The 72089-nt window shown below is 38.8% G+C and overlaps 3 protein-coding genes across 4 annotated transcripts; all 3 read left to right on the top strand.

The window, feature by feature from the left end:
- Nucleotides 1–2193: 2193 nt before the first annotated feature.
- LOC139474673 (uncharacterized) lies at nucleotides 2194–13485 on the top strand. Of its 2 annotated transcripts, none has more exons than XM_071257770.1 (8): nucleotides 2194–2588; nucleotides 6298–6592; nucleotides 6822–6962; nucleotides 7282–7503; nucleotides 8235–8513; nucleotides 9617–10213; nucleotides 10424–10624; nucleotides 10818–13485. In XM_071257770.1, the coding sequence occupies exons 2-8, from the start codon at nucleotides 6313–6315 to the stop codon at nucleotides 11123–11125; spliced, it is 2028 nt and encodes a 675-aa protein (XP_071113871.1). In that variant the 5' UTR covers nucleotides 2194–2588; nucleotides 6298–6312; the 3' UTR covers nucleotides 11126–13485. The 2 variants fall into 2 exon arrangements, with proteins under 2 accessions (XP_071113871.1, XP_071113872.1); XM_071257771.1 differs by lacking the exon at nucleotides 2194–2588 and adding an exon at nucleotides 2719–2828.
- An 8280-nt stretch (nucleotides 13486–21765) lies between these two features.
- On the top strand, nucleotides 21766–35847 carry LOC139474560 (uncharacterized). The gene is made up of 9 exons (XM_071257622.1): nucleotides 21766–21871; nucleotides 29505–29573; nucleotides 29840–29899; nucleotides 30390–30449; nucleotides 30704–30769; nucleotides 31237–31535; nucleotides 33611–33715; nucleotides 34881–34998; nucleotides 35596–35847. Exons 1-9 carry the CDS (start codon nucleotides 21817–21819, stop codon nucleotides 35655–35657), a joined length of 894 nt encoding a protein of 297 aa, XP_071113723.1. The 5' UTR covers nucleotides 21766–21816; the 3' UTR covers nucleotides 35658–35847.
- Nucleotides 35848–52641: 16794 nt separating this feature from the next.
- Nucleotides 52642–56655, top strand: LOC139475402 (integrase/recombinase xerD homolog). The gene is made up of 3 exons (XM_071258618.1): nucleotides 52642–53342; nucleotide 53421; nucleotides 55350–56655. The coding sequence occupies exons 1-3, from the start codon at nucleotides 52995–52997 to the stop codon at nucleotides 56351–56353; spliced, it is 1353 nt and encodes a 450-aa protein (XP_071114719.1). The 5' UTR covers nucleotides 52642–52994; the 3' UTR covers nucleotides 56354–56655.
- Nucleotides 56656–72089: the final 15434 nt, after the last annotated feature.

The following is a 72089-nucleotide window of genomic DNA, read 5'->3' on the forward strand; positions in this document are numbered from 1 at the left end:
GAACTAAGATCTGATTTTAATGAGATTGACCAGCATTCAGAAAGCACATAGGTCCGAGTCTCGCATGAAGTCTAATCCCTGCCCATATCGACGCCGCCAAATTCTGACTCTTCCGTCTGCATCGGAGACACAAAAGCGACTTTCATCAGAGACGATGACACGCATCCACTCACTCTGTGCCCACTGAAGTCGTGCTTGTCGATGCCGTGGTTGGAGAACAGGATTAAGTGCTGGTCGGCGACATCTGAGGTTGTTGGAACGGAGACGTCGGATCACAGTGTCCCGGCTAATGTGTCGATTATGTGTTCCTATGGTCTGTCGAGCACTTTCACTTGCAGTTAGGAACGGATGTCGCTGGTGTTGACGGGTAAACTGCCGATCTTGTCGAGGTGTGGTGACCCTAGGACGACCGCTCCGAGGAAGGTCATCTGTGGTCTGTGTAGCATTGTATCGATGCAGGAGACGGTAAATTGTGGTGTTGTTAACGTTGAAATGACGGACAACATCTTGGACAGACTATCCAGCTTCCAAACGTCCGATAGCCTGGTTTCTGTGAATTTGAGTTAGGCGTGGCATTGTTGACCAAGGAGTGGTAGGTCCAAGAATCGGCCACAGTTTTATACCCACTACAGTTCGAGACAGTTCGTGCATTTTCGATTTCGCGAGAAATTGGTGCATGATACTCATATATTCATTGAAATGGTGTGTTTTGGCGATAAGTTTCTTATGTTTCGTTTTTACTCGGGGTTTCCAAAATGCAACCAAAAATATTGATAACACCATCAGCCTTCACTACATGCTAAAACTCGTATCAGCTTATGGTTCCGTGTTTGTTACCTATTTGCTTAAAAACACTTCCTTTTCTTTTGCGTGTGAGTATATTTTTACAACAAACCTACAATGTGAGGTCACTTTTTAATTACAAAGTTTAAATATAAGAACGCCGCTTTTCCGACACACTTTCAGTATTTCATTGCAAGTGCAACTTGGTATCAGTATATATTTCGTTCGAGAAAAAGAACATTTCGTTCAAACTCGCGATTCATAATTTATGAACTAACATGAGCAATATGTAGGTCCTGAGAATATACAGATTTCATTCATATGAATAAAGTGATGGTTTCGGCATAATCCAAATTCACCAATGTATAAAACAATACTACGTACTCAAGTAAACACGGACATTTTTAACAAATATCAATATTTAACATTAATTTCATATAGTAAACTTGATTACCGGATTTAGTACTTGAGAATGATATTGGGTAATAAAGAGAATCTCGCCCTCGTGTCTTTTTATGTTGGTCTGTCAAAATATTTACATCAACGCTCATTAGTAAAGTAGAAAACATTTGCACAACCGCGGAGTTCTACTACTTTTATCGACTCGTGTTCATATATTTGATATCCAAAGGCATTCTGGTAAGATTCAAATGCATGCATTGGAACACTCAGTGCCAATTGGGGAGATAAGAAAAACAGTAAACGATATTGAGTCATGAGATTAGAAAGGATTTAAGTTATATAATCCGATATGCGTTTATTCGTTTTTGATGTTACAGTTACGCTTTTTGTACAGTCAGTAAAGTAATATCAAACATTGTCAAGGCATGGTTAGATATCGAGCAAGAATATTTTCAATTTAAGCATACATAAGGAACATTATGCATACATAAGGAACATATTTGCATCCTTCATAAAGAATAAGTATTATTACTGTCAGCCTTATACACGTAGTTACTTGATTTTCTTTGTATAAGATATATTTTGAAATAGAAGTGTCATTCAATGTCCCACGTTATATAAAGCAGTAGCTGGTGTTAACTGACTTGATTATTATTTTGATCTCCTTGATTTACATTACATAGAATGGAAGCTATGTGCGTCAACTCATGTAAAACAATTGATAATGTTACAGTTAAAGAATTAAGAGTTGACTTCTGGATGTCAACCTCTTTATTCCTTCAAAAGCATATCAGCAGTATCTTCATTGATACTACAGCTGGTAACACAGTGCTTACTTAAACATAGTGGGTTTAAGCAGCCTTCCAGAATTACCAAGTCTACTTTTCACTTGTTCACTGAAGTATGTAGGGGAGTGTTTGCATTGTGATACCTGCTGAATGTATGGCGTGCAACAACATGACCGTGTGTATCGATTGTGAGTAACTACAACGCGCGAAGTCGTATGGATATCAACAAAGCTTATGAGTTCCGGGAAAGCTCGTCATTCATACTTCCTAGAAATGCTCTTGCGTGAGCAATAACAGAGAGGATTAACCCGTACAAGTCTAACACAGTTATGGTGGAGGTCTTATACTGTTGTGTCCGTATAGGGTGTCAGACACTTCTCAGAAAGATGAAACTATCAACTATTGTTCTCTTGTGACACTTTCATGTCACGTATATTTCCTTATATGAAATGATTAATGACTGATATAGGTGTTTTTATCACTTCACGGAAATTTATCGACTGCAAACGCGACAGTGTCACGTGATATTGTATTGATAGTTACACTCAATCCCGATGGGGATACTGAGGTCATCTTGACCGTGGCACAAACTTACCTGTCGAGAAGTTAACGATCGTGAGTATTTATTTCATTTTTAACTTTTGGGCTAAATAAATGCTGAATTTTCTTAACAGATGAATCTCAGGGTATTACTTTAAGTTATTTAAATCCTTCTTGTAAAACTAGCTGCAGTCAAATGTAGAGCCGGCCATGTTGGAGTTAGCTCTTTGTATTGTCGTTGAAGGAACAAACTAATACATACATATATCGTCATTGTAACATACGCCAGAAACGTCACGGTATCGACACTTACAGGTAACATATTTTGTAATCATGTGTTTCTAATATTTTGATAATGTAAAATGCGAATATCATACATGTACTATTGATGTTGCGTTGTCACTTTCTAGAATATACTCCTGCTTATTGTGGCATATTTCAAATGCATAAAGCCGCACTATATATATTCGATATTACTTGTATACATCCGTCATTTATCGAGCACAAAGATGCCAATCCTTCCTGTATGCAGAGTACATTGTATGATTTCGACTGCATTATATGCATATGAGCTATTAATCACTATCACTAGTGGTGATGTTACCAGATGTCCTCGAAAAGATATTTTTCAGCATTTCCTGCCCAACCCTGGAACCCGTCACAAACTAGTTAAATAGGTTATGCTACTTACTATGACGCACACACATGACAATCAAATTAAGTTACATGTGTAGTCAAAGTCAAAAGTTACTGGGATAATAAAATGTATTGATGACTAAAATAATATTATAATTATATGATCATGTTGTGTAACAAGAAATCACATCGCATTTTTCTTATTCTAAGTGCTGCAAATGATTTGTGGATAAATAACCAGAACTATAACCACGGTTTGATAAAGCAATCTAAAACCAAAGGGCAAAATTTAAATTACTAGAAGTTTATAAAAACATTTCCCCTTAAAACACCTCAAACCAAAAGGAAACACATATGGTTTAACAATATCGCAAATACATTTTTAACTCCCATTCAACGTAACATACTTGTACCCATAGTAATAAAGTAAACAATTAAGGTGTTTGATAATAATACCAAATATTAGGAAGTTAACAATTCAAGAATTTGAATATCGAAAATATTTGTAAAGAATGATAATGTATGTTAGTTTATTGTGGATTAGTTTTGCATACGAACACAAACAACTTTATATCATAGACATAAAATATGTTTGTTATTTCAGACCATAACTTAAAATTTGCAATAGACTAAGGAAAAACACAGGTGATACTGTTCAGCCGAAGCATATAGCGATGTATTTGAGTATTTTATAGTTGTTTATAGCTTATTATATTTTAATCCAGGTTAATCAGTTTGAAACAAATAAACCGTGCTTCAACATCTACGTCGGTATTAAAGGACAGTTTGTTGCATGCATGGGTTCTGTAATAATCCATACTTTCGAATACTTTAACGATGATTTCCTTCAAACACTAGAGTTGTAAATCTGACATCCTAGGACACACGTATGCAAGGCTCGCAAGCCTTAAATCATAACTGCAAATGTAGTAATAAGGCACATGTTATATAAAAACTAAATGGCTATCTAATGGAAATGGAAGAACGTTGTTTTAGCAGTTACAAACTGTGCTCTGGACTGGTGATTTAGATAATTATAAGGTATTTCAATTCTTCTCCCAACATATGACAGACACCCTTTATTGCATAAAATGTAGATTAACATGAAAAAAACTATGGATCGATGTCAGGCAGACGAGAAACTTATGGACGATTCGGAGGAACAGCATGAAGAAGATGGTGTTATCAAATCTTACTGCTCTGAACGTTTCTCGTATGATAGCGATTTATTGACAGTTCACATTAGGGTTGTTGTTGTTGTTTTAAGACAGTCACATACATGGGATTTGCTGATATTTTATTTACAAACGGGGAATGTCTTCCGGAAAGCCAGCACTTCCTGGTCACAAGTATTTTCTGTAGTTGTCTTGTAATAATTGCATTAAAATGTAATTTCACGTCAGCCATTCAAACTCGCGGAAAATAGGATAACGCATGTAGTATGTGTGATGATTTATTGTGTGACAAGACATATTCCAGATACAACATACTTATTGTAGGTGGCGGACACTGATGAAACAAACGTATATTTAAAACATTATTTTAAGTACATCATGAATACTGATTTGTACACAAAGCCTATATAGCTACATTTATTATCTTCAAGAACCCAAAGTTATTGTCCCCCTGACTGTGGCACATAAATCCATCTATATTGAAGTAATTAATATCAACTAGTGTTTTAATTCCTTGATTGTGTTTTGATTTTTTAATATTGGTTAATATGTCATACAACCACTCGTGATGACATAAATCCTGCTGGGAATCATGCAGGAAGCAAAAGTAATGTAAGTCCCCATGATCCCCAGTTAGGTGGTCTAGCTTTGGTTACCAGTGGTCTATAGGCTGGTTTTACTTTCTAATAACTAATACACTGAAAACTTCTTTGTTTTAATATTGCTCAGGTAAGTTTTATGTCTACAATGTGATAATTATCTTACTGTTTTACTGTCCTTTGTCGACAGGTATTTTATAATGATAAACTTGTTCTCATCGCGATATGGCTGCAATATTGCCGATGCGATGTAAAATCACTCACTCACTCAAGAACCCAAAGCCGTCAAATAAAAATAAAATAGATGAATAAAAAGTAACATGCCGTCTCTTGTATCAGGTAAACATTTCATGCCTAATAACTCGTGTGTCCAAAGATAAAATGTTTCTATATGTCTCTATACGGCACAACATATGTTCAGCACATTTTTTCATTCATAAATCTATCAAGGTTAACCCAGTAATTGATCTGCTGATATGTCATATCTCGCAGTTTCATCACTTTCAGGACTTCGTTAAAGGTACAAATATTTGTGGAAACATGTATACAACTGAAGACATAATTTTATTAAGTAAACAACACTGTTTTCCATAATTGCACCTTTTTCAAATTTATTCAGGTTAGAATAGGTCCTTATAACCTCGAAGTAAAAGGCGACTAAATGGATCGCGTTGTTAGGCTCGGTGACTTTGTTGTCATGGAACCCCGACGACGGGGATATCAATTCAAACACTAAATTGTATGTTCATTACCGATTAATTCCACACCGACGTCATATAGCTGGAATACTGCTAAGTGCGGCGTTAAACCAAACAAACAAACAGATCATGCTCAAATGGAGGGTTTAGTTTTCATTATACACCCAGTTAGGTGATCATGTGATCATATTATTACAAAAGTTAAGATCGGATAACTTGTAAGTATATAATTGCATAAAATTCTATATATACCATCACTTGTAATTCGAGAACGTCTCGGGATATTTCGTATCTCTATCACAATAAAGGGAACAAACACTAAGCAACTTTCAGAAAAGCTATACCACGAATGAATGTGGAGTTACAGTCAGGTGTTCGAGAGGCATACACCATAAAAATGTTTCTGGATGCACGTTTTCGACAGCAGGTGGACACGACTGGAGAAAATAATTCTCAAGTTGTTCCAATGCATAAATTTAAAATAGTTTCCTTATCTCCTTGGGGCGGTGGGGTAGCATAGTTGCTAAAGAATTCGCTCGTCACGCCGAAGACCCGGCTCGAATCCCGACATGGTTACCATGTGTGAAGTCCATTTCTGGTGTCCCCCGCCGTGGTATTTCTGGAATATTGCTAAAAGCGGCGTAAAACCATAATCACTCTCTCCTTATCTCCAAAGGTATCACACTTCAGAATGGACCCAGATAAAAGGCAACGACTGCGCAAGAATCATGTAAAGTTGAAAGATAACCTCCAGGCTCTCCCTCTTGTGGACAGATTGTATGAAAAAGGCGTACTCAGCGATGATGAATGTGACGCTGTTCGATCACTGTCGCCACAGTCGGAGCAGATCCATTGCATCCTGGAATATATCAAGAGGAAGGGAAATCATGGTTACATGGTGTTTTGTGACATTCTTCAGACATTAAAGCCTGACCTTTACATACTTCTACAAGAGACACCACTCGACCAAGGTAATTGATGGTCATACTCTCGTATTTAACGTTCCATGTATGCCTAGCACCTAGTGACAAAGAATTTATGTACACACATTCTAATATTGGTGTTATATTTTCATGTGTATTTTTAATATTAATCGTGCTTGTTTACTAATTAAAAACTGAAACATGATTACAATGTATAGCGCCCATAATAGGCACTGTATTAGCCATGAGAATGATTACTTCTTTCATTCTTAATCAGATATCACAGGAGAGAGGACTACGGACAACATCTTTTTCAACCCGTCTGATGATTTTGAACTGAGATCTTTGATAGACCAAATTACATGTGACAACAAAATCAAATCTGAGCAACTTGACAGAATGAAGCATTTCGTGATAGGTTAGTACATATATCCATATTCTACTTGTCGTAGTCAACATGGTGAACGTTAGCATATTTTAAAATATGCTGTTTGACCGCGTCGTACAAGTTAAATTACAAATATTTGTATTTGAACAGTCCGTGTTCTTGCCATTATTTAGAAGACGAGATTTTACGAGCGCATCCTTTTGAGAGATTCAAACATCTCTTATCGCCACTGAACAAACAATAATTCCCTTTGTAATATGTAATTCCCATTTGTAATATGTAAAACATGTCAGCGTCTTTCAGAAGGTCTCAGGGCATGTAGATTGTAGCGACACACTTGTTTTAACAGGTGAAAATGGATGCCCAGAGGAGGTAATTGAGAAGTTCACCACTCCAGCCAGATTCTTCAGACACCTCATGACAACACAAATCCTGAATCGGTACAACTTGACGTTTCTACAGGCACTGCTATGGCGTGTTGGTCTCAGGACGCAATGTAATGCTGTAGCAGGTTATGCACGATCAATGGTCAATCAACCAATTCATTTCTTCACTCCAAAAGAGAAGCCAGGTAGGACGACAAGACATTCACTGTGCTATATGACATTATCGTCTCAACTATTCGGAGAGTAGTACACTATTTCTTTTCCAAAAAAACAAACACTATTGTACATTATGCTGAGGTAGTAATTTGGGGCAAACATTTGATTTTACCTGTTGTGCACTATTCATGAATTCTGAAGGAATTTTGTATCATACATGTTTGTATCATCTCACTGGATTGTCTGATTATGTGCATGCCGACGTGTGGCATAAGCTTTGCTGGGTGCGGAGTTGAGAAGCTCAAAACCATTCCGCCGACACCTAGTGTCATCACTGATTTTCAGTGATGCATTCATATAATTGTCATCACTGTTTTTTTTTCCTTTTACGCCTAATGGAATCTGTTTCAGCAGGTAATAGAGACTGATTATTCTCTGGTGTAGACGCGTTTTATAAGTCCAATCATTAATTCTTATTGTTGTTATGTATTGGAAGACTGATAATAACTTTGGTGAATGAAAAATCAGATTGTCCGACTGATCAGGATTCATCGTCTAATACATATATAGATAGATAGCTTCTCGATTACTCGCAAAGAACAATGAAAAACATAGCAGGGACTATTTCACGATTAAACATTGCTCATAGGTCGGGGTAGGGGGTGGTATCACAATCGGTATAAGGAGAAAGGATATAGATGATCAATATAATCGATACAGATTTGTTTTGAGTTTTTATGTTTATGAGGTTATATTTCAGAAAATGGATTTGCCTTTTCCAAATTCCATGTCAAAGGAAGCCTTGAAACTTTCAAAAGCATCTCAATAGAAGACATATGTTGCCGTGTCTCCAGATATGTAGGGGTGCCACCGTCCTGTGTGATACCGGCAGGCGTCGAACCTTCTGAGAGCATCATAATCACCATCATGTTACCTGTAGAGGCGGCTGACTTCCTGGTACAGATTGATGACTTCACCTGGCTCACGGACATGGGAGTTGATTATATCATTCATAAAAGGAAGGTCACCATATCAAAAGGTTGGATGTCTTTGCAGCTATTAAATTTTGTATTCTCGCAAACACTGCTCATGGAGATTTGGTATCAGTAACACTTATTGTTGTGTATATTTGCTGTCGTAACTATATCTTTACCTTCCGACACATGATTGTATCAACATGTCATTGATTCACTCCCCCGCCACGAAGTGCTGTAAATGATTTTGTAACAGAGTTACGGCCCTTGATCCATGTTATTTTACTTGGTGCAATGGGAACAAGTTTTCTCAGAAACTACTGAAGTTTCATGAATGAAAGTTAGCATGCTTATGTAAGAGCTACCCGTCAAGACTGAGTTCGTAAATTAGTTCCGCAAATTATTTCTGTACAGAGTTACGGCCCTTGACCGATGTTATTTTACTTAGTACAAATGAGTGAGTGAGTGAGTGAGTTGGGTTTAACGCCGCTTTTAACAGTATTCCAGTTATATCACGGCGTGTCAGCTTAATGTGGGAGGAAAGCCCGAAGTGATGCAGGTCTCAGACGTTTACCACTTCGATGAAACCCACGAGCACGGGTATGGTGCTGACAAACCTAGAAACATAATTGGGGCGAATCGGGATTCGAACCCACAATCATAGGTTTCTAGCCTGTCCAAGGGACGCAACTCTGCACAGCGAATCGCGGCGCCTTAGACGACTGGGCCACCCGTGCCCCCCTTAGTACAAATGGGTGCAATGGGGACTACAACTGTAGTTTCGTGAATGAAAGTTTGCATGCTTATCGAAGAGATGCTTGTCAAGAGAGAGGTCCAAAATTGGTCCTGCAAATTATTTCTTTACACAGTTACGGCCCTTGATCCATGTATTTTATTTGGTACGTGTGCTGAAGTTAACCTATCAAGAGTTATTTTTTCCAGAGAAGGGACTTTTTGTGTGTATTAATTTCACATTTCATAATTTTTTATTGATAACATAAAGCGGCCCATGGTGCCTATTTCTTCTTTTGGCTTTAGTGGATTCTTTTTATAGTTTATATTTACTACCATATGAACAAAGAAAATTCTAATGAGCCCCATGACCGGGGATAGTGATGACGCTCTTTTCTTGTTTTGAGTACATTAAACATGAGATATTCTTCGTCAGGGAATATCGGCGACACTAAAGACAATTCGGAAGTCCGACGATTACAAGAAGAGTTGAGAAACCACATGGAATCAGAACAAATGGTGAAGCACTGTCTATGGGAGACGCAGATGTCAAATGAAACGTTGAAGGACATGCTGCAAGAAGAGGAAAGGGGTCTTCAGAAAACCAAAGTCACCCTGACAGAACAACAGACATGGAACAACAGGCTCTTTCATGCTTTGATGGTCAGTTTGCAATTCCAGGCACAACAAATATTATGCATAAGAGCTTTACCTCACTCGCGAAACATCCAATCCTTTAGTGAAAAGCAGATCCGAGATAGGTTTGCAGCAGCTGTTGAAAGGGCAAAACGATCTTCTCAGGACCATCGTGCCATTGAGGAGCTAATTGAAGCTGTACAACTACTTGCGTGGAACTCCGGGAGAACTGAAATTGACAACCTCAAGGCAACATCGATGGTGTCCCTGCAAGCCGTTCAAAACAACTTTAATGATGTCGTCGCTTACAGGTCCGCTGCGTTGAGCCTTGTCGGCCTGGAAGCACTCGATCTTGAAGTGTTGAGGTCACACATTATCGCTGTCCACATGGTTTTTGGTATGTAGCTTCACATTGATTTATGGATGTTACAAGCGTACACCATATGACAGTATGATTAAAAGCAGGGGCGAAAATAAGTTGGTATGTGTTACAACATTTTTGGTTCTGTATGTGTCTCCAAGAGTTGGCTTTATGCATGTGCTAATTTTGATATTCCTATGCAATCAGCGTCTCGCAAAATTGTGACTTTTGTTTTTTATTTTACAGGCCTACTGTTTCTTGACGCATTATTGCAGGATATTGTGCATGACTTTGGAAAGCGAATAGACGATGAGGGGAGAAAGAAAGTATGTGCTGAATTTAAAGTACCCAAGAATGTTCAACTCCCTGACATCAGACATAGGATATATGAATACATCCTTTTATCAGAATTGGAAAAGACTGGGCAGAATACCAACGATGAAATAGGTATGCATCATGTTATCAGAATGGTTAAGACAAGACTGAACGTTGACATTATCTCTTCATAAATTAATGACGGGTCTATGGAATAGTCCCTCTTAATATTTTATACCGCTGTTGACGATACAGTAACCATAAATCTCTATTGTCTTTTTCCAACATCAGTTAAGTAAAGTGTTAGCTCTCACTTGCCTTTCAGAGCGAATAATGCAGGCGGCACTGAAAGCTACAGGAAGGAAGGATTTATGGGAAGAATTCAAGCATCGAAACCAGCTGAGACTTCAAGTGCTTGCAAAGGAAGCAGAGAGTAAAAAACAGACAGACATTGTTCACAGACTTGACAAAATGGAAAAGATGCTGCAAACAGCAGTAGGGCAGAGTTTAATAGGTAACATGGGGGGAGCAGGGATTGGACATAAAGTAGAAGGTATGATGAGGCCAGAAACCCACCAGTTTCTGAACAAACTTTGGCAACAGTTTCCTTCATCAACGGCTGATCAAATGTGAGAATTGACAAATGGTGATCATATGATAGTTCATTGTGAGCTAGGGGAAAATGATCGTGCATCTGTTCAGAGTTAGGGATCAAGGTACCTTCTTGTTTTGTTGTTCCCTGTGTGTGTTCTGTACTGTTTTAAGACTTCAGTATTTCATGCAGAAAAGGAAAATAGTCTGTTCAATTGTATTGTTTCATAACAAAAAGTCCCATACAAGTATTCGCTGTTCAATAACCTCCTTAAAAGATTTCCGTTTTGTTTAAAAATATTTATTGTCGAGTATGCTTTTCACAATTTTTATAATATTACAAAGATCAGGGTGTCTGACAAAAGCAAATTTAGGATTTAGCATTTTGATTTTAACTTGATGTTATTAAGATTAACCTGATAAATATAAAGAAAGGAACACTTTATTGGAGGTTAGGACGCGGCTTTTTTAATGACAAGTACTGGGAAAAACAAACATACAGGGTAATGGAGAAAACGTTTGGGCTGGGAAGCGCTGAACAATGCTGACAGCCAAACTGAAGGTGAAGGACAGCACAGTAAACGTGTCTCCGAGGGTGCAATCCATACAGTCAAATGTGAAAACACATAAGGAGTCTTCGTTGGCTCCAGAACCAGCAAGATACCAAAGGGCCAAAGGGCCTTGAGGGTAGGCCTGAAATACTGTCTAGTACAGTACTAATCCCTGTCCAACAGCATTCCATTTACCACAATTTGAGTGTTGAAACAGAAATTTGTTCCTGGGCATACTTGCCCAAGACTTGACATCATCCTGGAATAGGAATGAAAACAAGCAGCAATACATATTCACACGAATACGATTACAGTATCACTGAATTCATTCTAAATGCGAATAATCCTACAGAGATAGTTAATGATTATTATTAAACTTTGATCATTAGATAAAGGTCGGGACATTGTCTGTTTTAAAATGCAAGAGCATGTAGACAATAAAATACCCACTGAGTTACTCCCCTTTGAAAACTACTCGCATATATGGCTGGTGTGTAAGTCTCCCTTAGACCATTATCTGAAAATTAACTGGCACAAATGCAATTATTGGGTATTGCAGTTATTTTCCAAAATAATGTGAATAATATAATTTATTATGGCGAATGCCTAATGAAACATACAGATAAAACAACTCAAGTCCAATTTGTGGACTGAAAGTAAGTTAATAAGACATGTTCAGTGATCCATCCTCATAACATTCCCCGCTGTTTTGTCTTTTCCGCCCAGTGGAATCTTTTCCGTCTGATAATCGAGACTGGTTATTCTCTGGCGTTGACGGTTAATATACATTGTGTGTATATGATTGAAAATTGTATCTTGTTACGTATACATGCCTTGACAAACGCTCACTATATGTGTGGGTGTAAATGTCACGGGAAAACCCAACGAGGGCTACTGTACTTGGATACATTACGTTATATATGACATCTCATGGCTTAATGGCCAATAGTGCATATATTATCGTTTACGATCGTCATTGAATGCAGATGTTCATTCTTTGGATGTTTTCATGACATTAAGTATGATATACATAGACATGTTTGTTAGTTTTCATTATATTCACAATATTGTACGTGTTTAACTGCATCAATGCTCATCAATAAAGGGTTTTTTTTGTTTGGTTTTAACGCCACACTGAGCAATATTTCAGTCATATCACGGCGCATGCTTATGACGTTAATCACTGGATTGTCTGGTCCAGATTCGATTATTTACAGACCGCCGTGATATAGCTGGAATATTGATCAGTGCGGCGTTAAACAACAAACAAACAAACAAATCATATCACGGCGCTTTGTAAATACATGAGTCTGGACCAGAAAATGCAGTGATTGATATCAAGAGCATCGATTTACATAATTGGGATACGAAGACATGCATTAACCAAGTCAGCGAGCCTGACCTCCTGCTCCTGTTAGTCGCCTCTTAAGACAAGCATTGGTTGCTAAAGATCACTTCGAAACCGGATCCCAACTTGAAGATCATGAAATATAACCGTTTTTCTTTCTTTGACGCTTTGTAGATATGAATATATCGGACACGCGTTTGTTTTTCATTACAGAATGTATTTTATATCTTTAGAAAAATTTACAACATTAAAAAGTTACTTAACATCTTGGCCCATAATGGTATTTGTCAAGCAATTATGACACAGATTCTAGTGGCTTATTTACCAAATATATTTCGAAACATTATTTGTAGTGTTACAGTCAATCAGGCATTTTAAAATGACCAAACCTTTTGTGTCATTTAGCAAAATGACTATGCCCCCTAGGCATTCAACGAAATGCTTAACGTTTTAGTCATTTGGCTACAAAACTAAATTTGAACGTCCTTCATTTGTCAAGACGACCAGGCAATCCGAATGAAGACTGTTCATGCCTTGCACTCAAACTGAGAATTGGGATGTTGTGGTGTGCACTGATCCATATCTACTAACTACTAGTATAACCTTGAACATAGGTTTCGAATTGTTAGCAAAATAACTAGGAGTGGGTATCTAAAGCGCACTTCTCTGTTATCACTTGTGTGGATAAAGGTGCACCAATATATTATGTTTCCCTCCTCTGCATTGACTTTACTTCGCGCGTATAATCTCCTACTATTCTTAAAGAAATAGCAGATAGCACATGCATTTACTTTGCATCAATTTTGCTCTTTATCATTTTTTTAAAGACTCTTATACACATAAACATATTATACTTTACAAAAACGTAAAAGCTATTACGAAATAAAAGATTATTACAGAAATACAAAGAGATATTGAGTGATGGTAATGCATGAAGAAAACAAAGGAAGGTGAAACATGATAATCAACAGAAAATGTTGGCATTATGAGGGGGAAAACAACGTGCTCTATGGAGGAAATGGTCAGTACTCTTGGATGGCATTCACGTGATGGTTTGCTACTGGAGGTCGTCAGTTAACATACGTGCATAATTGGCACGAGCGTTTTCGTGACAAGAGGGGAATATAATCACTTTAGCAAAAGGTTGGGGGTATTGACACACACATGTACCCCCCCCCCCCCCCCCCCCCCCCCAGACACACACACACACACACACACACACTGCCATGTTTTAGAAAGGGAAAGCAACATGTCAAAATACAAAACACTACCAATGCAAGCACGTGTCGGGATTTGAAACTACATTTGAACTAATTTCGTTAACGTCAACGTCAGAAGACACGAGTGGACTTATGCGGATCCCCGCAAGGTTATATTATGTGGGGTGAGGTGTAATGGGCTTCAACGTCGCTTTCAAGATTATTATCCCCCGCCACGAAGTGGAAGGGGAATATAGGAATGGATGCCGTCCTTCCGTCCGTCCGTCACATTTCCGGAGCAGATTTTGAAAACCGTACCATATTTCTTCACCAAACTTGGTACATTGATAGGTCTTGTGGTGAACTGGTGCCTTTTGATAGTTTGAGATTTAAATAAAAAATTCGAATTTCCTTGGCAACGACTTTGATTCAGACTAAAATGGCGGTAGTCCTCGTTTCCGGAGCAGATCTTGAAAAACGTACCATATTTCTTCACCAAACTTGGCACATAGATAGGTCTAGTGGTGACCTGGTGCCTTTAGATAGATTTTTTTTTTAAATTTCGAGTTTCCTTGGCAACGACTTTGATTCAGACTAAAATGGCGGTAGTCCTCGTCTCCGGAGCAGATCTTGAAAACCGTACCATTTTTATTTCCACACTTGGCACATAATGTCATCTCGCAGTATTGAATACATTTCCTTTCTTGTATGTAATATCTGCATTGCATGGACACGGTTGTTGCATTCACTGACTAACTTCATGAAGAAACACAACTCTTTACAAGTACAACAGTGTAACTGATCTTAAACCTACTCAACCGTATAAACACTGCCTCCTATCCTGTATATAATCTTGTCAACCATACTCTGTTCTTCACTTGCTTGATAACGGTGTTAGAACCTACACCGATCGCTCCTAATTGTAATAAAGAAGTTGTTCGTCCATATGTCTCATCCTTACTCATTACAAACACAGTTACATATTCTATCATAAATTGCAGATGGTAAAACAACACCAGTAATAACTTTTTTAGTGCTGCAATTAGGCCATTTACAAAAAGGCCCAGTGAACATAGTTCACAGGAGCTAACGCATTGCACACAACCGGACATGTCATATTGGCGGGGGATATGAGTATTTCATGCTTGTTTCACTTGTATATCGTGTGTATGTGAGTGTGTTTGGCAGCTTATATTAAACCCCGTACGTTATATATGTTGCTTTTAACACGCTCCACACAGAAATGACGTTATTCGTATAATAAAATATTAAAGTCATAAACTAGATCGTCTTTTTAGTTCGAACCGCAGATTTTCATCCTGGTACACAAACATTCGAAATAAGTGTAAAATGGGGGTTGCATCTTGTTCGTGACATGCGAGACCTGCATATGTCGTGACAAAATACTGCATGACTCTTTCGCGTACATTGGCTCAGAAGATGCTCGAATACATTGACATCACTGACCACCAGTAATGTCAGTTTTACTGCGATCACTTTATTACAGTTCCATAACGGCATTATGGAAACGCAGCCGTTTCCTGCCTTTGAAATAGACAAGCACTTGTAATGAAATGCCATCTAATAGAGGACAGTCGGCAATATCATTTCCTCAAGAACCAGACAACATACCTACAAGTACACGTAACAGGCTTGGCCTTATGTTGATAATTCTCTAAATTTGCCAAGAGCGCGATGTAGAAACATTTCAATTAATTATAGTCTCAAAATATATACGTCTAACGGTTTTATTGTATAGAGAAGGTTAAAAGTAAAATCACCAATTTAAGTCATAATATAACGTTTTGAGTTAAAAATTATTTTATGTGATTTTAAAGCAATACTCATCCAGAAACACTGCTACAACGTAAATATATAGATATTGATCTGACAATAGTTTCCATGTTGATACGAATATAAATATTAGACATATATGATACAATTGGTTGCAATGCAACGTTGTCGCAATGTCATGCATTATGGTACAACGTTACAATTGCACAACTTATCCACAACGTTGTGATACCCTTGAGATACCGTTGTGTGTTTGCTAGGCAGATTTTACATTCCACACAAAACACATCATATAAATATCAATATTGAAAAAGGGATTTCAACAACACCACCTCGGAGATTGGTTGAAGACAGGCGATAAGCATAATTATGTGCTATTGTTGTGTCAAATCAATATTGTGTATCACTTTTACTGAAACATGAAATTATATCATCAAAATTGGTGGCGGTTGTTTGTCGCAGACGTTTGGAATTTGAACCAAAACAACTCAAATTCGATTTCCGCTATCGGCAAAAGATTTTCACTCCGTTATGTTGGGGATTATTTATTCGTATCAAAATCTGCTAAGGGTCACCACTTTGAAAGGTTAACGTCACATTGTGTGCATCTGTTGAAATAGCAAAAGATAATATTGTGTGTAGACATGTTTAATTACCAAAAGTCCGTTGTCATGTGCCACAGAATTCCGACAAGCATCATGTGACCAATAATCAGTCAGATCATCCGTCACTCTTCTGTAAGAGTATAGCCGATGTCCTGTGGAGTTACTGGGAGGACGTCGTAATTAAGAGGGCGATCTGTAGCTCGTTCCACGCGTGTTCGATTGGGTTCTGGTGACCAGGCTGGCCACTGCATGCGGACAATGGTCTCCTTCTCTCAGTAGGCATCTACGACTGTGCCACGATGAGGTCGTGCGTTATCGCCCATGAGGATGAAGTCAGGTACGATTGCACGAACACACGGTCTCACGTACAAATCCAGATTGTCATCCTTGAAGCGCACACCTGTCATAGGGCCCGCTGCAGGACATTGAGATCGCTTCTTCAAGCTCTACTGATCCCACCCCAAATAATAATTGAGCCCCATCCATATGTTCGGCAACCTTGGTAATCTAAATCTCTCTCCTTGACAACGTTACACTCGGGTCCCACGATCTGTGGTTTGGACAGTATCTTGATTCATCCTTGTAAAAACCTTAAGCCTAGTCCTGATCTGTCCAATTGACGTGTTCTTCATCAGCCCAATCCAAACGTGAAGTGTACCGGGTTAGTGGGATACGAATGCGTGCCCTCCGTGCCGGAGGCAAGCCTAACGGAGACGATTACGCACTGTCTCAGTAGAAACGTTAACGCCACTGGCGTTCCGCAGGTCATTTTTGAGTATGGTGGCAGACGATGACGTCTTGCTGCAATCTGAACAAAGCCACAATAATAGCTGAGACAATTCCTGGGTTGAGACCAATTGGTGTAGAACCGTACGCAACCGACTGAGGGACATCACGTCCAGCGAAACGCACAATATTGTGCGTCCATGTCACCTCCAGGCACAACTAGCTTGATGTAGACAGCATTTGAGATTCAGAAGAACGTACTGGGACGGTACACTGTTCACACATGAGTCCAGGCTTCGTCAGGACAGCTCTGGTGGTCGTACACGGGTCTAGTGGCGTCCAGGAGAACGTTTTAGCGACCCTTATTTTACTCTTCCTCGTCGGTTTCGGCGTGGAAGTATAATGCGTGCTATTTTAGAGGGTGATATAATGATACATATTTAGTTGCCTGTTCAAGTGACTAATATTAACTATTTTGTACAGAAAGAAAATACTATTTATATACTATTTTACAGCATACGTCTTGTTCAAATGTGTGGTCCGGTCAATATATCAATCAAACTCCAACTAATACAGACGCATCAAACATTTACTTCGTATTGGTAACACCAGATGTTGTTATCAATCAATACTCATGTCGAAAACAACCACTGTTGTAAAAGTAGAGTTGCCTCAGATGACAATGCGAAGTTTTGCTGTGAGAATTCTTGTCTGCAAGCTGTGACTTTGTCAATGGAGTGACCTCATTCTGCAGGTATCTTTTGTCAAAGATCACTCGTGCAGTGAAGCCTGGTGGGGGCATATAACTGCATGATGATAACCAATCATGTCTATCGCTAAATGGTGTTCTTACATATATGTTTTCAGTCGATATAGTGGTTTAAAACAAGGCTGCGACTTATCGCGGACATTATGTTCAGGATTTACATTGGTTCAGGAAGTTCATGTCTACAATGTGAAAATGGTATTGACGCCACTATGCATAGTTCACTGTTATATGTACATGATGTCGCCTTTATCTCAGCGGGCGAAAACTCACTTTAATTGATGTTAAATCGTGTATATATTAGACAAAATAATTTAAACTTTAGAACCCCTTCTTGATTCAATTTCTATTGGGCTGTGGCGTTGAGAATATTGCAGTTGTACACGCGTATACATTTCCCAGAATCTGACTTCAAGATCATTTAGGTTTAACTTTTACAGCCAAGGAAATAGCTAAATATGCAATAATATAAAATTTACATATGTTGATACAATGTTATATGGTGTTTTATTACTCAATGGCACCAGCAGTTTTATCTGATGGATCAGCGAGTTTGGGAAATGGAGAATTTAGTTAAAAAAATTCTTAATCTAGCCGTCCGCAATGTGATGGGTTGGTTCTACTGTACAACAAAACAGTTTGGACAAGTTTGGTAGAAAACTGAATAAGGCAGACCCACCATGAATTGCAAATGTAGTAAAAAGTTCGGAAATCTTAGGAGAATAAAGTTTTGAATTTAATTCAATCATTGAATTTGCCGTTGATTGATGTGTTTCATATTTTACTTTAATTATTTAGTGTTCTGTAACACCAGATGTTGTTATTAGTCAATACTAATTTGGAACAACCATTGTAAAAGTTAAGTTGCCTCAGATATGCCCTTACAAATCTTGCAATGGGGAGACCCCACTATGCATTCGCCGTTGATGGATGTATTTCATAATTCACTTGCAGAATTTATTGATTTTAAATTGATCATGATACTTGGTCACGTGGTCTTTAGAATGATACTGGTAAAATAAATGGAAATATGCTTTGAACGTTTAGATTATTTAAAACCAAGTTGGAAATTTTAACTTATGTTTGACAAATTGAGATAGGTTACACTGTTTCTTTAAACTCGGTCACATTTCTCGCTGGACAACTTCGTAATCGTAGTTGTGAATACTGCAGCCACTTAAATGTGGAGGATGAAGTTAACTTCCTCAACTTCATGCGTCTGTTCCGACTCTCAACTTGATCTGTTATTTTCGAACACGTCTACAATTGATCAGGCTATCTTTATCATGTAGAATGATCTGCTTATGTTTTCCCTCGCCACGGATGTTACTTTAATGTATAAACGAAGCAAATTGCACTCAAAAATAGAATCCCCCACCACTAACTAACAAATGATTTAAAATTATGGATTGTTAGCACTTACGTGCTTTTATAATGCCACATGTTCGTACTTTAGTGCCTCATTGAACATGGTGGACGTACAATGTACATCAAAAGATATGATATGTATCTTTTTTGTACGTTCATCGGGTAACAAGACAATAAAATACTCTTCTTCATCTACTATAAACATATATGAAATAAAGTAGCTGATACTGATATACATGCATATGTCATATTACTTCATTTGCAATGACACACCCACCCAGTCACACTCAGAGATACATATTTCTTATGTGAAACTTCTGATAACATGCACATATCAATATCTTAGCATAGGATACAATCATAAATACATTCACAGTCAAACTAATGCGGCATGGCATCTGCGCATTCAATGTCTGCTCACGTGTGCGCTCATATTGACATCGGGATCGATTTCAGCACACGAAGTAGGCCTTCATAATTTCCAATATGCACACGAAGTAGATTCATTTTACAAAATGTGTCTGTTTTAAGGGAATGTGCATTTTTAACTCATATTGTGAAGCCAACATATACACACACTTACGGAAGGGTACCATGCATCACAAAATAATTTCATTGTTGAAATAACATATTTGTAAAGAATATAAAAGAATGAAACTAGTCGCGATAATAATAATAGGTATAAATGTTCAAAATAAACATGCACGTTCATTTGACAGTCACCTTTCTCCGTTTATTGTTTCATTTCTGACACTCTTTGATAATAAGAAAATAATTGGGTTAATTAGAAGCTGGTAAGCAGCGAAACAAAAGCAATAAAAATGTGAAATAAGATGTTAACTAAATGAATAAAAATATAGGTGAAATGAGCATTTGCAAAGAAAAAAGCAACTGTATATACGTAGTAGCCCGCGACTAAATAGACTGTAATTGTGGATAAATAGAAGCAGTATAAGTATGGTTACTCTCAGGAATGAGATGTTTTAATCCGACTTCTAAACCGTCTAAATCAAAGAAATACCAGAAACAAAAAGAAGACATGGGAACACTTTAATAGTGAATCAATACAGTACATTGAACATTGAACATCTATTCTTCACCTGTCTCGCTGGCTCAATGGGAAAATAGTGAGTAAGAAAGCTAAACACGATACGTGAGGTGGCAGGCTGGATCCACGTCATGGAACAGGTGAACAATTGACTTGCCTTTGTGTGGGGCAGGATACGCTCAATATGTTTCATAAATTTGTTTTTGACATAACATTGTATTTATGACTAAATTGTGTGAAAATCAACTTGTTCTTGTCGCTATATAGCTCATCAAAAGCGGATGGGACGTTACATTTTAACTTACTCGCTCACTCAACAGATCAGTGCATATGCCTTGATGATTCCCAATATACCTTACTATTTTCGCATAGCATATGACGCTTCACCACGACAGCCGAGTTTTATTGTAGACATTTATTGGAGAACATGACCTAATTTGACGTATCTGTGTAAACATTTATGTCCGATGCAATTCGCAATTTTGATTTGGACCATATGTTCCCGTGGGTTTTGTTTTAGGTGTACAATTGACTTGCCTTTGTGAGGGGCAGGATGCGCTCAGAGGGTGGGGGGGGGTGCACCCCTATGGTTGTATTTATTGTGGTTCAGCAAACCTATCCTCTGCCCACCAAAGAGCACTAATTATAACAAGGGCGATATCACCATAGTGTTACAGTAGCGTTATACTCCAGCATAGCAATGGAATCCACCAGATTGGCCTATGAGCTACCGCCTTATACATTAGAAATTGAAACTATACATTTGGGTTTAAAACGTCATTTGTCCAAGACTAAACGAAATTATTTTAACATTTTGACAAAATGTTGACGCACAGGGCTCGTCATGACCAGCCGATTGATAAGACCGGGTCCATTTTACCACCCGACGTGGCAAAGTAAGGGTCAAAGTGGTGGGTTGGACTACGGAACATTTTTTTAAACTATTGCCGGTGTCGGAGGATCAAATGACTCCCCAGGCTCGGACGACTCTAGAGTTATTCGAGCCTACAGTCGGCTCAGATGACTCTAGAATCTTTTGGGCATAGGCGTTTTACGATCAGCAATGGACTGCTGGGGACACGTTCTACCCCGGTTGGTCCCCAAGGGCATGTATTTGTGAAACGTGGTCCAGGGTTTTTAATGCATAATTTATTTTCTACGTTTTCATCCACTAATCGAAAATATGTCATTCTCTTACTCTAACTACGGTAAACGAAATCGCGTGTAACAGATGATAAGCTCATTCTACAATAAGAAACAACATCAAACCAGTCCCTGATGACGTTTGCACAGTGTTTTTCTTTTGGTCTTCACAGTTCTCACATCTTATGGAGAAGATGCTTCGTTGGATGGTTAGAAGATTTAGAGCAAAACGCATTTTGAGTGAGTATCTAAAGCACTAAATCATGTTTTTCCCTGCTTGGATATAAATAATGCACACCTACAAAGGTTTTCTGTTACTGTTAAGTATCAAGGCGTTGTGGGTTATTTCTTCATACATGTGCCAATATTGTGTATCGTGACAGTGTCATCGAATGTACCAAAGACGGACGAGTTTTCTCCGAAAAACAATGCTCCTAAATAGACTAGACCTAAATATATTCCCGCTGCAGTGACTGTCATGGAGGAATGAATATGATATGATATTGATATTTATTCTTTTTTTAAAATATATTTCTAAACGTATTGTATTAAATGTTGTATATAAGTCTCTTATACCAAAAGACAAAATACATTTATCTGACGATAAAATAAGACGGAATAAGTGAAATTTACAAGTATATTTGAACTTACAAGTGATGGAAATAATATATTATAATCTCAAAATTATGTCTCATAATTGTGAAGGATCATACAATGCAAGTACACGATGTTCACAGTCAATTTATTGCTCAGTGGAAAAACGCTGCCCCCTAGTTTAATGCAATTCGGGGACAACAAGATATAGCATGTTGTGGCAGATGATATTCTGGATGGGAACGAACGTATATGTACGTGGATACAATATTTACAACAAATGGATGATGCATCACACAACTATTTATTAACCCACTGCCTTGTCGAGTTCTGTATTCCATGAGTACCAAAATTATGATATATATAGGACAACAATGTTGAATGGGATAATGACGCAGGCAATAAAAAATAAATACAGATTTATACCTCCACGCGAGAGAGAAAAATATTTGGAAGACTTTTGTGATACACTTGAAAGTGCTCCTGTTCCTGTAAAACAAACAAAACAAAACCTATCTGAAACTATGCGAATTGAAAAGCCTTACTAATCTTAGAAATAATACAGACATCGTTATTAAAGAAGTCCATAAAGGAGGTGCTATTGTTATTATTAATAAATCATTTTCATCAAAGAAAGATTTAAAAGATCCATTTTAAATGATGAACAATATTATGGCAATTCTAGTAAACGAGAAGACAAATCTGTCCAGAATATGGTAAGAAATTGTTATATAAGTATGATGACGAAATTCTAGAGAAAGAAAAGGACTATCTTACCCATTTTGAACATAAGACCGCTAATTGTTTTAGCCTACCCAAAGTACATAATAGTAAATGCATTCAAAAGGAAATTAATGATCAAACTTGTGAAGTTATTTCTATTGAAAATCCCGAGGTAATGGGGACCTGAGCAATTTCATAGATGTTATTCTTAAGCCCTTATGTAAACACGTAAAAGGTTTTCTCAGATATGACATTGATTTTTTTATGTAAATTACCTACTGAGGTCCCGGAAGGATCTCTGTTAGTTAGTTTTGATGTTGTTAGTTTGTACAGTAATACCGAAACTGAGCTCGGACTGGAAGCTATCAGATACTGGCTGAAAGAATACCGCCATGAAATACCAGATAGATTTTCGGATGAGTTTATCATTGATGCATTGAAGTTGGTTATTACCAATAACAACTGATTTATCATATTAAAAACCAGTGAAAGTCAACTTTGATATCTGGGAGATTTGTACTGATATATTTTATAAAGATACTGATAGGCACCAATATTTGGATTTTGGATCATGACATCCGTATCATGCAAAACATAACATCTCACAAGACGTAATTGTAGAATAATATGCTCATGAAAATGTTTAATGACAAGGTTAAAAACAAAACAACAACTGCATGGCAATGCATCTTATTCCCAGAACTACGGTGTAATGACAACTGATGTATGAACAAGAATTGCTTTGGAAAATAATGGTCCATATGATCAATCAGTATTACGTGCCAGCTTGGGCGATGGATTGATTCATATACAGCTATCATTATTTATCGTTTCCAGGCGATCACCTGACAGCTGTTGAAATCTGGTCACAGGCCGCACGACGGTGATCAAACATACCTGGAACTTCTTTCTGGTTGATATTTTGGAGAAGCTCAAATGTATTTCTTGTGATAATGCACATACGTACGAGCACAAATCCGACCCCATTTTGTAGGAGCTGTTGTTGCTCAAGGCAAACCTTTATCGGCATACCACCTTGGATTCGTGTTCTCAGTACATGTACTTTTCGATCTGCCGGTCATGATACGACAATAATGTGTAATATTCTATTTGACATTTAGAGGTGTGTGTAATAAAACTAGAAATTAATTAAAATTGTCAAGTATATGAATAACCAAGGATATGGAATCAAAAATAATGTTTTCCTGCACAAATACGACGAGTCACGACGACTAGTCGATATATGGGAACCCTCAGCCATTTGGGGATTGAACTTCAATAATAAACTTTAATGAGTAAGGAGGTGGGTGTCGAGCAGTACTTCATTAATACTACCCATCCCGATTATGTATCTAGGTTTGACAGCACCATACCCGTGCTCGTGGGTTTCACCGAAGTGGTAAACGTCTGAGACCTGCATCACTTCGGGCTTTCCTCCCACATTAAGCTGACACGCCGTGATATAACTGGAATAATGTTAAAAGAGAAGTTAAACCCAACTCACTCACTCACTCACTAATTAATATTACCGCTTATCAGCTTATCTTGAGATAAACGTCATGCAGGTCTTTGGCGTTTAGTACTGGGTTTTATCTGCGAATTCAGACATTCATGGACAGCGTGTCCTGATCGTCATTCTGAGTGATGTACACATTATACCTGCACTTTCCTGATGGAATTCACATTTGAAATTTTGAAAAAACGTTGTAGACTCAATCCGCGGGCGGAACATTTGCATAATTACATGTTCATATAAACAATACAGTTACAGAAGGACCTTTTGTGTAATGCACTCAGTTAAAGTTAAACTATCAGTTAAAGGGAACACGTGCTATCGAATATATGTGACAACTTGTGAAATAACTTCACGTAGTAGTATTGATAAAATACTTTCAAATGTTAGCTTTCTGCATTAGTCAACTGAAAAGATTATAAAGAGTGCGTTACACTGGGAATTATCATCAGACTGTATCATATATTATATCTACATGGTCACGTACATTTCTGCTGTCGCTTAGGCAATGGTCCATCAATTACAATTGTGCAGGAAAATGTCTGTCAGCCAGTGCCTACCCAATCCATTTTGCATCAATTTCAAACATAAATCTGACATTTTATACAGTTATCTGCGTCATTTGCACGGTTGTCATCAAAATCAACCTTCGAAATATGTCTACATATTCGTGAAATTAACGCCACAATGGCTAAGGTTCTGCTGATAATTTTATCTTTCCTCAAAATTGAAGCTTTGTTTTTATACACTCCACAAAAGTAGGGGAGCGTGAACCATAAATGATAATACCAAGTATTTGAAAAAAGGTAATTGTAGGCGTTAAACATCCTATTCAAGAACGCTTATGTCTGTGAAACATAACACCAAAACACATTTTGCAGTTTGCACGTGCTTCATGCAGTAGCGCCACATACGTGCGTAGGATGTCATTTGACACCTCCAAGGAAGGTCGATTAATCTCTATGGACCGTTATTTCTGTCAATCTTATTGATTCTCCAAATAATGCAGTTGTGACTTACTTGATTTCATTCATTGTTTTTGTATGAACGAGCTATGCGGCATCTACAACGCGCGAAGCAGCTGTTCGCGTGCTGGAATCTGACAGGTCAACGTGCAAGTGCCAATACGTTCAATGTTTCAAAATCTGTGATTAGTAGACAATGGAACAGGTACCAACAAACCTGAAATGTTGACGATCGACCCCGTTCACAACGTCCCAGGTCAACAAGAGTACAGGATCGATTGATCCGAAAGCAGGGTCTTCGAATCGAGCTCGAACGGTGAATCAAATTGCTGCAAACTTTCATCAGGTTACTGGAGTACGAGTTTTAGGCCAGACGATTAGAAATCGTCTACATGCAGCTCATCTCCAAGCTCGGTGGCCACGTGTTGATCTGACAATTACAAATCGACGTCAATGGTATACACAACGTCGAATCTGTGGTAATCGTCCCTGGTCACGTGTCACGTTTTCAGATGAGGCCCGATTCACTTCGCACTTCCTTGATAGGCATGGTCGTTTCTGGCGACGTCGAAATGAACGTCAAGCCAAAGCAAACCACAAACCTCATGACCGATTTGTTCGTGAATCTCATATAGGATGAGTGAGTGAGTTTGGTTTAACGCCGCTTTTAGCAGTATTCCAGTTATATTGCGGCGTGTCAGCTTAATGTGGGAGGAAAGCCCGAAGTGATGCAGGTTTCAGAGGATTACCACTTCGGTGAAACCCACGAGCATGGGTAAGGTGCTTACAAACCTAGAAACATAATGGGGGGGATTCGAACCCACAATCATAGGCTTCTTGCGTGTCCAAGGGCGTGAAGGGCGAATCGCGGCGCCTTAAACGACTGCGCCATCCGTGCCCCCGCATATGGGGTGAAGTGACCTGGGGTTTAACTTGATGTCCAAGATTATTGTACTTATATAACGACGTGTATGCTCTAGCCCACAAAGATACCTTTCCGCACTTTAACATGATTACCCCATTCAAATACAGTATTCTGATTCCGAGCCGACCAGTACCATCTTTTAACGTCTTCTACACAACACTATCGGTTATAATGTGTCATTCTACACTACCGGTTGTAATGTGTTTTTAATTTGGTCATTAGTATGTCACAACTAATTCGAGGACTGGTCAAAAAGTTCTAAGTGTGGCTAACTTTCAACTTTGGGCCACAACATTGTGAACTGGTCTTGTTGTACATTGTTTGAGTAGTTCACTGCACGTGTATTTCGTATGTTGAGTACATTAGTTTTCGCCGTTTTATATTAGTGACAGCCAGTTGAACGTGGCATGGGTCCAAATGGACACACAAATGGAGAGGAACGAGTACAGAGCAGTCATCGTCTGTTTTACTTTACAGAAAAGTACTCCCGAATATATTTATGACCGCATGTCACAACTGTATGGGAATTAGTACCCCAGCTATTCCACTGTTAAACGTTAGACAGCTATGTTTAAGGCTGGGAGAACAAGCCTTGATGATGACCGAAGGCCTTGGCGTCCCTCAGCTTCCATCAATGAAGGATCTAGGAGATAGAAAATGTAGAAGGACGTATTACCATTGCTAAGCCATGGATCCATTGAAACTACTATACATGACCATTTACGATGAATAAGATATCTACTCGTTGGGTGACAAAATTTCTAAATTCTGATTTTAAGGAAAAACGAACTGACATTACCAGAGACAAGGCTAATTGGGGAGGATTTCGCCACTATGATCCCGAGTCAAAACGTCAATCAGTGGAATGGTACCATTCCACTTCTCCGGCACCAATGAAATTCAAGTCTTCAAGATCAGCACGTTTTCAAGATCAGCAAGTGATTTCCATATGTTTCCTAAGCTAAGAACACCTTCGCGGACAGCGCTATGACGACAACGATGACCTCAAAGCTGTTGTGAATGGGTTTTTCAGGGTTGCTTCAGAAAACCTCTTCCTGACTGGAATTGAAAAGCTTCGATATCGATATGAGAAGTGTGATATCTACTCGTTGGGTGCCAAGGTTCTAAATTCTGATATTAAGGAAAAACGAACCAAGATTACAAAGGACAAGGCTAGTTTAGAAGGATTTCGCCATTATGATCCCGAGTCAAAACGTCAATCAGTGGAATGGTACCATTCCACTTCTCCGGTACCAATGAAATTCAAGTCTTCAAGATCAGCAAGTGATTTCCATATGTTTCCTAAACTGAAAGAAGACCTTCGCGGACATCGCTATGACGACAACGATGACCTCAAAGCTGTTGTGAATGGGTTTTTCAGGGTTGCTTCAGAAAACCTCTACCTGACTGGAATTGAAAAGCTTCAGTATCGATATGAGAAGTGTGATGAAAATCAGGGAGATTATGTTGAAAAATACAATATAAACACTCTTTCACATCTGTTGGTTTTGATTGGTAGAACTTTTGGACCAGCCCTCGTACTAGAAACTAATATCTCTTACAATCTTGTAATTTTGTAGTTATTTAATCTATTTCCGAGTATAACCTTGAGTATATAAGTATCACAAGAAACGTTCCTATTATGATGCCAGTAGCTATTTATGCACAGGGTTGTGATAGTTCAAGGTGGTCAAGGTTGATATGGTAAAGCGACTTTTAAGAATGTAATCATACGTAACGCTCGTAAATACCCCCAGCTTGCAGTATGTGGCACAAATCCAATATGGTATATACAAGCTGTATGAGAGCATCTGAAACTAACCATTTTAAGGCGCTTTATGCACTTGTGTCATGACATTTCAATTTAGAAAAACACTACGGTTTCTGTTTGGTAATTTAGGTTTTTGCCTTGAGAATCTGTAAGTGTACCACACATATGCAACCAGACCACGTGCACATGTTTGAACGTACTTAACTGCAAGCCATGGCCAACAGGGACATTTGGGGAAATGATTTATGATAAAAAATACAATTTATTGATTTTCGTTCTCAACAAAAACGTCAAAACTATGTCCACACTCTCAAGAAATCAATTAATTCGATAGAGTAATTATTCAATTCATGATCCTTATTTCTGTGCTAACGTCTGTATGCTTTTCGAAATATATCACACACATTTAGGAATAATCAGAATTATATTATGGTGGGTTAGTGAATTGGGTTTAACGCCGCTTTGACAAGTATATCAGTTATAATACGGCGTGTCAGCTTAATGTGGAAGGAAAGCCCGACGTGATGCAGGTCTCAGACGTTTAAAACTTGGTGAAACCCGGCCCTCGAGCAGGGGTATGGTGCTAACAAACTCTACGGAACATAGAGGCTATGGTTTCGTTGCGAAAACTTGTTTAAACGTAAACTACAGCTGATTCAGAAGCATTCTATAACAAATATCATTTCAATATATTTTTTTGTAAAATGTGTTATAATGTTATCTCTAACCTAAATTACAACGTAGGTTGCACAGGAGACACATCTCTAATATCACCCCGAAAATAATATGTGGCTTGCTATGATGTTTGGAGAAGTTCAGAGAGAAATAAGACAGTAATTTAAATGACTCATAAGTAAAAATTCAAAGATTTGAAAGAGTAATAACGAAAAACGATAGTAAACGATGTTGGAAATAATGTTTAATAGGATCACAACTGAATTAGTTTACACAAAATGAATAATTGGCAGTTTACATACATGTAGATTGTTAAAGATCACAATATGAACAGCTTGGTGTAAAAATGCAATTTTACTTCAAGCAACAATTATGAAAAACGCCAATTGTCGCTATTTACCACCAAGAATATGAACACTTTGTTGTTACCTTGATAATTGTATTTAAGTGAAAGTAAATCACGTTTAAAGAACGCATGCCTATTAATAAAATAATTTAGGGACACAAATGTATTGCGCCATATCGCGCATATGATGAACGTTGTATGCATATGTCAGAAAATTTATATCTTTCTTCTGTGGGCTAATACTTTGGATTTAGGCTCTTTCGGGTTTATCCTAAATAATGTTGATAAAATATTTTGAAACCTCCCCAGCAAAGTATTTGTTTTCATACTGACTGCATAATGTATATTTAAAGTTTTCCAGGTCTTCTGATATTGATGGCTGCTGTCATTTTCCTCAGGAATAAAATCAAAGCTTATGGCCCATATGCATGTAAGTATCGTTTAGCATTGATCTTATAACGTTTATACACATTGTCTTTTAAGCACTAATAATGTCATAAAAAGATTGATTCAGTACATGTAAATAATTCTAATTCACATGTCTATTCATACTAATTGTTTTAATTAAACGTTTCCAGCATTTCAATAAAAAAAAAATTAAAATTAGGGCACTAATTAATAATGAATTTGTTTACTGTGATCTTATGCTACCTTTTGAAACACTCATTTGTAAAGCGACAGTTGTTTTGTTTTCAGATGAAGATACACTTGCGAAAAGAGCACATCTTGCAGATGAACAATGGAAAACTGAATCAGGTGGCAAATACATCTAACTGAACAGTGTTCTGTTAAGAATGAGAAAAAGCAATGTAGGACACTCGTGCACACGCACACACACACATACATGTACATGTATTGTATATATTACCGATAAGATATTTTCTAATTTAGTTAGTTTGTACTGGATGGTTGAATATTATCCTTTTAACATAAGATTTGGGTATGATTCCGACAATCCAGGCATGGCACACTTATATGACAGGGAGTGTTGTGAATTACATCATGAGCTTCGGTTTGATGAGAAACACTCGACTATCTCTCTCATACTGTATCACAAACTAACTCCACTAATAACTTTACGAACAGCTTGATCAATCAATAACTCAGCATCACAGAATCAATTTATATTTGTTTGGTATGAGAATGAAGTGTTACCTGTGCAGAAATAGAATACATCTAGATGCATAATAGAAGATAGCAGATAGGACTGGAAATGAGCTAACACGTAACCATTGTTTCTTTTTAGTTCTATTAAAAGAAGTCAACTTTAATGTCATGTTGAGAGACTACGAAAAGAAAATAAAGGGTACGGTAACATGTACATAATTTATGATTTAATAGCCGCTAAGATAGAACACTGGACAAAGAACAATAGTCATATTAATATCACTAAATTGCTACTATCAGGACTATAAAGATAACGTACAAATACATACAAATATACTATTTGTAAATTCGTATATGACATGTTACATGTGATTTGAATACATTGCAGCAAAATGACAAGTTTCATGTTCCTTCGCTCTTACAAACTTATTGTGTATCTAACCTTTACCACAGATTTACAAACCTCAGGACTATGGAAGATGAATGATGTTAAACCATGTGCAAAGGAAAAACGAGGAGGTAATGTTGAAACATCTACGAAAGAGTGTACGTACTTTGCCTTGAATATCTGCCGAATGTTATTCCACAGAGCGTAGCGGGCAAAATAATTATCACAATTACATGAATGGATCAACAAAATTCACTGATGACTCAAGGTGTCTCAATATGGATAATCATGCCTTGCTCTACCGGTAGCACCCGTCTTTCACAAAATTGTCGAAAAGAAGTAAGTGCCATTGAGTATCGAGATGTGAAAACTCCTAAGAACATGTAAGTTCATAACATGGGGTCCGCATTACGCCTCATGTTTACTATTCAGTTAATTACTCTGAATGTACCATTTCTGCAATGACTTTACCAGATGGCAAAACATTGCTTGAAAATATCCATGCCCTGGAGCTGATAGTATATTCATATTTTAATCTCTTTCAAGCTTTCCGTGCCAGAAGTTATTGCAATTTTGCGTTATGTCTCCTAACCTACAGGTAGAGCTTGTATTGAACCCAGTTGCCCAGAACCCAAGCCTGCACAACCTGAAGAAAACCTGAAAAGTGTTTTGTCTACCATGTCAGGACTCAACCACGAGGATCTCAGAGTCTTAATGAGGCTGTTCCCAGAGCCCCCTACCGACAGGAGAGCAATGTTCGTCACTGCCTCTTCAAGCAACCACTACAATGAGTCTCAGGGTCTGATCAGGAACCTCCAACAGAATGTCTTCCCACTGATTAATAACTACACATTTGTGATCTATGATCTTGGTTTGTTGCCATGGCAACGACAACAGGTTATTTCATTAACTGTTGTTTACTATGAAACTAACTCCAATCAAACGATCTAAATTCGATTTTACTAATGTTAAGTGAGTAGCAGGCTAAAGGCTGCATATTTAATAGAAGGTAATGTATCACTTGTTCCACCTTACCATGTAACGGCACAACAAAAAGTATATAACTTCCTAAGAAAAATGTAAACGTGGTGAATATATTCACTTTGTAATTGCAATATTTAAGGTAACACTGCACATGTGTATTCATAACAAGCAAACAATACCCTCACCACGAGACAAATCAAGTAAATACTACGTATCTACAAATTGGAACATATACCGATAAAGTAGTGTTCACTTTGTGTTCAGGCAGTAATAGTGAATAGGTTTACTTTGGAAGACTGAATGTTCGGGAAATGTTCTTTATGATATATACACCACCATGCTAAATATATCAAATTACAAATATTATGGAGAATGAATAGCTTTGTAATAGATATACTGACGACAGAAAATAAGGGGGAACTGATAAAATGATAGTGGAGGTGCAATGCCAATACATTTTAGTAATATTAATTTCGGGAGTATAGATCAATATCTAGTGTGTCCACCATGTTGAGTGATACATGTACACCATGTTGGGTGATACATGTACACCTTAATTGCATACTGCTAACTTGCTTATGGTTGCCCTTGGTATTCCCCGTCATTCAGCCTGAACAGTTATCCCTAGCTGCATACGCCCGAGAACATCCCACGGATGAGTTAATGGGGATATGTCAGGGGACTTGGCGTTATCATCTTGCACTTCCTGTCGATAATTCTAGCGAATACAGGACGGAAAATTTAGTCCACACATCGCTTGCCACTTAAATGTCCATTCACAACAACCAATCAGTTTCTTTGTCATGTGTGATACCGCCCAATACCATGACACTACCGACGCCACACCAAACAGGGTCAAGAATTGTTGCCTTGGCATACGGTTCTCCGAAAGGTCGCCAACAACATTTTCTTCCAACACGGTGTAACGCCATTGGTGCACAGCACGTCGCTGGTGTTGCCCCAGCTCAAACCAATCTTTGCCGCCTGTGGTAAACCGCTTCACCGGACGCCTTGCTTTTAGGCCGGCTGCTTAGAGCCGGTTCTTAATGGTAGATTTTGAAATTCGCCTTCCTGTTACTGTACGGGATTCTCTATTGAGCAGATTTGAATCTATTGCGTAGTGCAATTAATGTAATAAGACGACCTTGTCTCGGTGTCGTTTTCGTAGGCCTGCCGCGCCCCGGTCTCATTGTAACCCCACCCGTTTGACGACAGTCGTAAAATTACACTTTTCAATTTGCCAAACATTCGGGCAATCTGACATATTGACTCTGTCACTATCCCCGATACCCCCACCCTTCTATCGTACACACATTTTACCATTTTCTGTGTTCATCGAAGTAAGAAAATGAATGGAGATATTGTTGAGATATCATACAAACAAATGTTTTTCCTCCTGGCAGGTACTGGAAATAATAACGAACAATCTCTCATCAAATATTTTGATTTGGGTCATATGCCAAATGGATGCCAACTATGTAAAGAAACATATTACTGTCACCTAAAAATCTAAAATCGATGTCTTGAGACAGATATATTAAGTGCATACATGTACAAAAGGCAACGAAATCTAATCGCTGTCCTCAAGAAAATGTAAGCAGTCACCCTATCTCAAATACTAATGTGAAAACGTATACAAATAATATCCAATAAATATGTCTTTAGAGCTACAAAAGTATGTGAGTGGGTGAATCTGGCAAAGTCGCAACAAACTGCAAATGACCAAGCTTTGGCAGGCAAACCAGTTGACAACATAAGCAAAGAATAATGTCGTTGGCACAGGTGTACAGACCGACCCACTCACTAGAATGTGTAGACAAGCATGAGGTGCGGTCGGCCTACTGTTTCTCCTAATCGACCTCCAACCTAAAAATATTCCACAATCCCACCCATCCAAATGTTTGCACTAAAGTAACAAATTACAGTTTATTAATATGTATATTCATTACAAAAAATACCTTGCAACATTTCGATTATTATTCCTTCAGCTCCAGAAACATTGCCATTGTGAGCTGAGGAACTTTCCGTTGAAGTTTCTGCCGTCCAGGTTGCAGAATCTCAAGTGCTACACGTGGAAACCAATGATTGTGCAAGTATGTTCCTCTGTTAGTAGGATTGCAAGCTACAATTGCAGCTGATATCAAATGAGCTGATGATCTCTGAAGGGAATTTATTTTTAAAGCACTCATTTTCTTTCTCACTTTATTTGCAATATGTAACTACTTATGTTATTAAACATTTCAGTTACTCGTTGATACATTAAATACAAATACGTGACATGATTAGATCAAGAGAGGACAAAATGAAATTAAACAGACAATATTATTATGTTGGACCTATATTTATCTGAATCTCCATTCTTTTTTTTCAACCACGATGTTGATTAACAAGCCGCAGCCAAGAAAACATTGTATACTGTGTTACTAAAAGCGACAATAAACATTTCTTTGATTATAAGAAAAGTCAGAGCTAAAAGCAAAGTCCATATGTACGATTCCGACTACATGCGTTTATGAATAACTTTTAAATGAAACTTGGTGTTCACGAACTGTGAACGTATCCAGCCCCACCGATAGCACCTGACACAAACACATGCAAAGCCATGTTAATGTTCCACCTAAACAAGTGAAACATAGATTTATATCGGACATAATTTTGTCACTGATGATATGTCCTCCACATATAAATCATAACACTTTCTGAAAGCTTGACTGAGGCTTTTAATGTGGTTATCCTTATCACATAGTTTTGAAGCTCTTTGAAATCTTCGTATCAGGAGTGGCAACCAAACCAAATCAGCCAAAATATACCATTCCTAAAGATTTGAGACCTGCCACACTTTTGGAATCTTAACCAACTAAAATACCATATCCTACTAAACGAATACCAAATGCTGGAAATTGTGATATAGGTCTCTCTGTTCCTCTGAAATCTTGATCTTTTTTTGCAATATTAGCGCCAATTATCTGTTGGCTTCCCTTGTTATGTGTCCACCCTTTGTTATGTTATTGCTTTTGTTGTTCTCACATGCACATATATATGCTCACTGACTCATAGCATTCTTTCACCTGAAGAAGAAGTAGTAAGCATATACTCCGAAACGCTGTGTTCCTCATAATAAAGAAGTTGACATCCATAAATTCTCTTCCTAATGTGTATCACTTTAAAAAAGAAATGCCTTTAAAAGACTTGATTTGTAATACATTGTGAAATTTGCATGTCTTAGAAAAGGTTATTCTCAGACATCTTTGTTCTCAGGCGAACCTACCTAAGGCAGACATTCTGGTATGGATGGACGCCTCGGTTAGATTCTCAAACAATATCATCAAACCCCTGCTAGATGACGTGGAAAGACGTGGCATTGTCATATACCCAGGTGATTACTCGGTGGCACAGCAAACTCTACAGGAGACAATTAAGTACATGAAAGAGGACATATGTAGCCTCGCTCCAGTCAATGAACATCAGGCCGCATTCGTGGCGTTTCGGAACGAATTGTTGATAAGAGAGGCTGTTGTCAAACCCTGGATGGCTTGTGCCATGAGTCCCAAGTGTATGTGTCCCCGAGACCCATATCTTGACTTGTTCTGTAATGTTTACGTTCGCATTTATAATAAGTGTCATCGATTTGATCAGTCAGCAATCTCTATAATTCTTTCCAAACTATTTCGCGGTCACACATCTACATTTTCATCGACATATGCTATGTTGCCCAAACTAAGTTTAGCACGGGGTGAACGTGATAATTACTTTCACGAACTGGAACGAAATGCCAGAACATGAAAATCAATGTTATCATCATTCACAGACAAGTGATCGTTTCGTCTCATTCATCAGCGTAGGTGCAATTCTTATATGGATGGCGTGTTTATGCAAATTAAATGTTTCTGTGGTGGTCACGTGGATAGAGCTGTGGATCGACCCCCAGTCCACGAAATACCAAAAGACGTTAAAATACTTGTTTCACTGACAGGTGCTCGGCATGAAGGGGATAAAGAAGTACTGGTCAGCTTAGAGTCTGCATACTGTGGCTAAATGGGGTATCCATGTTAAAACTACAGCATGGTATCTTATTGGGCTAGAGGTATATAGCCATGTACCAAGATATTTTCGGTGGTATGCAAAAAACATGTTATGTTTATAGAAGTATCTCCCTAAGTAACAAAAAAACAACGTTTTGCACATGGGGGAGAAGGGGGGGATGAGAAGTATCGATGGAAATGAGAACGAACCATGGTGTTCACATAGTCTACGATGTGAGTAGCTATAGATGTTGTATGATGTCAGATAGCTTCTGTATTTGACATGCATCAGAATAAAACCTCGAACTTTGAATGTTCTGTTTCCTGTTAGTTGCACGTGTGAATGCGTCCCCAGCGGAACACCGCTACAGTGAACATCAGTCCAACTCGTATACAAATGGAACTACTGACATTTGTGAGTGCATTAATTGTAAGATGATCGTCAAACGGAATTTAATGGATAAATATTTTGTGATTAGTGATTTGTCTAGCAGTTCTCGCATGTCTGTAACGTCATGTGACTCGAGGAAGGACACCCAGGCAAAACCAACGGAGTATCGTAATTTGATAATATTGAAAAAGAGAGAAAAAGTAATGGACTTTTGAACATTGAATTATAGAAGTATGACAAGGAACAAGCAAAGGCACAGATATTTGATTCATATATTCTAGCTGAGTGACATTGCTTTTTGGTGCTAGTCCTGATAAAGTTCCCCCTGATTTTAATTATCAAAGTGTAATGAAATCAGTGAACATTGGGGATGAAAACAAGAAAGATCTTGTGAAAGAAAACTATGTTCAGTAACTGCCAAATGCTGATAAGCAACCCGCTAAACATGACAATGTACCTGATTATTGGGGCCAGATCCAACATTCAAGATCTGATTCACAACCTGTTCCCACAAAAGAAACACAAGACATATGAACAGTGCTTGTCATTGTCAACCATTTGCTTCTACCAAACTGAACATTGCTGCAGAGGAATGTATGCCTAAGCTACCACCCGATTATATACCCTGGGGTTGGAGGACTGATAATGAGAATGTGGATAATTTATAAGGTAATGGCAGTGGCAAATTAAGTTGCAAATATCACAAGAGCCTTTGCAGAGCAGTTCGGTTTGGGTCGATTACCTGTCTGGTATGCTTTATGGCAAGGGCCTTTGGAACCTAGATCGAAATTCATGAAATTCAGGCTCCACAGAAACTTTATTACCTTAAGCAACATTTGCGTTTGAGAACACACGAAGCCTATGATGAAGCAAAGTAGTTAGTTGAGGACATACATAACTAGATCCACGACGGAAACAGAAGGGGTAAATTTGACTGCATTGTTAAGTATGCTGAATTTTTTTAAAAAAGCGGTTTTATAACGTCAAGAATTATTCAAAGTCTGAAGGCCCAGAGAAGGGCCTTTTGAGAAGGGGTATAGCAAGTTAGTCTATAAATTGCCAGAAGCCTTGATCCACCGATGGAGAAGTGTAGTTGTAAAATGGAGGTCTAGCAATGAAAATCAATCATTTGCTGAGTTTGTGAAATTTGTTTCCACTGAAGCATTTGAACCACTGTCTTTATTCTGAAGGACACAAACTGAAAGTGAGTGAAACTAAGGTTCAGTTGATGTAATCCACAATGCATGCTGAATATTGACTCTTGAATGTCATAGGATAAAACAATCTGACAATTAGAGGATGCAACAGTTCTCTGAAAATACTCTTTGGCAACATCTTATACCTGGGATAAAACTCATGCAAGCCGTAATCAAATACCTACACCTGAGAATGTAACTCAGTTTTTACCTTTAACTGGCATTTCGACCGATAGAGTTTCAAGATTGTAAGTAGGTACCCAAGAACTCACACCCAGAGATGTAATTCCCAACTATGGAGGTATGGACAAATCGTGGATGGAACATGGACGGTGCAATGGATCCAGAGGCTACATATGGAGATCTTATCGGAACAAGTCATTGAATCCTCAAATATGATATTCAACGGGAGTTATCTCTAAGTGATGACGCCAAAGAGTCATTTGATAATCAGAACAGAGTGGTGATATCCTTGTAGACTTTGGTGAAAGGAACTGTACTTACCTTTCAAGCTGCCCGGTTGCTCGAGCGAGATTTTGTTGAGCATGAGAGGTATTGCCCGATGACTATAGGACATTTCTGAAGATTATGAAAGATGAATTATGAATTCACACGACTGATTGTTTGCAATAGTTGTCATCATGATGAGAAGGGATGTCAAATTCCACAATGACTGTGGCATTCATGGATAAGATAATCCAAAATAGACATGCCAAAAGTGCTGCTGGGATAGGACAGTTTGGTTTATTCCACACCATGATATGTACCGCCATAGAAAACCCAATAAGCTAATATTTTGTTTTTAAATGTAGTGCTCGATTACGTGGCAAATCCCTAAACGATCACCTACTTCAGGAACCTGACATCAAAAATACCCTAAACGGAGTCCTCAGCGGATTTCACTTAGAATAAATTGTACTAACATGTGACATAAAACAGATGTTCTTCCAGTTTAGAGTTCATGATCGACAGAGAGATTATCTGCGATTCCTCTAATTCCGTTCTTGTTGAGTACCACATGAAAGTACGCTTGTTTTGAGCTACATCCTCCATAGGCTTGCTATGGCTTTCTACGACATTGGACAATGTGAATATGACCATGAATCGGAGATTTGACATGATGCAGCTGTAAGTGCAAACAAAGAGCTTTGTGTGAAGGGTGACATTTGATTACAGATATTTGTGTCAAAATCCGAAGAGGTACTTGACACAATCCAACCAGAAGAGAGTGCCAACTCTAAGGACTTGCAGCTGCATAAGACCAGAGACACTGTAGAAATGTCTAGTGTCACAGATATGAGAGAGAACTGAACAGGCTCAGTGGAAGTACACACAGAAGCCAAACTGTGTCCGCATATACGGGAACTCACAATCGCGAATGCAGTTGAGCTAAGTACACACTTCCTCTGAGACAGTATTTCAATGAACACTCAAAATGGCGCATTGTTCCCTAGTTGTCCGCATGTTTGGTCATTTCTCGACAAATACAAGTGGGACAAATACAGTGAAATCGGTGGGGTTTCACTGAGACCTAGTGCGTGTGGTAGGCCAAGCAAACGACACCGAGACAAGATAATCTCATTACACTAAGTGGACTATGCAATAGATTTAAATCTGCACCTGGTATCAATAGAAAATTCCACACAATAAAAGGAGGGCGAATTTCAACATTACCATTAAGAGCCAACTCTTTGCAGTCCACCTTAAAGTAACGTGTCCTGCTAACAGCTCACCATAGGCGGCAAAAATTGGGGTGGGCTTGGCAACACCAGGAATTGGCTTTGCGCCAATGATTACACCATGTTTACAAACGAATCTACGTTTTCCCTCGATTCACAGATAGCAGAAAATGGCGAAGCCGCTAGCGGTATTTCAGGACAATAATTTGACCATCATCGGTATGGGGGCGGTAGTGTCATGGTATTGGGCAGTATCACACATCACAAGTGGTTATTGTGAATGGATATTTGAGTGGCAAAGGATGTTTTGACGAAATATGCGTCATGTCTTTGTTCCATTCTTCAGAATTTTCACCAGAAACTTTGAACTGCAAGGTGACAATGCCAGACCATATCATGCTCATATCGTCACCCATTATCTCCGATGAGTAGGCACATGGACATTGGACTGGTTCACTATGTCCCCAATAGGTTATCTGTAGGATGTTCTCAGGCGGTGAGTGCACATCAGAGACACAGTGGCCGTCAATGTGGCCCACTTGGGGTAGCTCTTCAGGCGAACACCATATACAAGTTAATAAACAGTATGTCATCAAGTGTCATGCATGCATAGCAAAACATAATAGACACACCAGATATTGATCTACACGCCCGAAATTAAAGTTACAGACATTTATCGTTCTTACTCCTTCACTATCATGTCATCAGTTCCCATATTTCTGTCGGTAGTATATTTTACTGACAACAGATGATTCAGAAGTTAAGTGTGTAAAGAACTTTGGGATTTCGACGATGACAACTGGATCTTTGAGATTAGATGTTGAACAATTTGAGCATTACTTAGATTAGTTCAGATTGTTGCGGTGTGCTTGAAACTAAAGAGAAAGATGAGAAACAAGGAGGTGAAATCTGTGACACTGGAGAAAGTGTCGGACCATGAATTGATGTTACTGTGATGTACATGAAGGAAGCAAGGTGTGAGATTGTGAAAAGTGTTAAACATAGTACATATGAAAATGACATAAGACTGTTGTGGTCTTTGAGGAAACATGCAAGTTCATCCAAACAATTGAAGTTAACAACTACCCTGTATCCTTTCTTGGATGATGCTGGTGTACTTTGTGTTGAAGGTCAGGTCAGATAGTATTCCCTCACCTGACAATGAGAAACATCCAGTAGAATTCCGCGAAGGACATCACGTGACCATCGTTCTTAGTCAACCTTTCTCCACTTCTCCCAGTGAGAGAGACATAAGCTCCTTCTGTCTTCAGCTGTGTTTGTCAGCAAGGCAAGTATGGGCGGCTTAAATTACAGCCAAAGATTCCTAGAAAGGAAATTGACGACATCTCAGATAAGATATCAGCCTTCGTGGTTAATGTTAGTATTTACAATCGAAGACGAATTGCTACCTTCACAGTGGGTAAGGAGAGAGTATGAATGAGGAACAATTCAATTATTTGGTCATATGTTCTACCCAGTCTGTGTTAACATGGTACTCTCAGTCCAAAAAGTAGTGGAAAACGAGACTGGATAGATCAGGAGTAAAAGCAGTCATTCAGGCAGGGGGCAGGTGTATATTCCATCAGGTTACCAAATCCACCAGACATGATGATGATAGGAAAATTATTGTCTGTTAACATGTTGCAGAAAGCTTTCAAGCATTTCATCACGGATCTCAAGACACAGGGTTGGGACTTTCAATGCTTTGAAAGCTTGAAACAGGTAATGTTTATTAACATAAGACTTGACAATGTCTAGCGCAGCATATAGCTGGTTTAGTTAACATTGTTGAGAAAGATGAGGATATATTTTGGTTACCTTACTGTGGTAGTATTTCACCCCAAGTGGCGAGCCAAGACTACTGAGTGTTTTTCTTCACAAACTTTAATCCGATACCACAGATAAGGATTTTTAATTTCTGAGAGGAAGAATAAATAATTCCCCGCTACGAATCAAACAGCTACACGTTACTTGCAAGCAGCGGCTCGTGGTATAAAATCTACGCTGCACGCGTAATACCACATATACCACTCGTAATACTGCTACAACTTAGAGTATATGCTTGAAAATGGATTTGACCTAAACAATACAAACGTTATCGATCGAAACGTTACAAGGCTGAAAGGTCCAAAACACTACCATGAAATAAAACGTCAAATATATCACCATTGAATAACATTAGCCATCATAAAACATAATAGCTGTAGAATTTGTTCCAGGCCTTGAAATGTGTAATAAACATCTCACGACTTACTTTAAGTGTTCTAATGACAAAATCAGAAAATTAATTAGCAAATTGAAATCAATCTGCTAGATCGTTAACTCACACATATTCATTATAGAAAGGTCTATGTGTGCTGCTCATCCTTTCTCTCTTTTTGAAATACTAACACATGTGCTGCCTATGTGGCATGGTCTTGCAGAAGGGCTAATGCAGAACCTGTAAATGGTGTGTACTCTGGTATCTTCAAACAATACAATTGCTGCACAGATTCGAGCAACTTCTGACCACTGGAGGATGGAATAAGTTAGTTATACATGTATTGTATTGTCATTTAGCGTATACAAAAGCTCGGAGATGGAGCAATTCCAACTAGTGGAAGGTAATTATGTATTTGTGCTCCAATGTCCTTCCCTCCCAGAGACAATACTTTAACGGTTTTAACAAAATAAAAGCCCTCACCGCCAACCCCAGAGACTTCAAAATAAGAAAAACGATCAACATCAAAAGACTCAAACCATCAATCAACCGTGACCAAAGTTATTACCTACCCACGGCGTACCACCAACTGATCAAAGACCCCAGTCAGTCATAATCCTTTTGTTCATATTACTGGTTTCACCCTTTGTTAATAATACTGGCTTTTGTTTATAATACAGGCTTCACGTGTTAAAATATCTACAGTTGTGTCCATAATAGCCTTCTTCACTCGTGTACTACACCTTAAATCTACTGTATAAACACTTCCTCCTACCTGCATATATACTTGCCAACCAAACTCTGTACAACACGTGCTTGCTAACGGTACACGAATCTACACCGAAACGTCTCACCCAATTGTAATAAAGAAGTTGGTCATCCATATATCTTATCCTCACCTAATGTGTTTACAGCTTTTTTAAAACTTTGCCTTTGTCGACCTCTACACCTGTCGTTATTAGATTAGATTTATTATGCTCAAGTGGCCATTAGTAATTGTTTACAAAGTTACTCTGTCTGACTGCGACACAGAAACATACAAATGGGCTGTTTAATATCGAGCATTGAGTGTTTCGTGACTATGACGCTCAACCAGAAACCGTACTTACTGTGTAAATATTTTCATTATCGTATACTATCATCCAGTATACACCAATGATGCTAATAAAGTTATTTTCAAAATGAGAGTGGTTCATTGATGTGTAGCAACCACGTCATGGTGTTGGTTGTTGGTTGGTTTGTTATTTAACGCCACACTCAGCAATGTTCCAGCTATATGACGGTGGGGTCTGTAAATAATCGAGTTTGGATCAGACAATCCAGTGATTGACATCATGAGCATCGATCCATGCCATTGGGATCGGTGACATGCATCAACCCAGTCAGCGAGCCTGACCACCCGATCCCGTTAGTCGCCTTTTACGTAATGAGGTATATACGTGCTAAGAACTGATTATTACTAGACCATCGAAGTTTCGTTCGCTGCATTTTGTTTAACCAACACTTAATCAACTATAATTCGTATTAAATACAGATATTACTTTACTCTTTTCATCTCTTTCATATTTGTAGTTATGTGAACTTACGAATGGCTCCGAAGAAGCGTAATATAAAGCTTGGGAATGTGATGGGAACCTTTGAAAATGAAATTTGTTATACCGTGTTAGTTTGTTTGTTGTTAAACGCAGTACTAAGCAATAATCCTGCTGTATGGCGGTGTTATACGATGTAAATATGTTCATTATGTTGAACTCCCTTTTATATACCATTTGTTAAATTATCACATATAGTTGCAATATGAGATAATTTCCTTTTATGAACAAATATCACTTGTATGAATGGTTCATATGAGTATGCATAAGTAAATTAATGTTTATTAATTCTAGTTATAAGTCCACAAATAGTTTGATTCCCACAAGTAGCTTTTGTTTACTCAGTAAATTCATAACCATGCTGGACCGAAGTCATCGTGAACAGTACAATAATACACATATTCCGTAAAGTTGTATGACTTTCAGGCTTAATTAATGCTTATGACAACGGCGGAAGGTGCCCTGATCATGATGCTAGAGAAATAGTGAAGCTGTGTCATGAGATTTAGAGATAGCAAGAAGTTTTAGTCGAAGCCTGGGAATGTCACGATCTGTTCATGTTTTGGCCGTTTTGCCATCATCTAGCGGTAATTATGTAAGGTTTCGTTAGCGGGTTCCGGTATATAATACAGTAATAAATCAGAATAATAATAGTGGCAAAACTACCTCCATAATCATAAGAAATATCCACTTAAAGCGGTTCCCACTATATAATAAGTATGTGTTTATAAATCGGCATCAAAAAGGGATGAGGTGTTGGAAAAAAATTGAGCCTATCCTGCACACCTGTGGCAAATAATCAAGACAGTAATCACATGGATTTCAGTCGACATTTTATTCAGTGTAAGGACAATAGCGTTACCTTTGTAACCAATCTGAGTATGCAAGCACATTCTACGGGATAGAACGCCAGGACACAGTAAAAACGTATACACTCTTTTCATGTATAAACATCTGCGTATGAAATTGAGTGTATGGAGTGTATGTGTGATTGAGTGAGTTGCGTGAATGAAGTGAGGTTAACAGTATGGTTATATTATGGCGATTTCTACGGTGGCCCATAAGGGACATGGATTCTGTTTTTCAATAGTTTGATAGTTTACTTACTTTTATCGTAACCTTTTGCAAATTAACACAATTTGTCATACAAATATGTGATAAATCATGTACAAAAACAACCGAAAACATGGAAAATGTACTTTCAAGCAGCTATTGAATCGCTGAAATGTGAACATTTATGACTCTATTGTTTAATGTTATTTTTGATTCGGCTTACTTTCCTTCTAGTTGGTCTAAAGGTGTGATAGTTCCCGTATAAGAAAGGTGATATGGACATGCCATCCAACCACTTTGAATATTTTCAGTAAAGCTTACATTTCCATTCTAAATACAAGATTACGGTTTTGGGCCGAGGCGTAAGATAAATTAGTTTCGCAGGGTTTCGCACTGGTTACTCTACAACAGATAATATGTTTATCCTCCAGTCAGTTGTTCAACGGCACTTGGGTAAGAAAAGGGGTATGATCTATGTTTTATTTGTAGACTTCGCCAAAGTATTTGATAGTATTAACATATCTAAACTATGGAATGTTCTAAATGAAGGAGTTTCACCTAAAATGTTTAATAGTATTCGGTCTATCTATAAATATGTTTTTTCTTGTGTTAAATATTATAACCATTTATCAGAATGTTTTGAATGTAAGCGTAGTGTCCGTCAGGGATGTGTCCTCAGTCCCTTTCTATTTGATTTATTCATAGATGACTTAGCAAAAGAAATTGAGTCAGGCTGTTCACCAGGAGTTCAGTTCCATCTAGGGTTGTTTCAGTTGTTTCTCTTGTTCTTTGCTGATGACATCATGATCACTCTTTTTGCTGATACTGTCTATAGTTTACGGAAACGTATTAATTTTCTCAAAGATTATTATAATAGGTATTCATTAACTGTAAATATTGATAAAACAAAAATTGTTGTGTTTAAAAAGGGTGGAGTTTTGTCTAAACATGAACAATGGTATTATGGAGATAGTCCTATAGCATATCTATCTTCTTATAATTATATAGGTATAATTACGTTTACTCAGAATTTAAATTGGACTAAACATGTATCTAATGCATCATTACAGGCTAAAAAAGTTTTTTGTGTGTGTTAAAATCACTAAGGAATGTGAAACCCTATGATTATAATGTATTTTTAGGATATTTGATGCTAAAGTGGCCCCGATTCTATTATATGGATCGGACATTTGCGGAGTAGATAATTACAAGGAAATTGAATCTGTCCATTTGTTAGCATGTAAGCAGTTTTTGGGTGTTAAAGCTTCCACATCAGACCATACTGTCCGGGGTGAATGTGGACGATATCCTTTATATATCTCAATTTATCAACGCTGCATTTCATATTGGTGGGTGTAAGATTTTAAATATGCCCGATTCCCGTTACCCTAAAAAGAGCTACAATATGTTGTTTCTTGAAGCCTCTAATGGTAAATGTAATTGGGTGTCTAAAATCAAGTTGCTCTTGTAGATTTGGGTTTGGCTATGTTTCGGAAAATCAGGGTGTTGATTCCCCAAACTTGTTTATTACTGAATTTAAATCACCTCTAAAATGTATTTATGAACAGGATTGGCTTTCAGCAATTTTCGGAAGCTCTAAAATGTATCATTATTCATTATTTAAAATGTCATTTTGTGTTTAAGCATATATATCTGCTGTAACTATTGGTAAATTAAGATCGGCAATAGCTCGTTTTCGTTGCAGTTCGCATTCCTTATATATTGAAACGGGAAGATATAACAATGTACCTTGAAACTTGAGGATTTGTAAATTATGTAATATTGGTTATGTGGAAAATGAATACCACTTTTTGTTAATTTGCAAAGCCTATGATAATTTAAGACAACAATATATCCATGAAACGTTTTATGTCCATCCTACCCTGGATAAATTTAATATGTTAATGTCTGACTGTAACCAAACTACAATTCGAAATAACGCAATGTATTTGTATTATGCCCTTATCTACCGTGAGTCAATAATTAATATTGTGGACCAATATATGTACCATGGGCCGTTGGCCTTCCCATGCACGAAATAAAGAAACTGAAACTGAAACTGATTTGTTTGTTTGTTTGCTTGTTGTTCCACTCAGCAATATTCCAGCAATATGACGGCGGTCTGTAAATTATCGAGTCTGGATAAGACAATCCAGAGATTGACATCATGAACATCGAAATATGTAATTGGGATAAAATGACATGCATCAATCAAGTTTGCGAGCCTGACCACTCGATTCCGTCTGTCGCCTCACGACAAGCATGGGCTTCTGGAGACCAATTCTAACCCGGATCGTCACGAGTGGCGCAAATATGAAAATGGATGCAACTTGAACATGAACACAGTAAAACCTCTGTAGAATGAACATACTGCATGTCTTCGTGAAAACCTGTGAGCAAGTGAGTAACAGTGAACATTGATGTCAGCAGCAATCCAGCATTATCACGGCTACAAGCACATGATCGAGTCTTCACTAGACTAATAGCTGACGGCTGTGTACGTACACAGCTCATTACACCAGCTATTATCCGTGGGCCCAGCAGATATTAACCCCTATACCGTGACCATCTGTCCATACTTCAAACATGCGCATCGTGCATTTTTGTTATTATTTTGTATTATGGCCTTTGGTGATGGCCCCATTCAGCCAGCATACTTTGGCCTATATGGAATTAACTGCTACTATTAACCCCGTGGACAGTCATGTCCTACTACCCACACGTGCAGTTTGGACATGTCTCTATGTCTCTTGTTATGACACGTCGCTCCTCACACGAGTACATTAGCTGTTGATTCGTTTCCAAAACATAAAGGTTACACACGTAATAGTGCATACAGTGCAGCGTATTTGTTTTTAAATTGGATTACCAGTTAGCTTAGAAATAGTTTCCCTTTTCTCAAATAACAATCATTGATATCAAGAAAAATTAAATATGAATTAATGGCACTGGCCCATGCCACTTGTTACGCCACACAATTCAAACTAGACATTGCTGACAGACCCAGAGTTGTACACTCAAAGGATTGAAAATAGGAAGTGGGATTAAAACGGTGTTCCAAGTTCTTGCAGACGAATATTTATCTCATTACCATATTTGAAAACCGCAGGACTGTGGAAGGCGAACACAGCCAAGTGAGATCGTTTCCCTTAAATAACTTTCAATGCTCGCAGTTCGTTGCTGCAGATTTGCTTAACATGACCAATAACATTCATTTCAAGTAAGGCATGTGTGGAATCTAGTTGTCCTAAACCCAAAACCAAAACACCTGACGAAAGCCTGAACAATGTCTTGTACACCATGTCAGGACTGAACCACGAGGATCTCAGGCTCTTAATCGGCTATTCCCTGAGACCCCTACCGGCAGGAGGGTAATGTTCGACACTGCCGCTTCCGACAACCACAATGAGTCTCAGGCTCTGATCAAGAATCTCCATCAGTTGGTCTTCCCAATGATTAATAACTACACATTTGCGTTTTATGGTAATTTCATTACCATTGCAACAATGACAAATCTAGTAATACATCTACAATAAAACAAAAAATATTATTTCCCACAACATATGTATAAATACTTCATAATTTTTCTAAGGCTAACTGTGTAGCATGTTAAAGACTGCATACTTATAATAGAAGGCACGCGTGCCACTTGTTCGACCTTACCATGCAAAGGCAAAACAATAAATATGCAGATATCAAGGCTAGTTTGCCATTATCTTTACACACTGATGTCAAATATGTTTTACTTCTGCACTGTTATGGATAGGTTCATTTAGTTTTGGTTCTGTGTTGTCATTTCGGTTGTATACAACAGTGATGAAAAGATTCACACCGAAATGACAACGGAGAACCAAAACTAAATGTACCTATGTATAACAGTGCAGAGCCAAACATATCTAACCTTAAATCAAAAGAATTAATGCAACGCAATGCAAAAGAAAAACCTCAGGAATACACAGTTGTATAGTCCAGTCTGTAAAAAAACAGTACATGCATCAGCAGCATGATGAAGATACCATAATGTTTACAATCCCTATTCGTGTATGAACAGAATGCCTGGGCAATCCTTATCAGAAGCTCAATAGGGTAAAAAATAGGGTCTGGAGCTGAATAATTCTACTGAGGAATAAGACATTATGACAAAGAAATATAACGAGGTGGCTTCTGGTATGGGTCAATAGAAACAATTCATCATAAACATATGTAATATATGTGAACGATGGGTTCCTAGAATGCCATCAGGATGCAATGAAGGCTATATGGGTCACTACATTTTTATGCCCTGTTAACCGGACATAATTTTCATTTAAGGCTAGTTTGTTTTGTTTGTTTGTTGTTTAACATCACTATCACCCAAAGAGCAGATAAGAATCCATGAAGTGGAAACACTTAGTCGGGTCTCCTTAAGTTTAAAGTTCACAAATATATTAGGGCGATCTGAATACACATCGATTATTTACCATGGTAAATATCATGCTTATTTCAAATAAGCGCGAGTCTGTCAAAGAAAAGCTTTTAACTTCGACGCAGTGTTTTCATCCTGTACAGTTATATGGATACGAATGTCTATCCCACCCACCTTATATTATTTACCAGATCTTGCCCCTAATGACTACTGCCAGTTTGACTTAACGGGGACCAAGGTTACTGCCATTGACAGACCAGGATTTGACCTTCTACGAAGAGAGATAACTGAGATGGAGAATTAGTGAACTATATGGGAGACTGTTGAAATATAATCAAAGCTCACAACAAAATTTAAGTTCTATGTAAGCTAGGCTCAACTCGTTTTTATAACCCCTCGTTGTAAGATTGAGTGAGTGAGTTGGGTATAACGCCGCTTTTAACAGTATTCCAGTTATATAACGGCGTGTCAGAGGGGCACTGATCTAAAGCAATTCCCCGGGAATGGTGTTGCCTTTATTATTATTTTTTTCCCCCGTGAGTACCCGGATGATACGCAATGCAACTGAGCGTGACAAGAGACTGGGCTACCGTCTGCAAGGACAGCTAAATAAACTTGGAGGCAATATTTGTTTTACGCATTTTTGAACACTGATTGGTTACCCGTGATCTATAAAGATTTCGACAAAAGGCGCATGTTAATTATTTCTTCAGCCTAAACAAACAGACAAAAAGAAAGAGCTCATCGGATGTCGTCATTTGGAAATACCCCAGATGGTTATAGTTTAATAATTAAAAAAAATATCAATGCAGTGAAAGCATTTTCGGATTTCGGATTGCGTCGATAATACGATTACTACTCCCTAGTTGTCATCCACGTTTTCTGGTATAACCCTACACGGTATCTTCCCAAAACGTAGACCTGTCAAAACGCAGACCCGTTAAAACATCACCCGTTATGGCTGGTTGCATCAGTAATTAGTACCCTGTACCCTTGATTAAGTAAAATGGTATTACCCATGTAAAAAGAAAGAAAGCTAGGTAGATTTCACAATTTTTTATTCAAATGTTATTTCATTGTCATTTATGATTATCAGTCATTTTCACTGGTTTATCATCAGTGGACCAACTGCATCCAGGTACTGAAGGGGTGTCTTTTCACGTCGGACAAGGCGAGTTATCATCCCAAACTGGCTCCCACCGGAGATATCGCTTGGATTAGATCAAGCGATATCTACACTGTAGATATCGCGGCAATGAAATTACATCGCAATGCTTTGCAGACCATTGTGACGTCACTTGTTACCATGACGTCACAATCAAATGCCATAACTAATGGCTCTGGTCTTTCTCTCTGTAGACAACCTTCCTGGGTGGCAGTGCTGCTCCAAATTGCATCTGCGCTAGTTTCGCTCTCTCCGAAATTTCTACCTTCTGGATCAGTTCCATAATGTTTGGATGCTTGTGCTGGAGGGACTTGCCTTCTAGGTTGTTGTTTGTACGGGGCCCTTGTGTCGCATGGTGATCCCACAGTCGAGGTGGGAACCGGGCATCGTCATCCACCCATGTCGTAACGATGTAGTCGTTCATGGCATCAGATTGGCGCACGTCAGGGCACTGGCTCATGGCTTCAAGGCAGGCATCTTGAGATCTGATAGGACGACTGCCTTTGCTTTCGGGAGTTCCGGTATGAGTTTGAGTGCATGATGAACTGCCTCCAATTCAGCCGTGAATACTGACTGACCATCAGGCAAGCGAACTGAATGTGCTTGGGGTTTGGAGCCCTCGAATAGATCGTTAATCATAATATTGAAGAGTGTTGGGCTTAGGATGCTGCCCTGGGGAGTGCCATTTTCTAGGGGACATTGGTCCGATACCGTTTGGTCTATGCCCACGGTGATTTTGCGGTTTGTTAGGAAACTTTGGCTGTAGTTAATTATTTGACCTTTAAGACCTATTTTTCTGTAGTTTTTGTATTAGCCCGTTATGCCCGTTATGTCGAATGCTTTGGAGAAGTCTAGAAAGATGCCTGTAGTATATTGTTTGTTAAGTTGGCCTGTTTTAATGTCCAGGGCTTGTTTCCAAGGTGATGGGACCTGTCCGTTTAGATATATGAGATTATAGAGTTTTAGAAGAGTTTGGAGTAGTTTGGGTCGTAGTTGTTAAATTATCTGGTATGAAGTAAGGTCTAAGCCTGGGGCTGTGCCCTTTTTCCTATTTTGTAGGACGTGGAGTAGATCTTCCATTGTGAAATGGAGATTAATTTCTAGGTTATTATCTTTTGGCTCTTTGGTAAATTTGGTTTCTGATTTTAGTTGTTCCTGGAATTTTTGGTTGAAGTTGCTATTGCTACTGACGGCCGAGAAGTGATTTGCTAGGTTATTAGCTTTTTCAGTGGGGTTTGTTGAATTGTTTATGTTGGGAGTTTTTTTATGAAGTTTAATGCCCCTAATGGCGTGGATTTTGCGCCAAACTGTTCTGGCGTCTGTATGATGGTTAATTTCTTCGCAAAAATGTTTCCAGTCTCTAGTTTTAGCTGTTTTAACTAAGCTTTGTACTTTGTGATTTAGTTCATGTGCTATCTTTAGGTGTTTGAAGTCACGTTTGGCTTTATTGAATGCGGATTTGCGTTTACGTCTAGTTTGTTCTATCTCCTCGTTCCACCAAGGAACCGAGGGTTTGCCTATGTTGGTTGTTTTGAAAGGAATGGAGTTTTTAGCTGCGTTTATTATATAGTCAGTGAGGTTTTTACAGTAGATTTCGGGGTCGTTACTTTCTAGGTCAGCTAAGTTAGCCTGGTTGCAAATGTCCTGAAATTTGTCTCAGTCGGCTTTGTTGTAGTGGAATTTAGGTTCCTGGTTTGGGGTTGGTGTTGGAATGTTTACGTCTCCTATAGTTATATTTATGCGGAAGTGGTCACTACCTAGTGGTACCCCGTGTACTTCCCATTGAATACTTTGGGCTAAAACTGGGGTGCATATGGTTTAGTCGATAGCCGACATTTTGTGGTGTATTTTGTCGTATCTAGTAGCATTAGGTCATTTTGTTCTATCCATTCCGAGATGAGTTTTCCGTGTTTATCTATTCTATCTTCTATACCCCAGGTACCAGTGCCTTAGGATTGTTCCCTAATTTAACTGATAGCGACCACGAACCTGTTGTTGGTTCCTTACTTACTTACTTTGGAGATTTAACGTGTGCTTTCCGACTGATGCGTATTTCGCACACGGAAATTACTTACTTACTTACTTTGGAGATTTAACGTGCGCTTTCCGACTGATGCGTATTTCGCACACGGGCCCGGCCAGGCCATTTAATGTGTTTCCGAAAGGGGCGAGGGTGGTCTGTGCAACCCAAGAGGGGGCTTTAGGGGTTGCTTATATAGAATTTGGGAATTTTGAGATTTGGAATAGATGCTGATGGGGTTGGGGAGGAGAACTAAGGGAGCTGGGTATGGTGGATGATTGTTTGTTTATGTGATTTTGATTTGGTAGGTTATTATGGTTTTAGATGCGTTTTATTAGTTCCGTTTTTATTAAGAATACGCCTAAGGCCTTGAAGTTTTCTAGTTTATTTTGTGGGTTTAGTATTGCTTCTAGAGTGAGAGCCTTGTTTAGATTGAGGGTGGTTTGTAATGCGGTTCGATGTGTTAGGTAGTGTGTGCAGTGGATGAGTGCGTGTTCTGGGGTTTCTGGTTGTTTGCAGTGTGGGCAGTTACCTGTAGTGTGTTTTTTAAATTTTTTTAGGTGGTTATTTAGGTTGGTGTGTCCTGTTTGGAGTTTAGTGATTACTCTGTCGATTTTTTTTGATGGATGGAGAATTTTTGGTTTGGTTAGTGGTTTGCTGAGCACTCTTTTGATTTTGCTATTTGAGTTTAGATATAGGTTATGCCATTTTTTTGTGATTTTTTGTTTGTTTACACTTTTAATTTCTGATTTTGAGATGGGTAAGTTTAAGCTTATTTCTGGGATTTTAAGGGATAGTTTAGCTGCTTTATCGGCGTTTTCATTACCGTATATTCCTACGTGGGCGGGTATCCACAAGAAGGTTATTTGTTTGCCTGCTTTTGTTAGGTCGTTGGAGCTTTTAAGTATTTGATTTATTAATTTAGGTCGGTTTTTGGTATTTTTGTTTTGGAGGGCTTGTAGTCCACTTAGGGAGTCAGTAAGTATTAGGATTTTTTGGTTGTTTTTGGATTCTTGATTGTGGAGGGCTGAGGCCATGCCCATTAGTTCGGCCGTGAATATATATTATTTCTTTCGTTTGAGGTACGAATAAGAAAGAAATTACTTTCTCCTACCGTAGGAAAATACAACATGGTGTTGTGTAATAGTAGAGGGCGCTTATAAGGGGCTATATAAGGTTAAGCATGTATAGAGTGGTCATTCTCGCTTGCAGTGCGCCACTGAAAACTTTACTTTTGTTATGGAAGCCCAAACACCTATCAACGACAAGTTAGACGCCATTTTGAAACAAGTTGAATTCATCTAAAGAAGAGATAGCGAAAAGTATAGATGAACGATTAGAACTGAGAGTTGCTGGTTTAAGAGAAGAATTCTCAAAGACAAACAAGGAGTTACAGAAACTGAAAGCAGAGAAAGATTACGTATGGTCACGCGAGGGAAATCGCATTCAATATTCTTTTAATGAAGAGACTTTAGAGACATTTAAACAAATTGAATTTGGAATTCAGTACGGTAAGAGTGATTATGTAACTGAGTTAGTCAAGAATGAGATAGCCAGGGTCGAGAACAGAAACAAACACATCAAGATTGCAGATTCGTCCGAGGGAGGCTGGGAGACCGTGAGAAACTACGTGTCCCGTGAATTGGCTGATGACTCCGATGATGACCGTCGCATCACGAGGGCCGAGAACAAGGCCATCAAGAAAATCAAGGCCAAAAACGCTCGTAATGCACGTGCGCGTCCATATAGGTATGGACCACGACCCATTCCAGCGTCAACAGCGGTCAGCGACAGCATGCACGGTCAGTCTGCTGTTGGTGGTTCTCAGCTTTTTCGTGCCCGTGGAGGTCAGAGGTCAACAGGGGCCTGCTTTCACTGCGGTGACTTCTCGCATTGGAGACGAAATTGTCCACTCGCCAACGGCCAGACCCAGCCCAAGCTCAACTCAGACAAACAATCAACGAGGTGAAGTCCATCACGAAGAAGCCGGGACAAAAGTTAAGTGTAGTTTTGAATCTTCTTCACTCAATAATGATACATTTAGATTTACAACCGATTATTATGAGTATGAGCAGGGTCAGGCTGAGATCTGCGTGAAGAATAGACTTAAAGAGAATGTTTCTTTTTGGAAGTATATCGGAGCAACAGATTTTGTGTTAGACATTATTGAAAACGGGTACAAGATTCCGTTTTACTCGACTCCTCCAATGATGGATAAGAGAAATAACAGATCTGCTATTAAAAACAGTGAATTTGTTGATTCGGCCATTCAAGATTTAGTACATAAAGGTCTCGTAGATGTTTGTGCCGTAAAACCTCATATCGTGAGCCCTCTATCAGTCGCTACACAATCGTCAGGGAGGAAAAGACTTATTCTAGACTTATCTATTATAAATAAACATATTTGGAAAACTTCAGTGAAGTATGAGGACTGGAGATCAGCTTTGATGTATATTGAAAAAGGAGATTGGTTATCAAAATTTGACATTCATTCTGCCTATCATCATATAGACATGTATCCTGCACATACTGACTTTTTAGGATTTGCGTGGGGAGAAGGTGAGAATCGCATATTCTACAAATTTCTAGTTTTGCCTTTTGGCTTAACAACCGCCCCGTATGTTTTCACGAAAGTTACAAGGCAGTTGGTTAAATACTGGCGGTTTCAAGGTCATAAGGTTGTAACATTTTTGGATGATGGAATTGTGTCTGCTAAAACGAAAGATTGTGCAATGTCTACAAGTGGTTCTATAAAGAATGACTTAATCAAATCTGGATTTGTTCCGAAAGTAGAAAAATCTTTGTGGGAGCCTCAACAATGCATTGAGTGGTTGGGCCTTATCATTGAAACTAAAAGTATGTCTTTGACAGTTCCAGCCAGAAGATTGGAAAAAGTTCTGAAAATGATAGATCGTTTGTTAGACATAGGCGTTCGAAGCAAGATTGCTGTGAGAGATATTGCATCAGTGATTGGTCAAATTATTTCTATGAAAATGGTTACAGGCTCAGTGTGTCAATTGATGACTCGGTCTATGAGTTTACAAACATTAGATGTATCATCATGGAACGAAAGTATCAGATTGAATGAAGTTAGTTTGCGCCAGTTAGAGTTTTGGAAAAGTAACATTCATAAGCATTCACAATGTTTTTTATCAGAAACACAAGGTGTGACTCGTGTTGTATATAGCGATGCAAGTGCTTCGGGATATGGTGGTTACTGTGTTCAATATGGAAACCAGAGGGCTCAAGGTCAATGGTCACGTGACGAGGCAGAACAAAGTTCTACTTGGAGAGAATTAACAGCGGTTAAGTGTGTATTACATGCTTTATCCAGATTTCTAACATCCCAGAGGGTAAAATGGTTTACCGATAACAGCAATGTGGAATCCATAGTGTCTAAAGGAAGTATGAAAGCAGATTTGCAGGAAATTGCTTTAGAGATATTTGATTTATGTGTGTCACATGCTATTCATCTGGAGATTCAATGGATACCCAGATTAGAGAATCAGAAGGCAGTTTATATCAGTAGGATTGTAGATTATGATGATTGGGGTATAGCTACCCACATTTTCAATGAGCTCGAACGAAAATGGGGTAAATGTGACATCGATAGATTTGCTACGCATTACAACTGTAAAGTTGTCAGATTCTGTTCAAGGTTTTGGAATCCTGGGTGTGAATACATCGATGCGTTCACACAGAGTTGGGATAGTGTAAATAACTGGGTAGTTCCCCCTGTGTACCTTGTGAGTAGAGTGTTGAAACACATGAAATGGTCAAAAGCGAAAGGTACTTTGATAGTTCCGGCGTGGTATTCTGCAAATTACTGGCCATTATTGTGTCCTAACGGTATCTTCATACCACAAGTGTTGGATTTCTGTTATCTACCTAGAGAAAGAGAGGCTTACGTGCCAGGTAGATGTCAAGGGGGAATATTTGGTATTGAGCATTTGCATTTTAACATGTTGGCGTTGAAAATGCAATTTTGATGTTTATGTTTACAGATGTGTTTACTCGTGCTTATGTTTCTGAGTTGGAGATGTTGCCTGGAACTGCCAGGGATCTAGCTGACCAGATTCCGGACTTGTTGAATTGTGCTCGAGCTGATTCTACTAGCAGGAAGTACCATTACGGATTTAAAGCGTGGCAAAGATGGGCTAATTCAAACAGCATATGTGTAGACGTGCCTGTTCAGCCTTTGCATTGTGCTATTTATCTTGTTGCTGTAATTCAGCGTAATGATTCGTTTTCATCAGTTCAGACTGCGTTTTATAGCATACGCCATATGCATAATTTGTTGGGACTGCCAAGTCCGACAGATAATTCTCTTGTTCGAAATGTTCTTGAGGCTGCTAAGAGAAAGCTTTCGAAACCCAAATGTAAAAAAGAACCAATTACTGTAGGTATTTTAGAGAAATTGGTTGATGTTAAGCAACACAGCGATTGCTTGAAGGATATTCGCATTGTTGCTATGAGTTTAGTTGCTTATGCCGGCTTTTTGAGATCTGCTGAGCTTCTCAATTTGAAGAGATGTGATATTATTTTTTACGAATCTTATATGACAGTGTTTATTGAGAAATCGAAAACTGATATGTATCGAGATGGTGCCTGGTTATTAATAAGCAGAACAAGAGGGAAGCTATGCCCGGTTTCTTGGTTAGAAACATATGTTGAAGCGGCTTGTATTGATAATGAGTCACAAGAGTATCTTTTCAGAAACTTATCAAAGTGTAAGACATCTTACGTCTTAAGAAAACAAAATTCAAGTATGTCATATACTCGTTTGAGGGAAGAGTTTATTGAAGCTTTTGCCCCCTTTGTCAGAGATATATCAAAGTATGGTTTGCATAGTTTGCGTGCAGGCGGTGCAACAGCTGCAGCTAACAATGGTGTCCCGGACAGGATGTTTAAGAGGCATGGTAGATGGAAAAGTGAGAACGCAAAAGATGGATATGTAAAGGATTCAGTGGAACATCGTTTGTCAGTATCAATGTCGTTAGGACTATAGTATTTTATATTATCAGCCCGTTCTTTGAATCTCGAGTTGTGGTGCACTGCATAGCAATCCAGAAAGTGTTCTGTTATTTGTTGTATTGGAAGGTGATATATAGGAGAAATATTATTTCTTTCGTTTGAGGTACGAATAAGAAAGAAATTACTTTCTCCTACCGTAGGAAAATACAACATGGTGTTGTGTAATAGTAGAGGGCGCTTATAAGGGGCTATATAAGGTTAAGCATGTATAGAGTGGTCATTCTCGCTTGCAGTGCGCCACTGAAAACTTTACTTTTATTAATGATTGTTTCTAAGTTGCAGTATGTGCGGTAAACGGTGTTAACCATGATGGCCTGTCGCCCACGAGGTATGTCGCAAAAGATGGAGGCTTGTCGCCCTGAGAATGTCACAAACATGGAGGCTTGTCGCACCGAGAAACTGATGCCTGTCGCATGTAAACAGCAGCTCGTTGCTCATAATATTTTATTATCACTGATTATGGCTTGTTGCCTTTTGTAGGGCTCGTTGCCACGTATATTTGAAGCTCGTCGCGTTAATGGAGACTCGTCGTCAGTATTTGTATATTATCAATTTGTTCAATGTCATATGTTAGATATTGGGTATATCATGGATGTCCAATAACTGAGATATATGTAAATGTGATATTAATGTGGAATTAAACGGTGAGTTGTGGTGCACTGCATAGCAATCCAGAAAGTGTTCTGTTATTTGTTGTATTGGAAGGTGATATATAGGAGAATGATTGGTTATTTGGGAGTCGGAAGGATTGTGTGGTTTTAGTTGGTTGTGTGGTATGGACTCCGAAACCCGTGTGTTTGGAGGTTGGATCTGAGGATCCGTCCGTGTAAATGTGACACCAATTTGGCCAATTTTTGTGTATGTATGCTAGTGTGGTAGTTTTAGCTATGTTTGGGTCGGTTTGTTTATTTATTTGGCTAGCTAGTGTTGTGTCTATTTTGGGTATTTTAAGTTTAGGGGTGAAGATATTTGATTGTTTGCAGTTTTGTTTAAGATTTTTAATTTGGTGTTCATTTAGGTAGTTTGTTATTCTTTGGGATATTGGGGTAAGTAAGGGGTGTTTACGAGCTAGAGCTTGGTTTTTAGGGCTGATGTTTTGGTTTATTAAGTTTTGGATGAGAGGGTTTGATTGGGACGCGGCCCAGAAATTTAAGCTTAGCTGTTCCCTGCGTAGACTTAGTGGCATTTCTCCTGTTAAGGCCTGAAGTGAGGTGTAGGAGGTGCCATGTTGGGTGCGTGTAATGAGTTTGAGAGCCTGATATTGTATTGAGTCAAGTTTTTTGGATAGAGAGTTGTTTAGGGTGTTGTATATGGCGCAGCCGTAGTCTAGTTTTGATCTAATTAGGGATATGTAGAGAGAGAGGAGAGTATCTTTGGAGGCTCCCCAGTTAGAGCCAGTTAGGCATCTTAGGGTGTTTAGGTCTTTACTGCATTTAGTTGTTAGGTTTTGGATGTGAGCATCCCAGGTGAGATGTTCATCGAAAATAAGTCCTAAGAATTTGGTTTGTTTTTGAAATTTGATTGTTTGGTTGTTTAGCTGGAGGATTGGGGAGGCGGGTTTCATGTTTTTATGTTTGAATACTATTCCTGTTGTTTTTTCTGAGTTAAGGGAGAAGCCCCATTTGTCAGCCCATTGTTGTATTTTATTAAGAGATTTTTGGAGTAGATTTGTGGCCATTTTCATGCTTTTAGTGCGGATCCAGATGGCTCCATCATCCGCGAATTTTGATGTGTTTACTTTAGGGGATAGACCCTCGAATAGATCGTTTATCATTATATTGAAGAGGGTGGGGCTGAGGATACTGCCCTGTGGAGTGCCATTTTCTAGGGGACATTGGTCCGATAGAGTTTGGTCTATACACACGGTTATTTTACGATTGTTTAGGAAGTCCTGGATGTAGTTTATTATCTGACCTTTGAGTCCTATTTTTTTAAGTTTTTGTATTAGCCCATCGTGCCATACCATGTCGAAAGCTTTAGAGAAGTCTAAGAAGATGCCTGTGGTATATTGTTTATTTAGTTGTCCTGTCTTAATATCTTGTTCTAGTCGGGCGAGGTTATCTAGGGTTGAGCGGCCAGGAGTGAAACCGCTTTGATCTGGGTTTATGGTGTTATTTTGGGTTAAGTAATGTTGTAATCTATTTTTAGCCATTGATTCCATTACTTTACATAAGTTTGAAGTTAGGGATATTGGTCTATATGAGTTAGCTTGATTAGCTGGTTTATTAGGTTTAGGGATTGGTATGACTAGGGCCTGTTTCCAGGGTGTAGGAACCTGTCCATTTAGGTAGATGAGATTGTATAGTTTGAGTAGTGCCTGGAGCAGTTTTAGGGGGAGTTTTTTAATTATTTGGTAAGAGGTTAGGTCTAATCCTGGGGCTGTGCCCTTTTTCCTGTTTTGGATTACGTAGAGGAGCTCCTCCATTGTGTAGGGTTGATTTATTTCTAGATTGTTATTGTTTGGTTCTTTTGTGGGTTTGTTTTCTGTTTTAAGTTTATCTTGGAATTTTTGGCTGAAGTTGCTGTTACTGCTAACGGCCGAAAAGTGGTTGGCGAGATTATTTGCTTTTTGGGCGGGGTTGGTTGAGTTGTTAATGTTAGGTTTTTTTTTATGTCGTTTTAAGCCTCTAATGGCGTGGATTTTGCGCCAGACCGTTCTGGCATCTGTACGGTTATTTATACCTTCGCAGAATTTTTTCCAGTCTCTACTTTTGGCTATTTGGACTAGTTTTTGAACCTGGTGGTTTAGTTCGTGGGCTATGTTTAAATATTTGTAGTCGCGTTTTGCTTTATTGAAGGCTGATTTACGTTTTCGTCTAGTCTGTTCTATTTCCTCATTCCACCATGGTACCGTCGGTTTGCCTGTCTTAGATACTTTGAAGGGGATGGAGGTTTTGGCTGCGTTTATTATATAGTCTGTTAGGTTTTTACAATAGGTTTCTGGATCATTATTTTCTATTTCGTTTAAGTTAGCTTCGTTGCAGATATCTTGGAATTGGTCCCAGTTAGCTTTGTTGTAATGGAATTTTGGTTCTTGGTTTTCTGTTTGGATTGGTACGTTTGTATTTCCTATGGTTATGTTTATGGGGAAGTGGTCGCTACCTAGCGGGACGTCGTGCACTTCCCATTGAGTGCTTTGGGCTAGATCTGCGGTGCATATGGTTAGGTCGATAGCCGACATTTTTTGGTTTATCTTATCGTACCTCGTGGGTTGGTTGCTATTAAGGAGTACTAGGTCGTTTGTTTCTATCCATTCGGAGATTAATTTGCCATGAGTATCTATTTTATCATCTATGCTCCATGTAGGATGGTGAGCGTTAAAGTCTCCTAGGAATATAGTAGATTTATCGCTTATTTTGAGTAGTTTGTTTAGATCCTCAGGTTGGACTTTTTGTTCCGCCCAGTGGTAAATATTTATGATGTTTATGTTTCGGTTATTTAATGTGATTTTAATGCCGTTGGCTTCTAGGTTTGGCGTGTCTATTTTTATTTCTTCGTAATTTATATCTTCCCTGATAAATATGATTAGTCCTCCTGCGGCTCTTCTTGTTTTCGGTTTAGCTCTGTCAGTTCTAACTGAGTTGTAGTTAGGTAGTGTGAATTTCGATTTTTTTGAGAATTTGGTTTCCTGTATACAAGCAATGTGAGGGCCTTTATTTAGTTTAAATTTAGTTTTTAGTTCATGGCCGTGGGAGGTGAGTCCGTTGGCGTTCCACTGAAAAATATTTAGTCCTTCGAATATTGGGTTCGGGTGATTGGTGATTTAGTTTTTAGTTTTTATTTTATTCGGTGAGTTCTTTTAGATGGAGGTTAAAGAGGAAGAAGGGAAGATCGGTTAATTTTAGATTGAAAGCTACTTTGTGGAAGGATTCCATACTAGCTTTTGGTGAGTTTTGACTATGCATATATGCTAGGAGTAAGGTGAGGTTATTTAGGTTTGGGGTGTTGGCTGGTTGGGAAGTTTGGTTTGTTTTAGTTGGAGTAGTGTCTATTGTTTCCTCAGTAGTGGAGAAATCTTCGTCATGGGTTGGATTAGGTTTAGCTGGTTGAGTTTCCATGGGGGAGGCATGTGATGTGGAGGGTTGTGAAGGTGTTGGCGGGATGGGTGTAGCTGATGTTTTCTTAGTGTTTGTGTTTTGTTGTTGTGCTTGCTTGTGGGAGAGCGTTGTTGCCATATGGGCTGTAGGGTGCTTGGATGAGGGTCGTGTTGTGGTCATTTTGAGGTTTGTTTTGCATGCGGGGGTTGATGTTTTGGGAGGGTTCGTGGTTGGTTGAGTGGCTGCTTGTGTGTGTGAGGTGGGTGCGGTTTCTCGGTAGGGGTCCCAGACAGAGCTGTCGGTTATGGGTGTGGTGTTTGTTTGTGGGATGGTGTTTGGGTGTGGTGTAGGGAGGAGTGGTTTAGATGCAGGTGTAGCAAATTTTCGTGTTTGGATTTTAGCCGTTTCTATGTTTATGTGTTTGTTGGCCTGCTGGGTGAGTGTGTGTCTGTGTGGGCATTGGTTTGAAAGTGAAGTGTGTTGGGTGGATTTGCAGTGGATGCACCAGGGTGTGCATGTGCCTGGGCAGTCTGTTTGTGCGCATTTTTTACATTTAGTTTTAGGGTAGGTGCATTGGGAAGCAGTGTGGTTGTATTTGAGGCACTTTGAACATTGCTTAACCTGCTTTATATAGGGTTTGACTTCTAAGTTTGTGTGGGCTCCGAAGGATATGTGTTTGGGGGCTTCAGGGAATTTAGCGGTTTTTTTAAAGTTGATTATGACAATGGAGGTTGGGACCGTTTTTCCGTTTCTAGTTGAGGTTATTCTGCGCGTGCTGGTGATTAGGGGTTGAGGGTTTTGGTCTTGGTTTATGTTAGCTTCTAGAGAGTATAATTGTAAGTCCTCAGTTGTTTCCCTTGGGTTAACCCTTATTACGCCTCGTGTATATTGTTGCCAATTAGGTGTTTGTTTGATTACCGTGACGTGGAATATTTGAGTTATTTTATTTGCTGCGTTGTAAGATTCTCGGTTAGGAAAGATTATCTGGTATCCTTTGTTGGCTTTTTTAATATTGTTGTAATTTATTTTTTGTCTTTTGAACCAAAGTCCTATTTTGTCTGCCGAAAGTTCTAGTGAGAGAGTGGTGCCTGAGCCTGCTGAGAAGAAGTAGAGGGCGAAGGTGGTGAGGAAGGCGGCCGGGGAGGGTGTTGGCGATGGAGGTGGAGTGGATGTGTCGAGTTTGCGTTTTTTGGTGTTTTGTGGTGGCGAGTTAGCTGGTTTGGTTGGGGTGGTGTATGTCGTGTTTTCGCCATACTCGGTCGGGACGATGTTTTCGAGTGACCTCCCAGAAGTGTTGTGCGCTTCCGCAGGCGTGGGTGAGTAAGGAGCTGGAATGTCTGCGAGTGTGGCGTTGCGGGTGTCAGTCATATTGTTTGGGTGTTGTGTTGGAGAGCGTGTGTTGTGGTGAGTGGTGGTGGTTTTGGGGAGGTGAGTTGGTTTGTTGTTTTTACTTGGTGATTTGTGTTTAGGAGGCGGAGGAGGTTGCGGTGGTTATTTGTTGTTGGTTTTAGTAGGAGGGTTTGGGAAATGGATTATTTATTGAAGATTAAGTTTGATTCTGGAAGGCTGGGATAAGGTGAGACAAGTGGAAAGCGGGGATTAAGAGATATTTAGTCGAAGGAGTGGAGGTATGTGAGTGGTGGGCGTGGGTGGTGAGTAGGAAAGAGCGAGCGTTGTGTTTAGGAGAAGGGGGGATTAGGTGTTTTTTGCTTTTAGGAGTTGGGTCAAAGGGTGTGTTTGAGTGGTGGGCGTGGGTGTGAGTAGAAATGAGTGCGAGCTGTGTTAGGGAGATTGGGTAGGATAAGGTGTTGGTTATTTAGTGTTGTTGTTTTTTAAGGATTTAGGGGTTTTATGATTAATTCGGTGAGAGTGATTTTAAGAGTATGTGAATAAGGATAACGTGATAATTACCGATGATGGAGTTTCCTTGGCTGGCTATCAGGCAATGCTCTGTGCTGGCTTGGGAAGTGTTGCTCGCTGGGAGTAAAAACTGCAACTGATTGTCTGGCCAAGACTCGTTTATTTTCAAACCGCTGTCCTGTAGCTGGAACACTGCTAGGTTCGGCGTTAAACAACAAACAAACAAACGGTGAGAGTGATTGTAAGAGTATGTGAATAAGGCTGAAAGGATGACGTGATAATTACCGATGTTGGAGTTCTCCTTGGCTGGCTATCAGGCAATGCTCTGTGCTGGCTTGGGAGGTGTTGCTCGCTTGGGGTACAAACTGCAACTGTGACACGGAAATACACAAAGGAGGGCATTTATATGTTATACCATACACAAGAGAAGGAAGTATTAGTGATTGAGAACATTTGGTATATTCTTACACAAATCCTACAACTTGTTTAAAGGTAATGTTTGAATAAGATTTGTGATGTACCGGGAGCAGATTAAAGAAAAGAGGAGTTTTTTTTAAGACAATGTTGTTGTTGTCAAATACTGCTCATTGTCTCAACATATTGATAATCCCTCATAGCAGGGGAGTGGAACAGTCCATTCATTAATTAGGTGTGACCAGCATGGCCCAATTAATTAGTGAGCTAATTTTAACCGCTTTTTGGGAGGTCTGCATTTTGGAGGTCTACGTTATGGGAGGGAACCCCCTACACTTGTGTATTTGTCGTCATTCACTTAAAGCTCAGTTAATGAATTTGTTACAGGTTCAATTTGTGGTAGCACCACTTAGATTATCTGACCAAGGTTCCCATTTGGCATTTATTGTGTCTGGGGTAATTATTCAATCTAAATCCAGGTTTGCAGTGAGGTGAAATGTGTGTTATGTAATATACACGTGGCAGCCAAGCAAGAGATGACTGACCAGTTGATTTACTTTTTTTGTAAATCAACGGATCGTTCCTAGTCATCAAAGGATTAACAGAAAACACGTTGATTGATTAATCAGTGTTATCTTGCACAGTGGATATGTCAAAAGTGAGTGTTTACATGTCTAGTTTTACTAAAACAAAGGGAATACACTCATATCATGGCGTGAAGTGCCGATGTAAAAACAACATACTTTGTTCAAAGGGTTAACTGATAATGCGTTGATTGATTGCTCATTGTTATCTAACTCAATGGATTTTTTTAGGAACTGTGGACGTTATGAAAATAGTTGTCATGTCGGACTTTCTCAGCCGACCCTTGAGACTTGACACCTATGTGAAACACCTGAAACAAACTAAGTGATCAGTTGAGAAAAGAACACGTGTTATAATAACCCGAAACGATATATATATTTTAAAATATTTGATTGTTACACGTGACATGGAGTAAGTTTCTTTGTACAGCTGCATACGAGTGGGATATTGTTCCTTTGTGTTGATATTCACGAGTACATTCCTTGAACAAGAAAGCTGCCCAAAATTATACACATAAATTTGGTAGGTTGTAATTATGGTATTTTTGTTTTCCTTCATTTGCTGTAGCATGGAACCGATTCGTTCTTGTTCCTCTACGTCTTGGTTGGGAAATTCTTCAATGCGCGATAGACGTTGTTTTCACAAGTCTTTTCCTTTGTAAGCGTGTATATATTACCGTCAATTTGTAAAATGTGATTCACTCAGGCAATTTATAAAATGTGTAAATATTTCAGTCATTTTGACTGAAAAATCTATCCAGATTGACTAAAATTTATTAAGACGATCAAAAGGGCCTAAAAACATCACAACAGATTATTATGTAGGATAAGAAGCCACAGAAACAACACCGAAATGTACTTTTCAACGTAACATTTTCAGTCTTTTGGTGATGACATTAAACATCAAAATGATTGGAATTCGTTATCATAATAATACAGATGGAAATGTTTTCCAGTCAATTTGTAAAAAAACTGATTGTAGGCGTTGAATAAATTTGAAAATGTTACACATTTTGACAGTAAAAAAATATACACACTATTAAAAAAGCAATGCTCAGGTAAAATATTTACTTTGTGTTGCAAGTCATAAAAGTGTAAACGAAAATCGCAAAATTACCAAGCAATGCAAGTGACTAATCAAAACTTCGCCACCATTACCGATGCTACCCACAGAGATACCTACATTTCCATATTATCTCGAAAAATGTATTTCATTTTGTTGATCAATGTGACCATACGCCCTTATTGCTAAACAATAAGGGTGACAAATGCGCTTACGAATGGCGCAGCACAGGTCGCGAACTAGTCTAGATTTCTACTATACATCCGGGGACTCACTGGGAAAAAACAATAACAAAGTCAACAACCAGTCCAGGGGAATTGCTTTAGATCAGTGCCCATTTAAATTAAATTCACTGCATAAACGACATTCATATTTACATTTTGATCGAAAATCACTCATTGGCGGTTTTGAGTGGGAAGTGCCTGGTCCTGAGCAGCAAACAGAAAGCTTTCTGTTTCATTTTTCAGGCCAGTCGACTTCATCCAAGCGAAGGACTCTGCAGGGTTGCTGATCTTCTCAACGCATTGCACATACATTCGATGCAGTGGTCGTTCAGATTAGCCTCTCCTTGAAAAACTGAGTCTGGGTCGATTTGATATGGCACTTAATTCGCTTGGTTGACACACATTTCTGTACCGTCCAGCAGATCCAAATATGTTTCTTCAGGTGAACAATTGACTTGCCTTTGTTAGGGACAGGGTACGCTCAATATGTTTGATACATTTGTTTTTGACATAACTTTGTATTTGTGACTAAATTGTGTATATATCAACTTGTTCTCGTCGCTATATAGCTGGTCAAAAGTCGATAAGACTTTACATTTTAACTTACTCGCTCACTCAACAGATCAGCGCATATGTCTTCATGATTCCCAATATATCTTACTATTTTGGCATAGTACATGATGCTTCTCCACGACAGCCACGTTTTATTGTGGACATATATATTAGAGTACATTTCCAAATTTGACGTATCTGCGAAAAGAATTATGCCCGATGCAATTCACTATTTTGATTTGTACCATATATGTTCCCGTGTCTTTTCAGATGAACAATTGACTTGCCTTTATGGGGGGCAGGATACGCTCACCTTTTCGCGAACACCAGGTATGATTTATTTGCTATTTGATAGCGATTCATAAACACATGGTCATGATATAGTCGGATTCGTACAATCGTCTGTGCTTTACACAGATATTTCTATTGCATACAGAAATGTTTTGTCGCTTTATTTATATCCTTCAGCTGACCAGCTTTATCCTTCAGTCCTTTTGCCAAAAGAAATTGTGAATAAATAAATGTTAATGAAATATCGAATAACTATCGATCGCCCTACCTGTGATTTGAAGTATTGCAGTCACAAGGAGTCCCATCGACAAGTTTACAGATGACAAATTCGAAGAAATATGCGCACGTGACTCCGTTACAACGATGATAATTTAGTCTTCATAAAACATCTACTCCACCCACAAAAATCATTTTGAGAAAATTCTAGATGTGTTCTCTTCTAAAATGACAAGATGACGCCGCGGTTTTTTTGTCAACATTGCTCCAATGATGCATGTTAAATTACACTTGCATAGCCATAACCATTGTACAAGACATGGAGTCTGTACTGGGAAATGTATACAAGTTCTTTACACTTAAGAGAGATAGAGGGAAACCATTTATTAATTTAGAATTACCGTCTTGCCCAAGTTATGGTGTTTCCAATTCATACCTTCAAGTCCACGGTATGATAAGAAAACAAAACAGGTATAGGGGTGGTCTCAAAAACAAAACTGGGAAGTAAAAGGATATTAGACAGCTTTGATACAGGGTGATTAGGCGTATAGTGTACGAGCAGAAGGTAACCCTGACTTGTAGTAGAATTTGGGAGGAATTAAAGATACAATTTATGTTTTCCGGACTGCACTCACTATTGCTCTCCAAGAGATGGGATTTCGATACACTGCGCGTGGCGATGAACGAGCACTTTTCAGGGGAAAATATTCCATCCTGTTTTTGAGGTCACATTATCTCCGAACCATTCATAACTATCACAAGGGAAAATTCCAATATATACAATTTTGTATAGTTGGTATATCCAAAAATATACAATTTTGTATATATGGAGAGATTTTACTACTGCTTTATTGAATTTCTTCATCCGTAGATAGGTATTCTTGTAGTTGATATTGAAAATATTACTAATGATACCGAACAGTATTATTGCACGTGAAATAATACTTTAATACTATGTTTATTATGACAACTATACTTGGAGTGTTATGAAATAATTTGCATTTCTTTATGTTGACAGCATTTTACATAAGAAATAGAACATTTGTGCAGATTTTAGTAACAGATCAATAATATAAAAAATACCGCTGTCTTAACGGTTACATCCCATTAGTAAGACATCCCATTAGTGAGACACCCATTGTAAGACAGTGGATTAGGTGGGATTAATTCTGTTTGAATATTCTCAGGAAATAAATGAGTTAGGAGCTAGTAGGAGCTTACTCAAAAAGTTGAGATGCATGTTTTGTTAAAACTTACTTATTACACATATAAATTCCCCCTAGTCTGTGAGCATTTCATGCACGATCATGGCAGGTTTGCAGCATGTTGAGTTCATTACCAGTCAAAGAGGTACTCTCCATTTCCTCTTTCAGGGATATCTCCACTACAAGAACAAAGTAAGACAAACTGGTACTCATTGGCGATGTACCGTTAAGACCTGCATTGGCAAATGTACAACAGTTGGAAATTTTGTTAGAAATTTCACTGTACACAACCACCCACCGGAAGACACCAGCAGAATCCAGTTCCTTGGCAGCTTAAGGAAGAGAGCAAGAGATGAACCAACCACTCCTATGCCAGCCCTCTACAACGACGAGGTCTTGAGACATGATCCGGAGGCTGCAGCTATATTTCCCTCCTTCAGCTCAGTCGGCAGCGCCATGTACAGACACCGCAGTCACACCATCCCGAAACTCCCTAAAACCACAGCTGAAGTCGACATTGCAGCACCCTGGAGAGAGACCCATGGTGGTGAGCGGTTTCTGCTTTTTGCCGACGGCGAAGAAGACAAGATGCTGGTATTTGCAACTGATGATCAGATTAGAGTCCTCCAGTCAGCTTCCATTGTCTACATGGATGGTACTTTCTCCGCCTGCCCAGATCTTTGGAATCAGCTTTACATACTGCATGCACGGAAAGGAAGCATTACCTATCCCCTACTCTACGCATTGATGCCTGATCGTCGGACTACAGCTTACCAACGCCTCTTTGCACAGTTGAAGGCCCACATCCATCAACTACTGAACCAACCATTCAACCCAGGGACATTCCAGGTGGACTTTGAAGTTGCTGCCATTAGAGCCCTCAGGACAGAGTTTCAAGGTTCATACATCAAGGCGATTAGGCGGAAAAAACAGGAGCTTGGTCTTGCTGTTGGATACAGAGATAACCCCCTTGTGGAACAGTGAATCCGACGAGCTGCTGCCTTGCCTCTGTTGCCTCTTCAACAGGTTCAGGATGCATGGATTGATGCCCATGAACCAGTCTCCCGATGTACCCAATGCTGACGAATTCAACGACTACATAGTCACAAACTGGGTGGATTATGAAGCCATATTCCCTCTTTCACTGTGCAACCATCACCAGACATTCGGCCCAAGGACCAACAACAACCTGGAGGGTTTCCACAGTCGCCTCAATGCATCACTGAATCATCGTCATCCTAATCTCTACAGGTTCATCGAGATCATCAAGAAGATTGAGAAATCTGAGAAGACCAAGCTATCTCAGATTGACAATCGACTTTCCAGACTGAAGGATCAGCTACCCCAGGGTGTCAAGACACCACTCCAGTTCTTGGATGCTATTGGCAAACTTCTGAAGATGGATTAAGGTTGTGTCAGTGTGACAACCTCGATGTGAACTGTGATGTGATATTAACTTTAACTGAACTCTAAGTGGCGAATATGTTAAAACAATGGATTTAAGGGATGGATGAATGAGAGGGTATCAAGCATCTTCAGTCATTTCTTTTGTCTATAATAAGACAAGTCCATTTTCATGATAGGGGTTAATTACCTGATTAACATGTGCGACCAGGTATGACATTGTTGTTTTAAGGTGTCTCACAACTGGGCTGTCTTACTAATGGAAGGAGACCAGAACAGCACTGTTGTATAACGAAAAGCTGCCGCTGTTTTAACTAGGTCGGGGTTAGAAAAGCACTGTTTGTATAGCGAAAGACCGACGCTGTCTTAACTAAATCGGGGTTAGAAAAGGGTGTCGTGCCGGGTTAGCGAAAATCCAATTTTCCCTAGTATCAGTAAAGCGAAAACCCAAGTTGGTGTATTTGTCCTACGAAGGCGAGAAATGAGTAACTGCTATAAAAACACCGGATTACCGTAGTTTAGATTAGCGCCCGTGCTGTTCAAACAGAGGCGAGGAGAGGAGAGGAGAGGAGAGGAGAGGAGAGGAGAGGAGAGGAGAGGAGAGGAGAGGAGAGGAGAGGAGAGGAGAGGAGCGAAGAGGAGAGTGGAGGGGAGGGTAGAGGGGGAAGGGAGGGTAGGGGGGGGGGGAGAGGAGAGGAGTAAAAGAATAATACAGTTGGATGTTTAAACACAGGAGAAGAGATGATCAGTTTCTTAATTGAACAAACAATTAGTTTCTTAGTTGATATGGGTTATGATACCGATTGGTTTAGAGGAGAGTCGTTTCTTAAGAATTCATACAGTATGTATTTGATGGTATATATAAAGCGTGCAACTTCTTTATCTATTGTTACCAACTAATTATCTCAGATATATAAAATAATCCCATAAAACAACCAATCTCCAAACACTAAAAACCCAAATAATGGCAGGACTAAATATTTTTCAGTGGAATGCTGGCGGGCTTAACTCGCACAGCCACGAACTAAAAGCAAAATTTAAACTAAACAAAGGACCGCATGTAGCATGCATCCAAGAAACTAAATTCTCAAATAAATCAAAATTTAACTTAGCCAACTATAACATAGTCAGAACAGATCGTCCTAAAACCAAAACAACTAGAGCATCAGGAGGCTTAGCCATACTAATTAGAGAAGACTTAAACTATGAAGAGATCAAAATAAACACCCCAAACCTAGAAACCAACGGTATTCAAATCACCCTAAACAACAAAAAAATAAACATCATAAATATCTACCACTGGCATCAACAAAAAATCCAAGCAGAGGATCTAAACATACTTCAACAAATAGGCAAAAAGTCAACAATTTTCCTAGGAGACTTTAATGCCCACCACCCCTCCTGGGGCACGGGGGAAAAAATAGATAATCACGGTAAAATAATCTCTGAATGGATAGAGGCCAACGATTTCGTATTACTTAACAATAACCAACCAACCAGATATGATAAAAGCAATAGAGACATGTCGGCTATCGACCTAAGTATATGCACCTCAGACTTAGCCCAAAGCACTCAATGGGAAGTTCACGACGCCCCACTAGGAAGTGACCACTTCCCAATAAACATAACCATAGGAAATACCAACGTCCCCGACAAACCCGAAAACTCAGAACCCAAATTTAACTATAACCAGGCTAACTGGGATAAATTCCAAAATATCTGCAAACAAGCCAATCTAAACGAGATAGAACATAATGACCCAGAAACCTTCTGCAAAAACCTAACAGAATACATAATCACCTCAGCTAAAAATTCAATACCCTTTAGAAAAGCAAACAAATCAGGCAAACCCTCAGTACCCTGGTGGAACGAGGAAATAGAACAAACCAGACAAAAACGTAAAAAAGCCTTCAATAAAGCCAAACGCGACCATAACTGCATACCTATAGCCCACAAACTAAACCATGAGGTCCAAAACCTAGTCAAAATAGCCAAAACCAGGGACTGGAAAATATTTTGCGAGGGATTAAATAACCGCACAGATGCCAGGACGGTCTGGCGCAAAATTCATGCCATTGGAGGCCTAAAAAAACACAAAAAAACTCCTAATATAAATAACTCAACCAACCCCAGCGAAAAAGCAAATAACCTAGCTAAACACTTTTCGACCATCAGCAGTAACAAAAACTTCAGTGATAAATTCCAAACAAAACTCAAAACAGAATCCAAACCTACCAAAGAATTAAACGATAACCTAGAAATAAACCAACCCTTCACAATAGAAGAACTAAACTATGTACTTCAAAACAGGAAAAAGGGAACAGCCCCAGGACTAGACCTAACATCCTACCAAATAATCAAAAAACTCCCTCCCAAGCTACTCCAGTCACTACTCAAACTCTATAATCTAATCTACCTAAACGGCCAGGTACCAACCTCTTGGAAACAGGCTCTAGTTATCCCTATCCCTAAACCCGACAAACCTACAAACCAAGCTAACTCTTACAGGCCAATATCTCTGACCTCAAACTTATGTAAAGTAATGGAATCTATGACCAAAAATAGATTACGACACTACCTAACTCTAAACAACACCATAAATACAGACCAAAGCGGGTTCACTCCTGGCCGCTCAACTCTAGACAATCTCGCCCGGTTAGAACAGGAGATCAAAACAGGACAACTCAACAAACAATATACTACAGGCATCTTCTTGGACTTCTCAAAAGCATTCGACATGGTTTGGCACAACGGGCTAATTCAAAAACTTAAAAAATAGGACTAAAAGGACAAATCGTTAACTACATCCAGGACTTCCTAAATAACCGAAAAATCACAGTGGGTATAGACCAGGTTCTATCGGACCAGTGTCCCCTAGAAAACGGCACTCCCCAGGGCAGCATTCTTAGCCCAACACTCTTTAACATAATGATCAATGACCTCTTCGAGGGCCTATCCCCTAAAATTAAAACATCCAAATTCGCAGATGACGGAGCCCTCTGGATCCGCACAAAAAGTATGTCAACTTCCCAAAATCTACTCCAAAAATCCCTAAATAAAATACAGCAATGGGCAGACAAGTGGGGCTTCTCCCTAAACTCCGAAAAAACTACAGGAATAGTCTTCAAACACCGAAAAATGAAACACACCACCCCAAATCTTAAATTAAACAATAAACCAATTAAGTTCCAAAAACAAACCAAATTCCTAGGGCTAATCTTCGATCAACACCTAACATGGGAGGCCCACGTTAAAAACTTAACAACTAAATGCAGCAAAGATCTAAACGCACTAAGATGCCTCACCGGCTCCAACTGGGGGGTCTCCAAAGATACTCTACTCTCTCTCTACACATCACTAATTAGGTCTAAATTAGATTACGGATGTGCGATCTATGATACGCTTAGCAATAACCTAACCAAAAAACTAGACTCAATCCAATACCAAGCTCTTAAAATAGTCACACGTTCCCAACATGGCACCTCTCTCACTTCACTTCAGGCCTTAACAGGAGAAATGCCACTAAACCTACGTAGGCAACACTTAACCCTTAATTTCTGGGCCTCGTCCCAATCAAACCCTCTCATCCAAAACCTCATAAACGAAAATATCCGCCCTCGTAACCAGGCTCTAACTAGGAAGCACCCTTTACTTACTCCAATATCTCAACGAATTTTCAACTACCTAAACGAAAACCAAATAGATAACCTCCAACAAAACTGCAAACCATCAAATATATTTACCCCAAAACTAAAAATCCCCAAAATAGACACATCTCTGGCAAACTCAATAAACAAACAAACCGATCCAAACATAGCTAAATCCACCACACTAGCTTACATACACGAAAACTGGCCAAA

This window comes from Haliotis cracherodii, unplaced genomic scaffold, assembly GCF_022045235.1.
Source record: "Haliotis cracherodii isolate W230 unplaced genomic scaffold, xgHalCrac1.p SCAF_3, whole genome shotgun sequence".
In the NCBI taxonomy this organism is placed as follows: Eukaryota; Metazoa; Mollusca; class Gastropoda; order Lepetellida; family Haliotidae; genus Haliotis; species Haliotis cracherodii.

Excerpts from the sequence above, each read along its gene's own strand:
- LOC139474673 (XM_071257770.1), top strand. The coding sequence starts at position 6,313 with ATGGACCCAGATAAAAGGCAACGACTGCGCAAGAATCATGTAAAGTTG. Across the intron at positions 6,593-6,821 it reads AGAGACACCACTCGACCAAG|ATATCACAGGAGAGAGGACT; the intron begins GTAATTGATGGT and ends ATTCTTAATCAG. Across the intron at positions 10,214-10,423 it reads CGCTGTCCACATGGTTTTTG|GCCTACTGTTTCTTGACGCA; the intron begins GTATGTAGCTTC and ends TTTATTTTACAG.
- LOC139475402 (XM_071258618.1), top strand. The coding sequence starts at position 52,995 with ATGACTCCGATGATGACCGTCGCATCACGAGGGCCGAGAACAAGGCCA.
- LOC139474560 (XM_071257622.1), top strand. The coding sequence starts at position 21,817 with ATGGAGAAGATGCTTCGTTGGATGGTTAGAAGATTTAGAGCAAAACGC. Across the intron at positions 30,450-30,703 it reads CTACGAAAAGAAAATAAAGG|ATTTACAAACCTCAGGACTA; the intron begins GTACGGTAACAT and ends CCTTTACCACAG. Across the intron at positions 30,770-31,236 it reads TGCAAAGGAAAAACGAGGAG|GTAGAGCTTGTATTGAACCC; the intron begins GTAATGTTGAAA and ends CCTAACCTACAG.